Here is a 72,089-nt window from a genome sequence, read left to right on the forward strand (position 1 = left end):
ACCTTCCTCGTTTATCGCTTCTATTAGTGAAAATCTCGGTCAAAATCGGTTACATGGTCTGGTCCTACGAATAAACAAGGTCTGGTCAAAGTGAGCGGAAAAACAGATATAGACAGACTGTGTCTTTGTTTTATACTACTTGTACAATAATTTAGGTAAGTTCATAAAGTTAAGCTTCGAATTAATCACACTGCAACATATTATTATTGTAATTTTAATAATTGTATACTAGTTTTTGTTAAATATTTTATCGTAGATAACACATATGCGTTGAAATGAAAAAAACTATATATATATTTTTAAGTCGCTTATTGAAATACGCACGTGGTATCCAAAATAAAATTTAACTTACAGCAAACCTTAATTCGCCGACCGGCGGTTTCGCATAAGGAATTCCTTTGAAACTATAATATTGGACGTCCTTAACAGTTGTTGCCACATTTCCTTTCAATTTACCTTCATTAACGTTTACAATTGGTTCAGACATTATAAATATTTACAATATCGTTTACTAACACAACCACAACACTTTGTCTAATAAACAGACTGATTTATTTATTATTATTAAGTATTTTGCTATGAAGAAATGAATCTTGTGTTGTCACATTCACATAACCTATATAAAATGGTCGATTTACTTTTCCCTTGGGTTCAAACTTGTTTATTAAATAATTTGTTGAAATAGTTCACTACAGTACTCCTAGATGGCGCTTAAATATAAACTTTGTGACTGGAGGTTATTTTCTAAAATTATATTTATTATAATTTTATAATAGTTTGGAAAGCGACGTAACCTAATATGTATGGTTGTATGTATGTATGGCTCTAATAAAGAATATAAAAATATAAACAATAAAAATAAAATAATAGTTTGGAAATATAATGTTACTTTGCTGTGTCCACGGTTTGAAATTAAACATTCTGTTTTTGTTTTTTACAAATTATATTTTTTGATGAAAATTATCTTTACTAATATCTGCTTTATCTATAATAGGTAGGTAATAATTAGATTTCTTTGTTAACGCTGCCATCATATTTCAGCCATATCCAATAAATTTAAAATCACTGCAAATGACCGACCATAATTCAGTCAGTCCGACCGACCGACCAAAAAAATTTGTATTCTGCAGTCCTTCTCTATATTCTCTATAAGTGAGGGAAATTTCATACTTCTCCGTCCGCGCAATTTTCGTAAAAAGGTAGTACAAAGTTTTTACTTCATTTATTAATAGATAAACATTTCCAATGACCTACGCTACGAAACTACGAATCACTTCAATTATCACACGAGACATTTACAAACAATAGTAATCAAGAAAAACTAAGTAGCCTCAGTAGATTCCTAGTAAACTAAACTCGTTGCTTTATTTGTTCTATGTACAATGACTTAACATTATTACATAAAGCGACCGCACAGCCTCCGTCCGGTGAACACCTGTGTTGAACGAGTCAGAGCTTTATCGTCTCGTCCTATGTTTATTGTTAACTCAGGGACGGCGACTCAGACTCAACCAAACGACGTAGGTAGACTACGAGACTAACGACCTCTAAAATCGACAGTGCTGCCATAAACATCACAGTATTATATTTACTAGAGGTCCCGCAGTAGTCGAAATTCGACTATAATTAATTGGAATTGTATGTTTGTACACCATTATGATTGTATTTTGTACTTCTATAATCACAAATTTCGCCAAAACGTAAGAAAAATATTAAAAAAGACAAACAATATTTAATCTATTCTCAATTTGCCCACAGACGTCAAAAACCAAAGTTTGACAATAAATAGTATGCATGCGTGTGTGCGTCAAATACATTGTCATGGTATGTTTTCTTTATTGATTTAATGTATCTTTTATGCATTATTTAAAAAAAATATTAGCATTATGCACTTCTTCTCTATATTCTCTCTAAGTGTGGAAAATTTCATACTCCTCCGTCCGCGCAATTTTCGTAAAAACGGATACAAAGTTTTTGCTTCACGTATTAATATATAGATTTAGTAATCTGTGGTATTACGTTTTAAAAATTAAAAACTGTTCTAACCTTCCCGCTCAATTAAGTGTATTATCTATGTTCCCGCTTTAATTCCCGTCAAAACTTCCAATTTTGATACGAAATTATAGCAGTTTTTTCCCCTACCTATTCGCTGATTAGAATGATTCGCTATTACAGCTTCTCGCGGACGGAACGAAATTTTAAATAACATGTCTTTTTACCAATGAAGTAGCCGTTTTACAATACCAAACGGCAATTTCTTAGGTAAAGGCCTAATATAGATACGTGCCTATGATTTTTTTACTGCATTGTTCGATGTTCGAGCTCACAGTCTAAGATATCTGGTGTTGAGAGGTGACTAGTGTGCTTAGTGCGAGTTTTTTAACGTTCTCGATAGCGTAAAAGTTAAGTCAAATTCGTATGCGTTTGAAACAGCGCCCCTAGCGGCAAACGTAGGCATACGTTCCAACTCCATACCATATTTGAGATAACTTTAACGCTATCGAGAACGTTAAAAAACTCGCACTAAGCACACAGATCCAACCCGTAGACGATTAAAATATGAAGCCGCCATCGAACTTCGGACTTAATTGTATAAATGGTTTCTCACTCTCCTAAGCAGAAAGTACGGTAACCTCGCGGCAGACATGGACATCAGAATACGCACCAACAGCAACAATGTCAAACCTAGTTTAAGGATTGCGGAAGATGGTGTTGTCAAATAAAACACCTAGTCAGTTTTTTTTACACCGAAAAATAATAATAATTTCTTTACAATTGTCTTCTCTAGTTGACAAGCTGTTTTTTTTTTAAGTCTTGAAAAAAAAAGGAGTAAAAGTATGAATGTGACGTCATCATATTTTATACTTCGTATATCAAGACGTACATGCTACTTCTATAAATTGAAAATTTAAAAAATGAATGGAACACGCTCTTGTTTCGGCAACACAATCACAACAGTTCAACGGGCTCGAATCCTGAAGACCGCGAGATAGCGGATGTACACCTGTGTTAATCGTGACGTCGTGAGAACCAACCTCGATCCTTAAAACAAACTTGAAATCAGATCAAACCGAAACAAAATGAACCTTATCGCATTGACAAAGGATTGTTAGTAAAAATGAATGAGCTTTCATTAAAATGGTAAGTCACATGTAAGGCTTTATAGTTCAACGCTGTTTGTTGTGTTATTTTGTATGCTTTGAACATCCGCGTATGGCTATTACCGCAATTTTTAGTGTAGTATGACTAGACTTTAAGGGACAGGATAAAATGATTGTACAGACACTTATGAAATATATTCATGTGAATGTAACACGTCTGGGACCTTCTGAAGCAGCTGTTGTACCTATAAAAAATATGAACGAAAAATAAAGTTAGTATGTAGCATTACTTACTACAGGTAGCGTATGTTGTGAGTCCCCATGAGTAAGTACCATCATCCTACCTATTTAGGCCGCGAAACTAAGACTCAATATCGTGTCTCAATATTCATAGACTCCATTAATAAAAAATAATATTATATAATAGTTTAAAAAAACTAACAACATACGCTTTTATAGAATATCCAACTAAAAAATAAAAAATAAATTTTAATAAATTTTAATTAAAAATTGTGTAAGAAAAAATGATTTTATTGTAAAAAAGCGTGGGGTGCATGGTATCAGTAGTTATAAATATTTTATGAACAGATATGAGTAGAAGGGCTATTTTGATAATATCCTGAAAAGCACCCCACGCTTTTTTACACGCTTTGTGTCATCGGTCCTTAATAAGTATACCAAATTTCGGGTTAATCCCACGTTTTGAAGGGGGTCAAAATCATGTTCAAAGATTCCGTTACAAACATACATACGTCTGAAGCTAATAAAAGCGTATTAAGAATAAAACATTTAATGCTTTTCACACAGATTTATATTATTACAGGTAAATAAAAATAAAACAAAAGAAAGTGGCTCAGCTGATGCTGTTCAAAGTGGATACATCGAACAGCGCTGATTTTTAGTCACCCCCGTTCCCATTTGGCTTATTGCCGGATTTATAACCACTTAAAATGAGGTTGTTTATACTGGTGGTAGGACCTCTTGTGAGTCCGCACGGGTAGGTACCACCACCCTGCCTATTTCTGCCGTGAAGCAGTAATGCGTTTCGGTTTGAAGGGAGGGGCAGCGGTTGTAACTATACTGAGACCTTAGAACTCATTTCTCAAGGTGGGTGGCGGCATATGCGTTGTAGATGTCTATGGGCTCCGGCAACCACTTAATAACAGGTGGGCTGTGAGCTCGTCCCCCCACCTACGGAATAAAAAAAATTAAAGAAAAAGAGGACCGCACGCTTTGCACACAGGAATTAATAAAACACTGCGGATTCTATTCACTGCGTACTGACACTTGCGTATTCAGTGATTGTGTGGTTATACTTTAATTGAAACACGAATTTTACTTACGATTCGCGCAGAAAAGTCCAATTGTAAATCATGGTTAACGTACATACATTCATTCGCACACGTGAGTATTTTGCGTAATAAGGGTAGAGCTAAGAGCTAACCATGTGAACGGCGAAGCGATCACGATCTCTTACGATTTTCCAGACAGCGAACATAAAAAGTTTTCAAAGTTTTGATTCAATGAATTTGAGTTTTGTCTGTAGAGCATTCATTGTGTGTACATTAATGTTTGTGTAATAGATATATCTTTAATCTAGGAACGAAGAATGGAAAAAATTTTGATACTGTCTTAATTTTAGTTTTGAGCCTTTATACACTAGGTACAAACTCTAATTTCAATAATACCGTTTATTTAAAGACGAAATATTAACGTTTGCAAATCGGAACTTCTGTCCGATTTGCAATAATTTTCAGACCGTTGAAAAATAAAAGCGATAACTCGACGGATCCACTAAACCATAGAGAGCTTTAGAATTGAACGACTTGAATCAAATGAGTAATGATACTGATACAACAATGTTGTTGATTACCTACGTATTTGAAAACCTTTCATGTGGCCGCTGGGTTATGGATCGGGAGACCAGCCATAAATCGCAATAAACTCGCAGCTCCTTTCGTGTGACCTCAGTGACGTGACTGACAAGAGCTTACAGCGCGAGCGCGTTGTTGCTTCAAGAGTAGTTACTTTTTTTTATGATTGAAAGATTACTGGTGGCCCGGAGGCCTTTCCAGCTTCACCAGGACAGGTGGGCGAGCAAAGCCTCAGCCAGGAGGGGTGGGATTTGCTAACAACTGCCCGAGCGCCTCCGAAGGAGACCTAACAACTCAAGAGCAATTGGTTCGCGAATGAATCTACTACCGGACCTCTTGCACGTCGACCTCTTTGTCGAGTTCGACGGGGGTTCCTCAGCCTGCTCCTAGTGTTAGAGCTGAAGGTATCTAATGCAAGAGTTATTGGATCTGATGGATCCGTAAGGACGTGAGTAGTTACAACGAGTATAACAGAAATCCCGATAATGGCTATAGTTAGTAGCTTCAAATGAGACATGTAAATTATGCTCGCCTGTAGTTGAGAATTTCCAGTGGTTTTATGTGAAAAAGTAAAAAACGATCGCTTTTTCCTAAGTGCAGGCTTCCACGAAAAACTAAGAAAACATATTCGCCATATATTTGTAACGTTGCCTAATTTACGACAATGGCTATGAAACTTCAATAACTTGAAGAATTCGCATGAAGAGGCACTTTCCATTTTGATGTGTATGTATTGTTGCACTTTTGTATGTGATAAAAATTATGAATTAAAATATCTAACATTTCATTATGTTCTATTTATCGTTGTACTTGTCTGTGTGATTAAAATTTATGAATTACATATTGTGTCTAAAATTTCAGATATGGAATTTCGTCTCGCCTGTATGTATGCTTAAATGAGTTCTTTATTTTAGATGGGGCTATGATAGGGCTATGGCTGTGAGTGTGTAGGTGGCACGGCGTGACTGTGTGGAATTGTTCGTCGCGCAGGTGTGTCCGAGACTGGCCGGCGCCGGCGCGCATTCCATAGACGGTCGCAGCGCCCACTCAATGCGCACTTGAGCAATTACACTTACGTATCCTTCTTACCTCTATATTTGTAGTTCACAATTGAGAAATTTGCTAGTAAAAGCACATTCGAAACGAAGCTTGTGTTGTTATGAAATTTCTACGTTACCAATTAATTGGTTTTTTACACAAATTTAATGTAAATCTAACAATATTTTCTTCTTTTATTCACACAATCAATACGTGCCTTTTCAGGATCTACCTTACCTAGTACATTTCTAGCCTTATAGCTTGCCAGTATACACCAGTGCAATCTTCCACTTTTTTCCTACCTATTCTAGTGACTTCAAGGGGTCATACTAGATTCACCAAGCGAAGTTTCACTTTTCTGTCAACAGTGCATTTTTAAACTTTTTCGGACATTTTCATTTCGATACCCATTATAACGCACATCAAAGTTAATATTTTCATTTTCGCGATATTCCGTCTATTTCAAAAAAAAAAATTCAAAATATCAATATCTTTATATTTTATTTCATAGCCCAGAAGTAATTACGAACTTAATCTATACTAATATTATAAAGAGGAAAGATTTGTTTTTTTTTTGTTTGTATTGAATAGACTCCGAAACTACTGAACCGATTTGCAAAATTCTTTCACTGTTTGGAAGCTACACTATTCCCGAGTGAAATAAACTATAACCTTTTTAAAAAAAATTAGAGATCCTTACTAAAACTCCAATAATGTAACCTAAGGTGTAAAAAAATTACCTAAAATATTCTTTACATCGCGTGCCCTGCGAAAACTATTGATGATAGAATAAAATAATGTACTACGACTTTGTTGAATACATTATTATTTACAAAAAGTGTCGCGACATTAACTATAATACTTAGACATATGCATGTCTAACTATTATAGTTATGCCGCAATAAGTGTTATTTTATTTAAAAAATAAAACAACGTCAAATATTGTTGAAATTCTTGTTAAAGACCCGAGCGGAGCCGGAGCGGGCCGCTAGTATAAAATAAAATTCCTGTTTTGATATTAATTTTGTTATTGGTTTGAATTGAAGAAGATATTGTTATGTTACGATTATATTTCTGTCGTACAAGAGTATTGCGTAATATTAAGAATAAATATTGTGAGCAGAGCCAAATTCTTGAAGACTGTATGTCACAACAATGAATTTCAAATATATAAATACTTTCCACTCTAAGTGTGCCTGTAAGATATCGCTCAGCAATGAGATACTCCTCTTTATGAAATGAATCCACGGCTTTGTGGATTCCACCTCACTACATTATTGCAGTGATATAAATTCAACGGAGATAATAAGTTCAATCATTGAGTTCAATGAGTTAAGTGCAGTGAACCGGACTGCGTGTTGAGCACTCCGGATCCGAACCAAAATTTAAGCTATTAGTTGGACTAGCTAGATAGTGACGACAGTTTAATTTTATTTTCATATGTCTGTGCTGATCAAATGGCTAGAACACATTTTCAATGCTTCATCTCGTAATCTAAAATAAAAAATAATGCCTACTTATTTATGTATATTTCTAGGTAGGGCGACTTGTGAGCTCGCATATGTACGTACCACCGCCCTGTTTATTTCTATTGGCAAGCAGTAATGCGTTGTTTGAAATATGTTACAGCTATTACAATACAATTGAGATTTAAATCTCATGACTCAAGGTGACGGGCAGTATTCCCCTAATGGTGTCTATGAGCTCGGGTAACAGCTCAACAGAAGTAGGCCGTAAGCTAGTTCAAACAAATAAGCAATAAACAAAATAAAATCTTGCCCACATCATTCGTCACGAAGTGAGAAGTTTTGGCTCTGTCTTTTTAATTATTGCCGTCATTCAAAGGACAATAATCACGTTTCATAACACGTTACTATATAAAAACTTGCATGCGATAGTTAACTCTTTCAATATTTAACATATTAACAAGGAATACTTATTCGCAAAAAAAAGGCAGTTCAGTAGCCGGCAGTGACAGCGCGTAATTACCATATAGATACCATATAAATACCAGTACATATAAATGCTTTGTTGTGTGTAACTGAATTAAGTTCATCGAATCAGTTGTGTTGCCGCCTTTATCGGACAAGGCAATGTTATTCGTGATCATTGTATGTGTGCAAGTGCTCTCTGTTTTCGGAGAGTCACCCAGAGTGACTGTGAAACAAGGCACTCTAGTCGGGAGTAAGACCAAAACTTATTCGGGCTATGAATACTATGAGTTCTTACAAATACCATATGCAAAAGCCCCCATTGGCGAATTTAGGTTCAAGGTGAGTCCCAAAAATTTTGTTTTCAATATATACAATTTTTCCAAAGGTCACAGATATGAAGCTTTTATCAATAGAAAGTACGCTGATAACACAAACGTTCTCACTCGTTCTCATCCACAGCGTTCTCAATTTATAATTAAAGATGAGCTCATAATATCATCATTTTCGTCTTAATCAAGAAATGTATTACATACATAATACTTAATAGATGACATTGCAACAATTTCCAAAAGCGAAGTTCTAGCATGCATTGGAAATTTCAGCTTGCTGTAATGATAAGTATTTGGACACTTGACGCTAAATATTGGCGTTCAGTAAAATCACCATCAAAATAACGAAAATTTTAAAATATGTAACACTCAAAAACCGTAGTCTCATAGTAGAGATTATGAGTATAACAAACATTAAACAAGTAGTTACTTTTATATCTTAAAATAAGCCAGCTTAAATTGAAATAGTGCGCATATTTTTGTATTATATAGATGAACTCACGGCCTATCAGGTATTAAGTGATTACGGGAACCCATAGATAGAACAATGTCGCCGTTAGACAGAAATATAAATCCAAATCATATAGGATAAAACCTGCTCCGACACTTCTAAATTTTATTCCTACCTAACTGCTGATAGCCCTTGTTAAAACTAGCCCTAGCAAGAGCAGCGTTTCGAAATCACGACCCACAGAAGATCCGGCGAGAAACTCAGCGCATTCTGTCTATAGTATAAGCAAGTTATACGCAATGGATGATTGCTTCGCGACAGAAATAGACAGAGTAGTGGCACCTACCCCTGCAAGCTTGAATTCAATCTTCCACCATATGTATATGATGAAAGTTGTTAGGTATACTAAGCGATCTGAATGAGAATGCTATTCAAAGGCTCTCTTCTTCAACCCGTGTCCACCCAATGCTGAGTATAGGTCTCTTCGAATGCACCCCATTCTCTTCGATCTCTTGCCTTTCTCATCCAGTCCCAACCACTTTGACCAGGTCATCGGTATTCGAAGGCTAGTGACGTTTGAAGATGAGAGAGGCGGAGATATGGCAACATCCCTGTATAATTTTAGAATTAACTGACTCGGTGGTGCAGTAGTAAGCATCTCTGACTGTTGGCTAAGGGTTTTAGGTTTGATTCCCATATTGGGTAACCATTCGTGCGATGAATAAGCTTGTTTACTCTCTGTTTGACTGTTTAATGTATGTGTGTATATGTCTCTATTTAAAAGTATCTAGGTACGTATACAGAAACATAATAAATTCCCTTTCTCTTTTAAAATTTTAAGTACGAATGACATTGAACGAACAAAATGCAAATGGTTATTGAAACAGGTAAAGATTTGAAAAAAATCCCAACAGGTTTGGATTTCAAAAAAAAATATCAATTTAGCCATTAACATACTATGTAATTAGACAATTGCAGCATTGTAATATAAGATTAATTTAACAGCATTTTGGCAACGTGAATAGTCCTTGCTCGTTATGACTGTTTTATTCATTTTCTTTTCTTTATGTTTTTAAAATTTTTAAATTTATGCATTGTCCGGTTTCTTTTAATATATTTTGTTTCTTATTTAAAAGGTTCCATAAATAAATAAGACTTATTAGAATACAACAAAAAAATTCGATGCCATCACAACAATACATGCAACAAAAGCAAATGAGCGTAGCAATTGTAGATTGATAGCAGAGGTTCTCGTAAGCACGTAAATAGGTTCTAACGTACTGCCCATGTCTGCCATGACGCAGTCATGCTCTCCAGCCTGGAAGAGGGGATAGTCCATAAAAAATACAATTGAAATTTTTAAATGATGTTTCAAGCATTCATGTTGCTAATTGACGACAAGATCGCTTGGATAGAACGATATTTTGGACTAACGACATGAGACATATTATTTTATGATAAATATAATAATAAAACGGAATATATTCTAAAATATTACATACATCGAAATTAATTTTCGGTTATTACTGTGGATTCTTATGTTCCCAATCCTCGTCAAATTAAATTCGTTGGGGTACCAAAACAAAAACCTTAAAATTAACTAACTAAATAAAACCCTACAATTTTTTTATTAAATTAAGTTTACGCATTTGTATGTATGCATTTAATGAGCTCATATGAATGAAATTAATTCGAATACATTTCAGAGTCCACAACCACCAGAGTCTTGGGAACACGAGAGAGATGCTACTTCAGTAAATCAGAATAATGTTTGTTTTCAATTCGATATTTTCCTCAACGCTTCAAGAGGTAGTGAAGATTGTCTGTATCTCAATGTTTTTACACCAAAACTGCCATCTTGTGATAAACTTCTTCCAACCATGGTGTCCATACACGGAGGAGGTTTTGTCTTGGGAAATGGGATAATTAAGACAGAAAATGGACCAGACTTTCTTATTGAACATGATGTTGTTGTTGTATTTATAAACTATAGACTAGGGGCTTTCGGATTTTTATCTTTAGATATACCGGAAGCTGCTGGTAACATGGGACTGAAGGATCAAGTGATGGCTCTTAAGTGGGTCCAAGAAAACATTCAACAATTTTGTGGTAATAAAGACAGCGTAACAATATTTGGAATAAGCGCCGGATCTGCGTCAGTTGAATATTTACAATTGTCACCTTCGTCTAGAGGATTATTTCAACAGGCAATATTACAATCTGGATCCAGTCTCAATCACTGGGCCATTGAATATGACATCAAAGAACTTGGATTTAAAATGGCAAACGACCTTGGATATAATGGAACTAAAGGAGACCACAGGGCCATTTACAATTTTATATTTGGTAAATCATTCGAAGAACTGAGTGACGTGGTATTAAAATATTCAAAATCCTCGAATTTCAAGGGAACAAAATTTGGTTTTGTACCATCCATTGAAAAGGACTTCGGCAATGGAGAAGCTTTTCTAACTGAATATCCTTATCAGATATTAAAAGAAGGAAAATTTAACAAGGTACCGGTGATCAGAGGATTTTGTGAATTCGAAGGCTACTTAACTGCCGGCGAAAAACCATCGGATCTGGTAGAAATTCGGCAGAAGAAGAACTTCCTTGACTTCTGGGCCTATCCCCTGAACGAAACAGACGCAAAAAACCTAAACGAAAAATTGCGTGATCTATATTCAGGTGATGATAGCGCCATCGATTTTTTCAGCGATTATGACTTTACCAGTGGAATTTTGACAAGCTCTAAGTTAATGCTCCAAAATGGTGTACAATTGTATCTTTATAATTTCGCTTATTACGGAAATATGAATTTCTTAAAAATACTGTTTGATTTAAAGCTACAAGGAGCTGCACACGGTGACGATACGGCTTATATCATATATATGCCAAGTTTGATTAACGAAAAGGTCAATGACGAGGACTTCTTAATCAGTAAGAGATTAACAAAGATGTGGACCGATTTTGCCAAAACGCAGTAAGTACCATACTTAATAAAGTAAAATGTAGTTACTTTCTTATACATTTTATGTGAAATTGTAACAGTGTTTTGTGTTTGTGTTTTTTGTATTCCCCAACAATGGAAAGAAGACTTTAAGCTTCGTTCGAAAGATGGCATGTCGTAGAACTCCAGAAATGACGTAGAAGGCAGTTCATTTTAGAGTGTCCACGAATGTCGCACTCTAGTCGTACCTAAATAAAAATGAGAAAATCTAATTCGAAGGCGGGTAGTTTAATCCCAAATGTTCAATTAATTAAATAAATATTTCATAGTTTTAAATCGTTATTTAGATTTCTATGAGCCGCAATGTAAAAAGGTTGTTGTTTCCATTAATTAAATAATGGCTCATATTAAGCTAACATTATAAATCCTTCCAGAACGAGAAGCGTGTTAAGCCGATTACAATTTTTGTTACCTTTTCAGAAATCCAACACCTACCGAAACTGAACTGACACCTATTGTATGGCCACTCTTCGATTTAAAGGAACAAAAGTATTTAACTATTGATAGAGAATTAACATTGAAAAATCATTACTCACCGACGAGAATGGCTGTCTTTGAAGAGATATATGAGAAGTATCAAAAATAAGGTTATTACATAATATCAATCTCGAGTTTGATTTTCGTTGTATTCAGTACAATTCTTATGAAATAAATTTCAATCAGATAGTTTCGTTTTTTTTATTCTTATTAAAAAGAACTTCGTCTTTATTAAATTAATAAATCCTTTATTATAGTAGAATCAACCAAACCATGAAGAAATAATCAAATATCACATAAGTAAATAAATAATTTTATCCATTGCTGAAAAAGGTAGGTAGAGTATAGTCTTCCAGAATCACTTCCTAATAGTCAATTTAATTATTTATAATAGTGGGTATATCAATTTGTATAACATGCTTTTTTGGAATTAACATACGATATATTGCTGTCCATGTTCATATTCAGACCCATTCGGATAGAAGCCCTACTGAGGTCTTTAAGCATTGTACTGAGGTCCTCCAGGGTCTCGGCCATAATCAAAATATCGTCGGCGAACCGAAGGTGAGTTATATACTCGCCGTTGATGTAGATGCCTAGCCCTCTGGATTGCGACGTTGAAGTGGCAGTGGGCAGGACACATTGCTCGTAGAACGGATGGCCGTTGGGGCCAGAAAGTTCCTGAGTAACGACCGCGTACCGGAAGACAGGCCTCTCACAAGATGGACCGACGATCTATCGAGGGTCGCGGGGATCCGCTGGATACAGTCAGCGCAGGACCAGTCTTTGTGGCGAGGCTTGGGGGAGGCCTATGTCCAGCAGCGGACGTCGACCTATCCGATGCCAAGAACCTTAAAAATAAACTAAAATATTGAAAAAAAACGTTACAAACGATGTATTGTATGTAGGTATGTACTTATTATTTTGTTAATTTCGACATGATCGAATCATAGCAGCTTAAACGCTGTTGGGTAGGAAAAAAAATTATCTTAAAAATTTAAAACTTTACACTCCATGAATTAAGTAATAGTTTGATATCGCCATCTGTAGAGCAATAGATTATTGTTATGATTTTACTTTTCAACAACAGATGGCAGAGTTTTCGTTTTATTTGATACTAAATGAAAAACTATCAATGAATCTTATTTAAATTGATTTTCTATCAATATACTAAATAAAATAATATATTAAGCACAAAATAAATTTTAGTTTAAAGAAATCAGATCAGTTAACACATAACAATGACTGCTTAACACTTTTTAAATTATTTACGGCCGTTGGCTGTTCAACTTTTAAGTCTCTCTAAGTGTCCTAATTTATAAATATTTGAGGGCAAAAAATTTAGTTGTATTAAAATGGGAATTAAATACATTCCACTTAACCGTTTATTTTACTTACATATGGTTACGAAATTATATAATTCTTACCAAAAAAGGATTATATTATCAAAGCTCCCAGATTATGTAACTAAGATTATTCACGTTGATTTTTTCTAAAATAATATGAAATTGTGTATATAAATGAAATAATTGGGTTTTATTCACAAACATTTAAAATAATCGGTATAATAAGGGATTAAGAGTTAATACAAAAAATAAATGTTTTTTAAAACTAAAAAAACTGAAACTAACCTGGTTTCCGGTTGGTAGCCCTCTATGAAACATATAATATTAATTTCAATTGCCATAACGAATATCCTTTAAATTCGGAACACATGATTGCTTTGTGGCAGAACTAGACAGGGCAATACTTATCTGTACCACATAAAAATACTATCTACTGCCAGTAATTGCGCAAATCATTTTGCTAGTTTGATTTTTATGACACGATGTTTTATCCCTTCATCACGGAATTCATTTGCGGACACGTGTAAAGTTTATACTTGCCTGCACGATTTGACCACCAATATTTTTAAAGAGGAGTGAGAGTTACTGGTGATTCAAAAGGGTTTCCAGCTTCACCAGACTGGTGACCGAAGTCAACGACTAAGTTAGAACCCTCGTAGGGACTTACTAGCAACTGCCTCGAAATCGCGACTTGTTGAGAAGCATCGGCGAGAAACGCAGTGGATTGATGCTGTAGGCTAAGTGTCATGTTGAACTCTTCGACTTGGAAGTATAAATACGGTGCTTTGTGCTTTGGCTTCGGTTAGTGACTTATCAAGAAATATTCAACAGTACAGATAGTGGATTTAGTCCATTAAATACCTCGTAGGAAATTCATTCCTTTTGTATGGTACAACAACAGTATACGAATTCGCGCACATGTACTTATGGCTTGTGTACTTTAATATTAATCATATTTAATGTTGGGTGATCTTATATTTTATTTGCACTAACCTTTGACCTATCTAGAAAGTATGGAGGGTAAAGATAAGGAAAATCAACTGTATATGTAAATGAAAAGTGTCCGTTGAAATGTATTAAATTAGGGTGGTGCCACATTAGTATCAGGGTAAATTTTAAGGGAAGCGCCAAATATTACTAAAGTAAGTTTAATGAAATGTTAATAAGTCAATAACCATACCATTCACAGTTTACGAAATAAAATCACTCTAGGCACACGTTTTCTTGTAACAATTGTATTTGGTTTTATTTACTTTATTATTTTGCACGATGTAAGTTGTTGAAATTTTCAACAATTAACTACTTTAGTCGAATTTTTTTTTTTAACTCGGCATACTTCAGTTCATCTAAAAAAATGCTACATTCGTACCATCATACTCTTTTTACTCTGCTTTTACTGGTGGTAGGACCACTTGTGAGTCCGCGCGGGTAGGTACCACCACCCTGCCTATTTCTGCCGTGAAGCAGTAATGCGTTTCGGTTTGAAGGGTGGAGCAGCCGTTGTAACTATACTGAGACCTTAGAACTTGTATCTCAAGGTGGGTGGCGCGTCTACGTTGTAGATGTCTGTGGGCTCCAGTAACCACTTAACACCAGGTGGGCTGTGAGCTCGTCCACCAATCTAAGCAATAAAAAAATAAAAATAAAAAATAAAATCTTGTCTACACAAGCGTTATTGTGAGAGGCTTTTGAGCTGTTATTTAAAGTGAATAGCTGGACACTTTTTCAACTTTTCTCCTATATGAGATGATTCTTCTGACCTCTAACCTCCATACTAGAAAGACTAAGCAGTGAAGACAAATATTGCTATACTATTTAGACTGTTGAACTATAATCATGGTTCACACTTTACAGAATACACATAGATATAATACCTACACATAAATTAGGAGTATGTACAAGCGCTTTTTAGTGATCTCAATCAGTGTATTATCTATGGTCTAAGCGGTCTACGGTTTTACAAACACAGATAATACATAATATCTAAAAGTGGATATATTCTGTGATCGCAGTTTCTGGTTTGACAATCATTGAGATAACCCGGCAACCGATAGGACTGTTTGACTCGAATATTCTAGATTCCGCTAATTTTGAACAGCGTTCATCGTGCTCATATTCTTCGCTTTTGAATTCTGTTAATTAAAAATCGAAATGGCCAATGCAGTAAAACGATTGGTTCCTCTTCTGGACCGTGTCCTGATCAAAAGAGCTGAAGCTATAACCAAAACTGCCGGAGGCATTGTCATCCCAGAGAAGGCTCAATCCAAGGTTTTACACGGAGAAGTAGTAGCGGTCGGTCCTGGAGCCCGAAAAGAAAATGGAGACTTCATCCCCGTACAAGTTAGTGTGGGTGATAAAGTTCTTCTTCCAGAATACGGCGGTACTAAAGTAAGCCTTGAAAATGATGAGAAAGAATATCATCTCTTCAGAGAGTCTGACATACTGGCGAAAATTGAAAACTGAATGATGGTAGCTTTAACATGTGATTCTAATTCTGTTAGTTTAGTTGTAGCGTGCGCAAATGAAACGTTGATATGGTCGTGTATTTTTTGTGAGGTATTGATCCTATCTCAGTTGCAATACTTGCATTTCTTATTATAATAATAATTATTGTTATAAATCTGTCGTTTTATTCAAAATTTCTCCACTAATATAGTAAAATGTTACATCATCATGTAAACTAACCTAACCTCAAAAGGAGCATGCATTTTATAAACGAGTTGGTATGTTAAGGAAAAATTTTTTTTTATCCCACCATACTATAATTGTAATACGGCAAAACTATTGAAGTCAGCCTCAATATGATTATCATTAATTTGAGAGCAAAAATGCTATAGGATGATTTCAATTCCCATTCAAGTAGCTACCAAAAATTAAAATTAATTGAGATAACACTTATTATAGTATTTAGTAATAGCACACTGATATAATTTTTAATCTTTGCTATTGTGGAAGACCACATAAGCACAGACTGCCATTAAGTGCGCAGATATAGTTGCTCATGCTCTTGTTAGCAGTGACAATGCTGACAGCAATTTATTTATATTTATTATTTTATTTATTTAGCTCCTGGCAATACAGATGTCATCTTAAGTTCATCACAATGTTAATTCTGAGACTCAACTTGAGAGATGAGATTGGAAGGCTGGAATTAATTATCTTGTATACTAGCTGTCTAACCCTTCAAACCTCTGGTTACCTCTACAGAATGGCTATACAGCAGAAAACAGCTGGATGGTGGAATTATATTGATTTGAGGTCACAATATACCTTACTAACAGTAGTATGCAATGCTTTAAATGTGCTGGATACAAAGATGTATGCTGTTCTCACAAGATTGAGATATAAAATCTTCAAACAATCCAATTTACAGAAAATACAGTAGGTACCATAAAATAGGCTCAAGATTTTGTTACACCTCATAATAAAGCAAGATAAAAAATAAAATTTTGTCATTATTTAATCAATGATTTTAACATTGCAGTGGTATTTGTACATAAAGATAATAAAGTTATAACCCACATCACATTTTTATCACTTCTAAGATGCAGTTAATTATTTCATGAATGAGACTTAAGCTGGCTGGCACAATGATCCTTCTTACTAAGATTAATATATTTTTTAATAAGCTGTCAAATGTGAGCGCCTTGTACATGACATTTTCTTAAAACATCTCTGTGCTACCTCTTCTATGTCGGGCACTTTGATTATAACAAAAAATTTAATTGACTTCAGTACTGACTCAGTTATTCTAATAAAATAATATGTATGGATATTAAACTTGCAAATACATTTCATATTATTTGGAAAGAGTAAAATAAATTTGAAATATCTTAATTAAAATTAGTATTAAGTTAAGAACACAGAAAAAATACCAGACTGTGATCGTGAAAGCAAATTTTTAAAGCTAACCAAGTGTATTTTTATATTTTTTAGTGAAATACTTTTTATTGTGCTCCATGTATGTGAAAGATCTAGATGATTTGATAATAAAAATACTGATAGTACTGGCATTGGTGGGGTTATATTAGTTTTACATTATTTGTGATTCAAAATGGCAAGTTGAAAGCAAATTTATACATGAGAAACATGTGAACAATCTGTTATTTACTAACATAAAATACTATGGCATATGTAAGGAATGTCTTAAATAAACATGTTAATACTGAAATGTAATATCAATGTCAAATGCAGATCCTTACTTATATATTAATTATATGCAAATAAGCTATCTTATAATACAAAGGTACATAATAATGGCATATTAGTAAATTTGTCACTATTGTAATGATATGGCCGTACGTCGTACTGCTGCAGATAGAGCTGGATTTGGATCAGGTGGCTCAGTCAATAATTTAACAGATGTCCAACAGCCATCTTCATTTGATTGTCGCAAAGCCTCCATAGTTGCTTGGACTCTTTGTCCATCTTCAAAAGTTGCTGCCGCTTTAACAGGTTCTTTTATCCAGTCCATTTCTTCTTTGACGGGCAAAAATGCCTCTTTGAGAGCACTTATCATTTTACAAAGACCTTTAATGTAAGGCTTAGGAACCACACTTGAGGCACAGCTTAAATCTTCTATATCTACATATATAACATCTTCTTTGTCGTGCCTCTTAGTTTCCTCATCTGGAAAATGTTTATTAGAGTAGGTTTTATGCAGTTTTCCATGGAGATCTCCACCTCTCACCACTAAATATCCCTTTTTGCTACAAACATAAATCTCTTGATTAAAACATGGTCCTGGTAAATGATTATTCAGTGTCGCAGTCACTAACAAGCCTTTGTCCATTTGTAATTGGAATGTACAAAAATCTGGAGCTGTGATCTTCCTTATACCATTTATTTTTGAAGTCTCTTCAACAAAAGTCCTCAATACACCATGTACTTTTACTACTTTCTGTTTAGTAAGAAACGATACCAAATCTATAACATGGCTTCCCACTAAAGTTAAGGTACCGCCGCCCATTGTATCATCACATAACCAGTTATAAGAGTCTCCTATTAAAGGTCCCATTTGTACTCTTACATCTATAAGTGTTAATTCTTCAGGGTCTCCAAGATATCCCTCTTGAATACACTTTCTCATATGAGTGAATGCTGGTAAAAATCTCAGTGAATGATTAACAATAGAAATGAGCGTTGGATAATACTGTGCTGCACGAACCATCTTCAATGCTTCAGCTTGGCACAGTCCCGCTGGTTTATCACAAACAACATGTTTTCCTATACCAAGTGCTTTGACAGATATCTGAGCATGAAGATTTGGGGCACAAACTATGAAAACTAAACTAACATTCTTCTTGAGAAGGACGTCGTCAATTTTGTTTGTGAAGAAAGGAATTTTAAGTTCTTTTGCGGCTATCTCTGCTTCTTGCAAAGTTATACCCCATATTGCTTCAACAGAAAATCCTTTCTCTTTCAAGAAAGGCACCAGAACTTTAGCAATCGCTCCTGTTCCAAAAACCCCAATACCCGGTAACATTGTCCTTACTTTGTTTTCACTGACATTTAATAAGGTGAGGCTTCAAGCATGTTAGGTACAATCGAATTTGATTGAATGTAATAGTTCTAAATTCCTATTCTAAATGCGATTCATTTTCTATTTAGAAGTTAGAATGAAATAAGATTCTGCAAATTGTCTCGCTCGACAAATCAAGGCAACATTAAATATCAATTTTTATTTACTACTTGTACATAATAAAGTACATACATACATACCTATTTGTATTTATGAAATTACAAAATTGAAAATAACTTCAATGTGACAACTGACAGTTGACATTTAATAGTGTTGACAGTACTACTACATCTTATTTCAATGTAGTACTCTGTTAATGTAAAAGAGCATATTTTGTAAAAAAATTTGACCGTAATTTTAAAAATCTTCATAAAATTTATTATATATATTTAGAACATATTATGTTAAATACAGCAAGCTAAATCTAGACAGATTCTGAATTTCCGATTGGTTTTTTGTTTTAATAGAGTTTTTATACAAAAAACCTGTAAAATATTAGTTAAGGACGAAATAAAAGTTCTTATTTTGTTACTTGGAAATGAGTGAAAACCGTAAAGAAACACGCAGACTGTATTATAAATTTATGTTTTTCTATTAGATCATAGACTAAACAACATCTTGAAAAATTAAAAATGCGAAAAATATAATAAATGAAATTGCTTTAGCAGTACTGAGTATTTTTTGTTACCCTTTGAACACTTTCTAATCAAAATGGTTAGTTTTCTTATAAGATAGAAAAAGAAGGATGCTATATTTCCTATTTATAATAATAATATTTATCATGAAGTTGTTTTAAATGATTGATTATAGCGTTTCAATTTAAAGAAAAAGAAATATTTATCATAATTATCAGCATAATTTTGGGACAGTAACAAAACAAGAAGCTTTGGTAACAAAATTGGAAATGTAAAGCTTCGTATACACACTCTTTTTTTTTTGTTGTGATTGAAGATTTACTGGTGGCCCGGAGGCCTTTCCAGTTTCACCACGACAGGTGGGCGAGTAAAGGCTCAGCCAGAAGGGGTGGGATTTGCTAACACCTGCCCGCGCACCTCCGAAGGAGACCTAACAACTCAAGAGCAACTGCTTCGGGAATGAATCTACTGCCGGATCCGGATCCGGAGCGGATCGCTAAGAAGATCCGGCGAGAAACTCAGCGAGCTGATGCATGGGTTAGGTTGCACGTCGACCTCTTTGTCGAGTTCGAGGAGTACGACTACCGGGGTTCCTCAACCTGCTCCTAGTGTTAGAGCTGAAGGTATCTAATGCAAGAGTTATTGGATCTGATGGATCCGTAAGGACGTGTCTAGGGCGAAGACGGTGACTTGCTCCTGCGTGATCAGGATTCGGGGAGTAGTCAGCGGCGGCAACGATAAGACCATTATCATGACGCACAGCCTTATCGAAGTAACGTTCCGACGCTGACTTCATGTGTTTGCATATCGATTCGAGGCCCAGGTCGTCTTGTAGGTTAACGTTCCTCACGAACCACGGAGCCCTGACGGCTAACCTGCAAAAGCGGGATTGAAGGGATTGGAGGGTGTCTATGTGTGTGCGAGCCGTGTGAGCGAACACCACACTCGCGTAAGCCATGACGGGCCTTATGTAAGTTTTGTAAAGTTTTACCTTGTTCCGAAGGGACATTTTACTCCGTTTACATATGATGGGGTAAAGTCTGCCGAGAATAAACGCGGCACGATCGCGGACTGTTTTAATATGCGGGCGGAATGTCATGGATGAATCCAGGGTGACTCCCAGGTATTTGACCTTCCTGCCCAGGGTATAGGTTGACCAAAGTGGGTGATCGGGGGTGACATTGACACTATCATAAAATGAAAACAAAATAAGTAAAAATCAAAACAAAAATAAAAAAATTATTGCGAATATTATTCCAAAATCAAAACTTTCATTGAGGAAACAAATAAAAACTTATACCTTCTAATTAATCAGTTGAGTCTTCATTATATACTAGTATGACAAATAAGTGAGATGTGTGCTTAGCTTTTAAAACTCTTTTTTTGTTACTCCTTGTTCTGATTATACGTTACCACGTGAAAGTAACAAAAACAGAAGTAACAAAAGGACGGGTACAGAGTTTCAATAAAATTACATATTCTTTAAAACTCACTAGTTAAATAGTATTTTACATCAAATTGTAGTCCATATAATTAACTATTTATCAATTTTAACAAGAACATTATGTATCTTGAACTTACCTTCATACAGGGTAACAAAATCCGGATCGAATTCGCCGCAGTGCAGGGCACAGCGTTAAGCCGCGGCTGTTGTCGACACCGAAATGACATCACAACAAAATGGCGATGTGAAATGTCGTCAATAGTGTTGCCAAAAGAAAAAAACACTAACTAAATTACTAGTTTAAAAAATCTTTCGACACAAAAATTGGTAACAAAATCGGAATTCCATTTTGGATTTTTTTATGGGACAATATTAATTTCCGAAAACTGATTAACTTACGACGTATTTCACTATATACTTAATAAAACATGTATTCAAATACTCTAAGTAGTGTTTAAGACTATAACATATTATATTCAGTTTTTCAGAATGTAATGAAATAAATAAGTTCAAAACTTAATTTCCATAGCTTATTTTCCATAGTACGAAAATTTTGGTTTTTAGATTATTAATTATTTATTGTAGTTAGTGTGTTTTTTTTTATTGTTTTGATATTTTCTCTGATAATTAAGTAATATATTTAGACTATCGTAGTAAAAAAATAATCAAAGACCAAAGTATGGGACATCAACATTGCGGTTATAGTAAAAAAAATTGAGAAATGCTCAAAACTAGATTTAGCTCTCGACTAGACATGTATATATTTATATTCATTCGCAAGTTCATCGCCGTAATGCTTTGTTTCTTTTACGGGAGAGAACCAGCTTGGGGCGAGTCATTATTAAAACCTTTCCACTGCTGATGGGCATACCTATAATTAGACAGCATAAGCTCCGTCTCTTGCCGTTCATATCTTCTTAGAATGACCATAGGAAATAAAATGGCAGAAGCCGCTATAAATTTTCTGGCAAAATCATAACGTAATCACGTAGCGTAAGCGTACATTCACATTTTTTTAATTCCATCCTCTCCTCAGGATCCAGAATTACTTTCACCATTTGCTGGAGCTCTGTGATTTACGCTGGCTTCTCTTTAATAGACATTAAAATTTAGTGCTTACCCAATTTGCCATTATTTTATTAAAAGTATTATTGTAATTAAGGGTTAAATCGATGCAACGGCTATTGTCCACTCTTTGGACGGTGAGAAACGGAATTCTGTCGATTATTAATCATCACCTATGCGAACTGCTTTCTTCTATGTGAAGATACAGGCGGAAGCTACTGGTCTTGAACGTTCATAAGTCGAAAGAGTCAGATTATATCCTCATAATGGTTTTGAAGACAAGCGCCCCTGAGCTGACATCTGCGCTAAGGCGTTTGTAAATCCTCTCGAATAACACTCCGTTAGTGCTATACGTATTCCATATTCGTGAAAGACCGCTCATGTCCATCCTATAACCAAGAAGGGTGACCGGTCGGACCTCTTGAAGTATACCATGTCTACAGTGATAGCTTCCTTGTTTACAAGGTGATCGAGCGAATACGCAACTCTTGAAAAATCTTGAGGATCGCCAGCTGATCAGTGATCGACAGTATGGTTTATGTCACGGTTGCTTAACTTGCGATCTTTTGTAATACTTTACTTACAGGTGGGCTAAATCCGTGGGGAGCAAGGGCGACGCTCTCGCTGTGGGCCCTCATATCGCGGAGGCTTTTGAGACGGCCTGGCACTTCTGTAAAAATTAACATTTACCAAATCCCCGAGGCACTCTGCAAGTGATTCGCTTTTGGGTTGTGCAGAGCATCATAGTTATCACAGACGACTGCTGCTCCGATACCGCAATCGTACTTCCATTTCTCGGGAATCGTGCTACGTTTCGTTTAGCTACTAAACTAAACAAATGACCGTCTCCGACAAATAAATTTATGCTACAGAAATCTTATTGGATAATTTTTATTTTATTGAAATAATGTATGTATCGTATCTAATGATGGACGGTTGCATTTTTGTGATATCTTTTGGCTTCACCGAAAAGAACGTTATTGTAAGTCGTCTGCACGTTGATAGATAGAGTTTAGAGATTCATGTCGATTGAAAAACATTGTTTTGTTCGGATTTCGTTCACGTAAATGGAACAAAGAATAATATTTGTTAAGAAAACAGTAGGCGCGGTCGTAAGTCACACTGGATGGCGCTTAAAACGAATCACTTTTCGTCGGAGTGGTTAAACTCAATGCTTTGATATCATCCACCTGGACAAAGTAGGGTTGGCATTTCATGCGCACGTAATAATTTTATTAGATTAAATCGTTCTTAAAATTATATATTCGGAGTTAAATAAAAGTAATTTTAATTATAGGCTACGTGAAAAAAAATAAAAGTAAGTGAAATGATACAATGTGCTATTTAGAGGAGCGTAACGTTATTTATATAAGTTATTGAGGACAAAACATTCAGAAGAGAAATAGTTCCGTAAAAATAGTACATACTTACCTATTTAAAATATTTGATACTTTAAGACTTCATTTATATTTTTATAGACTCTACAATTTATTTTTGTTTTACGTTGTTGTTTTCCAACACCGTTTTCATTGGACCACATTCTCTTTATATAAACAATGGATATTGTGTAAAAGTATTAAAATACTGTCAGTCAATTATGTAAGTTATTATATTTTATACTATTAGTTGCTCTTTACGTTATTAACCGACTTCAAAAAAGGAGGAGGTCCTCAATTCGACTGTTTTTTTTTAAATATATTTGTACCTCATAACTTTTGATTGGATGAATCGATTTTGATGATTCTTTCTTTATTAGAAAGCTGGCGCTTCCCGTGTGACCCAATTTAGTCCAGTAATGGTATCCATGTGAAAACCATATATATTAAGTCATAAATTTGCATTAAGTACGTGCGCGACAAATAGATGAATAACTCAATATCGCGCCAACAGATTTCGATGATTATTGTTTTTAGTGTATATTATTTTGTTTTGGAATATCTTTTTTTTTCTATTTGAAGTTGATTTTTGTTAAAGCATGTCTATTTACAATTATTGTTGCCTCGAAAATAATGAGCCTAAATCAATTACTGTCAGTTGACATCCCTACGTATATCCTATTTGCAGCAATTCGTCTTCAATCTCGGTCGGAACCCACCGCGATACTCGATAACTTCCACAATTAGTTTCTGAGTGATGAGCTCAAACAAAATGAATTTAGAATCTATTTTTTTCTTCGCAAAATAGGTCCACTTAATCACAAAAAATTCAAAGGTCGACGAAAACAAAAACATTTACTACAATCGGATTTAAGAAAATTGGATTTTTTACATAATTTTCAATAAGATCTTTGTCACTTTTAGAAATTGCTACCATAAATACACATTCTATTTAAATAACTTAACTCAATATAGCAAGCTGAAGTGGCAGTGGGCTGGCCGTATATGCCGTAGGACTGACGATCGCTGGAGCAGACGGGTTCACGAGTGGAGACCGCGCAGCGGAAGACGTAACGTGGGACGCCCCCTGGCTAGATGGTGCGATGACCTCCGCACGGTGACCGGCAAGAAGTGGATGAGGAGAGCCGCAGACCGGGCTCAGTGGTGTAGATTGGGAAAGGCCTATGTCCAGCAGTGGACGAATGTGGGCTGATGATGATGATGATGAACTCAATATAAATATAGTAATTTCGCGAGTCGCGGACATGATTGAAAGTAATTTTACGGTTTAATCTAACGTTTTTTTTTTGTTACTACATTATTTCCGATGTTTTGAATACATTTTCGTTCATCGTTTTCATTATCACCGACGACTAGACGGCACTGGAGTCGTTCAATAAACCATAAAATCATTTATAAATATGTCGACGTTTCAATATTTACACGTTTTGAAAGCATCCGACCTATCGAAAATATTCGAACCCTTAGGATGTGCATAGCACGTGTAGAATGGCTAGAAACAAAGTATTGAGTGTCGCGGAAGCGTGATCCGATGCGACCTCGTCAAAGTTTTTTGTTTTTTTTTTTTTATCTCACTGAGCGCTAATAGCATGGTGATATTCCTAGTTTGTAAAAATTAAATTCAATTAACTTTAATTTGATTTTGGGCATAATCTTAAAATGAAAATAACAATTTTAAATACTGTTTTGACAAATAATATTTTCGGGTATCCGTAAATTGTAAAATAGAACCTAAGTTTTTATCAGTAATAGGTAGTTGTTACTTATCTTGGTGTGACACTATTGCGATATTGCACCTAAACCTATAATTTCAATGGCACCAAGGTTTTTTTTATTGCATTGATGGGGGGACGAGGTCATAGTCCACTTGGCGTTAATTGGATACCGGAGCCCACAGACATCCACAACATAAATGCCGCCACCCACCTTGAGATATGAGTTCTAAGGTCTCAGTATAGTACAACGGCTGCCCCACCCTTCAAACGAATGCACCGGACGTTTTATCCTATAACGCCTTATTAACTGTGTAGTAGCAGTTTTAAAGTCGTTAACCAGAACACGTGTTACATCCTATATCATTATACAATGTTTTATTTATTTAAATTAACGAAAAAATATATTTAAGTATACGGCCCACCTGATGGTAAGTGGTTACCGTCGCCCGTGGACTTCAGCAATGCCAGGGGCAGGGCCAAGCCGCTGCCTACCGTAATTATAAGTCGTTCAAAGTCTAAAACTCATTTTCTTAATTTTTTATGATAAGCTACTTAAATTCTTGAGGTGCGATAATATGTGCCATCAACGTTACTTTACAACCCGTTCACAATCCCATCTAACTTAACTTAATTTAAATCAACTAATTCAACTAAAGGAAATTTGAAAATAGGAACCCGAAGACCGAGCTCAGTGGTGAGGATTGGGAGAGTCCTATGTTTTTTATTTATTTATTTTTATTGCTTAGATGGGTGGACGAGCTCACAGCCCACCTGATGTTAAGTGGTTACTGGAGCCCATAGACATCTAAAACGTTAATGCGCCACCCACCTTGAGATATAGTTGTAAGGTCTCAGTATAGTTACCACGGCTGCCCCACCCTTCAAACCGAAACGCATTACTGCTTCACGGCAGAAATAGGCAGGGCGGTGGTACCTACCCGCGCGGACTCACAACAGGTCCTACCACCAGTAATTACGCAAATTATAATTTTGCGGGTTTCACTTTTATTACACGATGTTATTCATTCACCGTGGAAGTCAATCGTGAACATTTGTTGAGTACGTATTTCATTAGAAAAATTGGTACCCGCCTGCGGGATTCGAACACCGGTGCATCGCTTCAACACTATTGCACCGGACGTCTTATCTTTTAGGCCACGACGACTTCAAACTATGTCCAGCAGAGGACGACTGTGGGCTCATGATGAAAGGAAAATTTAAAAAATTTTAATCATATCGATACATAACATGGTGAAAGTAAGCCTTATAATTACATTTGTTTTAACTTAAACATTTTCGATTAAAAATTAAAAAAACTTAAAGAGAGCACAAAACTAGATTTGTATACTAAAATGCATGTACTACAAATATAAACAATTCTGATACTTGCATCTACGGGAGGGGCGAACGCAAGGACCGCCCAAACATTTCATGACCGCCCGCCTTGCGCTCACGCATCTCAAATGAAAACTGACTTGCCTTGCAACAGGGTCTCAAGCCTCGCATTTAATTCGTTTTAAGAAATTAATTAAATATAAGCAGTTATGTGTCTGAAGTGATTTACTTGTGCAATATTAAAAAAAAAAAACAAAAAAATGCCGCGAAAAAGAACGAATAAGTCACCGTCGGTTGATAAACGTTCCGAAGCGGATATTGATGATGACGATTTTTATTTTGAGGACACGCAATCCAACTCAGGTCAGTAATTGATAGTAAATATAATTAAATAGTTAACGACAATTATTTCAATAAAGAATTAAGATACATTAAATGTTGTATAGGTTGAATGTTAAATCGTGTGTAGAGCAAACAATATTAAAATATTACATAGTTTTTTTTCTAAATCAAACGACGATTTAAATCACATCCAATGTTCCAAATTCGAGTTGAATTAGGTACCATTGAATTCAATAAAGTTTTCGTTATCTTAATTATTCCGAATAAGTGTGAATGATCTTAGTATTGTCTACCTAGTATTGTGTACACACTCAGCATAATCTCTGAGATTCCTTTATCTATTGAAAAACAATAAAATTTCCGAAAGATGAAAATTAATGTCTGAGAAATATTATAAAATTAGGATTCAAAACAAAGCGATATCCTTGACTTGTACGATTAAAATTTCTATAGCGATATTTTGATTTATTTATCGGCTTTTGCTTATTATCTATATGAATATTAAATTAAGGGCATAAAAGCATAAACGATTTAGCGTTGAAAATTTACTAAACCAGCGGGGTCATAATTTTGTTAAGCTTATTTTATATCTAGGCCTACATAGATTGTTTGCTCTGTTTAGTTATTTCTTTATCACTGTTTACAGTTAAGCTTTTAAATTATTTAATTAAATACGGTTATTGTTTACACGTATATCTTGTACCGTGACATTATTAAAAATATATGTTATAATAAGTATCGAGTGTGTGTTTAAAATAAAATGAAAAAATGTTTTGAGTTAAACCTTATTACCAACATTATGATTGCAGTATAAGACATGAGAGCCTCTGGTTTTAATGTTATGTATGGATTAAAAGAAAGGATTTTTTTTGTCGTATATTTCGATTCAAGCTGAAAGTATTTATATGATTGGATTCTATCACGTCTATTAGTCAAGATGAAAAGACAAACGTATGTTACGTGGCTACTGGTCCTCAAAGAGACTAACCAGAACGAGGACGCCATTGTCCATCATGAGCCATTAAATCAAAGTGTCAATTACATTGGAATAACAGAAGGCGAATTCTGAAAAACAATAAAAACAACAAGAACAAAATCTTCCATCAAGCGAATGTTTTTGCTTGGTGACCGATGTTTTTTTATTTTTTATTGCGTAATTGGTGGACGAGCTCACAGCCCACTTAGTGCTAAGTGGTCACTGGAGCCCATAAGACATCTACGACCCACCCACCTTGAGATATAAGTTCTAAGGTCTCAAGTGTAACTACAATGGCTGTCCCACCCTTCAAACCGAAACGCATTACTGCTTCACGGTAGAAATAGGCAGGGTGGTGGTACTTACCCGCGCGGACTCACAAGAAGTCCTACCACTAGTAAGATGATCTTTCCTTTCTTTTCTTCTCCTAAACTAAACTTTCCACCATAGATTACATTTATGGTAGGCGACGGCTTGGCTCTGCCCCTGGCATTGCTGAAATCCATGGGCGACGGTAACCACTCACCATCTGGTGGGCCGCATGCTCGTCTACCTACAAGGGCAATAAAAAAATCTTCAAAAGATTCAGCGAAGCTCTTGCTACAGCCAGTATTAACAAATCCTCTCGCGTTGAGCCCCCTGAGCTCACCTACCAGTACGCGCGTAGTTGGAATAGCCCCTCAAGCTACTAAGATCAATATAATGAAAAAAATCGTCTACAAACAAGATCAAGTTGTTTATACCACAGGTCGCAATTCGCACGAGCCGCACAGAAACGCAGCCAATGCACGAGAACGGGCCAGAATGCGGGTTTTGTCAAAAGCATTCTGCAGGTAATTATCATAACTAGTGGTCCCACGGTAGTTGAAATTCGACTGTAATTAATTGAAATTATAAGTTTGTACGCTATTATGATTCTATTGTCAAATAATTATTATACATACTTCTATAATCACAGATTTCGCCAAGACTACATATTAGGTAAATATTAATAAAGACAAACAATATTTAATCTATTCTCAATTTGACCAGAGACGTCAAGAACAAAAGTTTGACAATAAATAAACAGTATGCATGCGCGTGAGCGTCAAATACATGGTAGTGTGTGTAATGTTTTTTTATTGATTTAATGTATTTTTTAGGCATAATTTTAAAAAAATGTTAACATTCTGCACTCCTTCTCTATATTCTCTATAATCGTGGGAAGTTTCATACTCCTCCTTCCGCGCAATTCTCGTAAAAAGGGATACAAAGTTTTTCCTTCACGTATTAATATATAGATGATGGACATAATATTATTTATTATTTTTATTTAAATCATTATACTGTTATAATATTAAATTTCTTATTGTTTATATTCATTTTTAATTAAATAACTAACAACAAACTTTCTATTGACAGCCTCAACTGCATGTTCTCAAGACATAATAAATAAATAAATAACTGGAAACAAATCACACACGGTCATTCGGCCTCAAATTAGGATTCCCTGTGCTGTGGGTACCAGAGACTGACATACATACTTATAGACGTTTATATATAGACATACATATATAGATAACAAACACCCAAAGAGCAAACAAACTCATCGTATTGCTTCTAGAATGGAGAAAGAATCTTAGCTACATAGTGTAGAGGCACCCGAATAGTGCACAGAGGACATGACAATAATATCAGTCATATCTGATTATTTCACTGGTGGTAGGACCTCTTGGGAGTCCGCACGAGTAGGTACCAACACCCCGCCTATTTCCGCCGTGAAGCAGTAATGCGTTTCGGTTTGAGGGGTGGGGTAACCGTTGTAACTATACTGAGACCTTAGAACTTATATCTCGAGTTGGGTGGCGCATTTACGTTGTAGATGTCTATGGGCTCCAGTAGCCACTTAACACCAGGTGGGCTGTGAGCTCGTCCGTTCATCTACGCAATAAAAAATAAAAAATAAAAATCCCCTAAATCTAATGATCTTTGTTCTCCACGAATTCTTCCCGTAGTAGAAAATTTGGAGATAATGAATCACTCATGCTTTTTAGAGTTTGACAATTTAAATCCATATAAAGTGTGATAAACTAATAATATCCATAAAAACAACATGGCTTTCCGTTAGACTGAAGACTACTCTACCCTGGGTGCCAGCTGACACTAAGCTGTCCAAGTTAGATACACTACGCTTGGCTGCATCCTACATTGCGCATCTACGAGCACTACTACACGAGCCACGATCAGCACATACCCCACCACATCCACTTAGTTTGGTAAGTTGCATCCTTTTGTATCTTAAATTAGAAAGTACTTGAAAAAATATCATCGAATTAATACTGACTCTACTGTATGTACAGTGATGTACAATATTTATACTCTATAGTTATATACGTATCCTGGCGACCCGCCCTCGCTCCGCTTTGGAAACTGTAATTTATTATTGATTTCTCCACTATTCAATGGATGTTATTATACATATAAACCTTCCTCTTCAATCACTCTATCTATTAAAAAAAACCGCATCAAAATCCGTTGCGTAGTTTTAAAGATTTAAGCATACATAGGGATATAGGGACAGAGAAAGCGACTTTTTTTTATACTATGTAGTGATATTTTGTCGTGTTTAAATATGTATGTATATATAATATGTATATGAGTCTTTGGTTTCCACAGTACAGAAAACTCTACTTTATGACCAGATTATCGTGTGTGATTTGGTCCTGATGATTTCGTTAATTACTGGTGGTAGGACGTCTTGTGAGTCCGCACGGGTAGGTACGAACCGCCTGCCTATTTCCGCCGCGAAGCAGTAATGCGTTTCGTGGAGGTGGAGCAGCTGTTGTACTTTGAAAACAGAGACATTTGAACTCATGTCTCAATGTGTGTGGCGGCATTCACGTTGTAGATGTCTATGGGCACCGGTAACCACTTAATACGAAGTGGGCCGTGAGCTCGTCAACCCACTTAAGCAATAAAAGATGGTATACAAAAAAACAAAGTTGACCATGTATTTGTCCTATTCAACATTATTGATCCAATTCCAATTGGTTTTTTTTATTGCTCTTGTGGGTAGACGAACATACGGCCCACCTGATGGTGATTGGTTACCGTCGCTCATGGAATTCAGCAATGCCAGGGGCAGAGCCAAGCCGCTGCCTACAAATTGTTCATCATCACAGAAATTTACTTAGGCTTTGACTCTAGAACAAAATTATGAATATTTAGTTAGACGGTGCGTTCAATAGCTAATCCAATAATCATTCATTCACGAGGCCTTCGTGGAACGTGTCTTTTAATCCTCTGACGACAGCCGCCCGTTACCCTGGCGTTTGCCAAATGCTCTTGATTTATAGCTTTTTCGGGTTCCCGACGAATTAGGGGATGACAACTGAGACACGGGATATATTGTCAACAATTATGCGGTCGCTTCTGACTTGAAATATTAGTTGGTATTATATTTTAATAGTTACCTACATAAAAATATAGCAATGGTGATTGATTGATCGAGGAAATGTTTTAACATGATTTTGTGAAATAAAAATTTACTCTTAACGAATTTTTTGTTAGAAATTAGAGAGTACACAAAGTATCATATAAATTTTGTTATATTATCATGTTATTACATTTACATTATATTTATTATATGAAATTCATGACTTTGGGCATTGATAACAACAATGAATATTTCAAAAATATAAATATCATATTTTTTTATCAATGCTTATTATGAAAAACAAAAAAGAAGAACAATACAAATAAAAAAATTAAACAACAAATAAATAGTTTCTAAAATTAAACAAAAAATCACCGATTCATCATGTGTGTTCTCTGACGATGAAAAACAAACAAAACTATTTTGTCATAAAAAATAAGAATCACTTTTCCGGCCCTTCCTACAGACCATAAACAAAGCCAAATATCTCGTCCAACCCGAAGGAACATAGGAACAAAAAGATTAAAACAACAAACATATGAGTTTTACGTTCTCCCGCGTGCGCTGACCAAAAGTTTGCAGCTGTTGTACGTATAAATAAAATTTATCTCATACGTTGAAGAGACGATCCACTTTTATTGTTTCTCCGGATCTTTTGTGCTGTCCACGTACATAGATATCGGATTCCTGATAGTTTTCGCAAAAAAAAATTAAGAGCTTTTTAAAAAACTGCAAAATGTCAGTTGCGAAGTGAAATCGTCATTTCCAAACACGTGTGATGTTCAAAGCAACACTGTTTACTTGGCCATAAAAAGTGCGGTCAAAACATAAGCTGAGTTACAAAACATTGTTAGCTGGGAGGTCTTCTTTCAAAATCAATAATTTAAATAGTAATTCAGAATTCCAAATATCAAATTCTAGGTTTGTGTTAAAAGACAAACAAAACTAAGTAATTATTTCACTGATTGTTTTTACAGTTACAATAACAGAATGACATCAGACGAGCTGACGTCTCATTTAATAAGTAGTGGTTATTGCTGCGATAAATATCGCCAATATTTGGCTTCGCGTTTGAACAAAGATTTGTGTTAGCTAATCGAAATCGTGACGTATTGGCGGTTACTTTCACTGGTGGTTGGGCGTCTTGTGAGCCCGCACGGGTAGGCATCACCGCCCCGCCTATTTCTGCCGTGAAGCAGTAATGAGTTTCGACAGCCATTATACTGCAAAAACTGACACTTAGAACTTATGTCTCAATCAGGTCGGCCGTGAGCATGAAAATAATATATATTTATTTGAGAATTCAAAAGTTAATATATTAAGAAAAACACTAAAAATAAAATGCTCTGCACCATTTTTTTGCGGCTAGTTGAATCGTTCATTTACATTACTTTTATCAATTTTAGGCTTGGCCCTTCGCGTTCCAACATGGCGGCAGTCTAAACTGTGCAGTATCACAAAGATGGAACGTTAGCGCTCAAGAACCGAGTTGTAGATCCAACATAACACCAAGAGAAGCTATGCAAAGCCAAGACAACTACAACGAATACGACAACGATTACGAAGAGAGATGCTACGAAGACGTGTCCTCGAACGACGCATGCGCACAAATGCAATACTGTGATTACGGTTATAAAGAAGATTATTATGAAATTAGAAACAGCTATCCGACAGATAATGCAATAAATAATATCTAAAATTATTAAAACAAGTTTTTGTGGTCAAATTTCTTATGGCGTCTTTTTCTTCTTTTCGATAAATTATTTTTGATTGATCACTTTTAGCCGGCTATCTGCTAATTCCGTCCACGATTGCGTAACTTATCACATGCATTGCTCCTTTACTTTTCGCTTAAAAATTTGACTTTATGTTAAAGCAACTAAAGCATGAGTTAGTTTAGTAGAATTGTTATTGGTTGCTTGAAATACCTTCTTTATATTCTACCCATTCTCTTTATTTTACAGCATACCTAATAAAATAAAGTTTGTCGAAGTATTTATTAATATCACAAAGTAGAATAAATCGGACATGTACGAGAACCTACTTATGTAATTTTGGCAAATAATTATGTGTTTAAAATTAAAGTATGCCGTACATATAAACAATTAAATTAAATGTTTCGTGGTTAATAATGGATTGAATACTATAAATATTGATAGAAATACTCGTAAGTCAAATACAGTAGTTTTTCTTTGAAATAAGCCCTTAAATCTCGTTTTACTGCTATTCGCTTTTCACAAAACTACAACCGCATTTTGTTTATTTTTGTTTATGTATGTTATTTTGGTTGGATTAAACTCGAAAACGGCTGTAAGAATTATAAAAGATTTCATTGAGACATAAAGAACTTTATCCTAAAATGTTCTTAGAAAATATTAATTTTCTGCAACCAAATATTTTATTAATAAAGAAAATTTGTTTTTTCTGATTTTTTTCATCTAAATTTGATACGGACCAAGACACCAGGCACTTCTGATTTTTAAATGAAATAAAACAGCTCGGATATTCTTAACGAGAATGAAATGTAACGTGTTTCTTAATTTTGCTGTAATTCGATATAGAACAAAGTGGATGTCAAAGAGACTCCGCTAAACCTGACAAAACAAACAAGAATAGATGACAGAACTGAAGTGCTGCGGAAACGAATATTTTAGAAAAGATCATTCGAATTGGTGGGCCGTGTTTTATGCCGGCCACTGACATGCGCGCAAATATTCGTACATTGTACGAATGTTTGCGCGCATGTGAAGGGTCGTCAAACATTCATTCGCAAACCTAGCGGCTGTGCAAATGGGTTCGCATACTCAATTTGCGAACCCGTTTGCGCTTCCTCCTACACTTGTTTACGAATGTCTCACGAATTTCTCCTCCTTTTTATTTCGTCAATAGAACATTGAAGAGAAAAAGAGTTTTTAATTCTTTCCCAGACATCATTAACAGCCATGCTGTTTTTATGGGATTTCTTTTGATGAAGATACGCTACACAGTAGACGTCACGAACTATGAAAATGGCGTATAGTATACGTCCGTCACCTTCGCAATCGTCGGCGCAACTGGGCAAGCGAATGTGTGGGAGACTACGCGAAGGTTCGAGGCTCGCGCGCTTTGATGTCTGTTAAAAAACCGACACAGCTTGGAAAACCACGAATGCAGCGAAAACTTTGCATAATCATTCGCAAATGTCGTCCTACACTTGTGGGTTTGCGTATTCGTGCGCATGTGAGTGACCGGTGTTAAGCTCACACGAGCAGGCTCTACCGTCCTGCCTATTTTGGCCGCGAATCTCTCATCCGCCACGATTTGAATGTTGGTACCTACCTACAGCTATTAAGCAACATAATTGAATCATATCTCAATTTCAGTGGTAGAATTCATGTTGTGCTGTGCTTGTTTACACATTTAAGTAATAAAAAGTAGTGAAAAATAATAATTTGCACATTGGAATTAGAATATTTTGTCGTTAAACAAATAATACGTTAACTTCGGGCCTCAAGACAAGCAGTAGCATTCCTGTTGGAGCCTCGGTGTTCATATCTGTAAGCGGACGATTTGTTGTTTACATTTTGGGTTCTGAGGAAGATTTTACAAAAAAAAAAAATAAGGATGCACATCTCATAGCTGACAGTTTATTGACTTTTTTTTTGGATTTTAAAATAGATTATAAAAATTATAAAAAAATAGACAATTGTTGCTTTGCGATTAAAACTTTTTACGGGCGTTCCGAACAATATCCATTATATGGGTTTATAAAGTAGAAATCACAAATTAAAACGTTAATTAAAAATTTAATAAAAATACAGTAGATGTATGTACGTAAATAATTTACAACTACCATAATCATATATAAAATAAATAGCATAGTCAAATATAGAATATAATCACAGTAAATGTTTGTTAGCCGTTTTTATGCCTCTTCTTTATGATCTCATTGCCTATAGATATATCCTACCTCTATTCTGCTACGACAATAGCATTAAAATTATTATCAAGAAATATTTACCTAGCTTTTTTTTCCTACCTAGCTGGGAGCCTTGAGAGGCTACTTCTGCGTAACCTTAACTAGTAGGTGAGCTCACTGGGCTCAAACCTGACGACGTTGCTAACCCGAGCCCTAGCAAGAGCCGTGCTTCGCAGAATCTACCACCGGATCGGAAACGCGAACCACTGAGAAGATCCGGCGAGAAACTCAGTGGGCTGTTTCTGAGGGTTTATTTACTCGTTCAGCCCTTCGTCGCAAGCGACCTGCTGCGCCCGCGGCCTCACCCGCAAAATGCAATTTTATATTATATAAAAACATAAAAGGCATAAGACGATTCAGAAAACTAAGTACGTAAAATGTGTTTTGGTGAACATATAAATTACATAATTTGCTACTTGCCAGACCTACCGGCAACCGAGTTTTTTTAGATATTTAGAAAATAGTTGTGTTAAATGGAGGAATAAGCTAACAGCCAGGGCCAGATTTAGGGGAGGGCAACCGGGGCGAAAGTCCCGGGACCTCCTCAAACGGAGGGCCCCCGGAATAGACTTTGGAAAAAAAATATGTTTCAAATTCCGACAAGTAAACATCTTTTCCTTCTCCTTCGATATTCTTTTTTCGCTGTTTTACTCAACGTTAATAACTATTGTCTCCGATTATATTTATGTATATTTGTTAAATACTAAGGGCCGAGTCACACCGGAATGGCAGCGGCCGGCAGCGATGCCAGCGGCCCCCGGCGGCGTCGCCGCTGGCAGCCTCGCGCGGCCTCCAACTGCACGCGCCTAGTCTCCTCTTGTCTAGTTTAGTTTCGTCATTCGGCAATGATCGTGTAATAAAAATAAAACTTGCAAAATTATAATTTGTGTAATTACTGGTGGTAGGACCTCTTGTGAGTCGACGCGGGTAGGTACCACCGCCCTGCCTATTTATGCCGTGAAGCAGTAATGCGTTTCGGTTTGAAGGGTGGGGCAGCCGTTGTAACTATACTTGAGACCTTAGAACCTATATCTCTATAACTATATATAAGTGGGTGGCGCATTTACGTTGTGGATGTCTATGGGCTCCAGTAATCACTTAACACCAGGTGGGCTGTGAGCTCGTCCACCCACCTAAGTAATAATAAAAAAATTATAAAAAAAACTTGAAAAGTTATAAGGTAGAGCCACACACTGTTTAGCATTTTCTTTTTTTATTGCCCTAGTAGGCAGACGAGCGTATGACCCACCTGACGGTGAATGGTTACTGGACTTCTACAATGGACTTCAGCAATTCTAGGGGCATAGCCAAGCCGGTGCCTACCAAATCATCAAGTGTAAATTTCGAGAAGTCGAAACCAGTGCGACTTCACGATGTGAGCTACAGGAAATTTCTACCAAACAAAACGAGCAGTCCAGTTGGTGAAAAGTTTATTCATATGTTAAATTCAATTGTTTATTATGCAAGAACACACTATAAAATAAAGCGTAACACTAATTATATAAGTATACAACAAATCAATAGTAAACTTAAGCGAGGCATGTTTTGGTAAAATTTGTTATTGATAATTATTATACTAAATACCCTTAAATCTAATCTGAAATAACTTAAGATTTTTTAAATCTTTATCGATTACTTCGATATTCACACAGCATACGAAATCGGTTAATCATCAAACTATCATATTACTTAGGTTACTAAATTTACAAAATATTAAAAAAAATTAATTGTACACTATCTAGGAAACATCAAAATTGCTTGTGGCTTATTACTTTCGATTAATTCTTATATTTAATTAACGCTAATTTGATAATGTTCACTCATTTTTTCCTTAAATAATAATTATGATATAATAATATGATACAAGACAATTTCCGTTTTGTCGATTTTTCTAATGATGGCTGTTCAAAACGAAACATTATTTTGTCATTATCATCATTATTCGATCATTACTGTAAGATAAAAGATCACATTAAAACTCAACGTAAAATTTAGTTGTAGAGCAGTAGTATTCTATAGTTATTTAAAAAAATAGCTTAAGTTTAATTGCACTTAAAATAAATCAAACCAACCAATGTCATTTTGTATACAGCAGCAACAATTTGAAAAACAATTTAATGAATCATATCATACATTCATTACGTTTTGTTAGAATGCGTTGTTCTGAACAGCCAAATCCAATACTATGCCAATTTTTACAACGAATAATATAACACACACACACTACACTCCTCGATGAATCATATTCATAAATTTAAACATGAAGCATATTGCTTTAAACCTGTAGTTATAAAATCCGATACATATTAGTATACATTTGAGTTTCATATTTTTCCATCGAAGCTACAAAATGTAAACCCATCATTCGTAGCTTTATTCCAAAATTATTTGTTTTCAAAGTGTTGGCTAATTTTCTATCTCTGTCTATTAATTCAAATAACGTTGTGATGTATATAACAATCTTAACGTCATTTCTTAATAGTTTTGGCGCAAGTTACATATTTTTAAGTAATCTTAAGCAGTAATTTTAAATTCATTGAGAGACAAATTTCTTATTAGTAATAATAGGCCTTATTAATTCAGTGTGCTTAGTGCGAATTTTTGAACGTCCTCGATAGCGTAAAAGTTAAGTCAAATTTGTATGGAGTTGGAACTTTTGCCTACGTTTGCCTAGCTAGGGACGCTGTTCCAACTGCATACAAATTCGAGTTAACTTTTACGATATCGAGAACATTAAAAAACTCGCACTAAGCACACAGAACAAATACCAACATTGGCCAAACAAATATCAACGCAATAGTCGGCCAATTGATATGAGTTCACATGTTGGTCTTGTTCGAATGAAAAAAATCCCAATGTGATATATTATCATTATATCCTAATTCCTATATGCGATCCCAATTCGTAATGTATATCCGAGTATATGTTGGAATAATATGTCGCCAAAAACTGACATTGTTCCGTAGGGCGAAGCCTAGTTCCAAGCCATAACTATTGGCGGAGACAGCATTCTTTAATTTTATTTTAATTTTGTTTTGGCCGACATTGGCGTTAGTTGTGATTTAGCCAGCTAAGCAAGCAAGCATTGTCCAACCCTAAAGAGACTCCGCAGTAAATTATTCCACACTTTTGTAATCCTCGTCGTAACACGTACTGCGGTCATAATAACCAGGTCTTAGGATTGGTTTTAGTAAAAAAATCCTGTAAGTAGCTGAGACAAGACTAGTTTGGATTTCATTAGCAATAAGTTTAAAGTGGGGTAACTTTTTTCCTACCTAAGCCGATAGCCTTAAGAGACTATGTCAGCGTAACCTAACAAGTAGTTGAGCTCACGGGGCTCAAACCTGACGACATTGCTAACACTAACCCTAGCAAGAGCAGTGTTTCGCAGAATCTACCACCGGATCGGAAACGCGACCCACTGAGAAGATCCGGCGAGAAACTCAGTGGGCTGTGCCTGTGGGTTAATTTACTCGCTGAGCCCTACGTCACAAACGACGGTGTGGTGAGTACAGCGACAACTCAAACAGCACATCTCCCAACACTAGGGCATCTCTTCTTATCTATAGCAACGAAAGCGCTACCATTTGGCCAGAAAAAGGTAGCTTACATCACTAGTTCTTCATTCATTGTATATGTATCTGCTTTTTTGATTGTTTTTTGAATGTAAATTGTGTTTTGGTGTGCAATAGTGTATTCTCTCTCTCTCTCTCTCTCATTACTGCTAGTAAGCATCATGTAGGTACCAAGGTAAGTATCACCGCCCAACCCATTTCTATCTTGCGTTCCACTTTTGAAATTAAGAATAGCCATATAGACTTCGAACTCATTTCTTCGGTAGTCGTTTAATATCAGGTGGGTCGTGAGCTTTTTCTCGCATACGTAATAAAAATTAAATTAAACTAGAATAGTTTTTTATCTGTTCTGTGTTACGTGTCAAGTTTTTTTGTGGACAGTCATAATAATACTGTTCAAAATATCCGGGATGGTGATAAAATTGTAAAAGTAAATAGGAATTTGAAAGGGTTTACATTTCGCAACTTTTTTTGAAACAAATAAAAATTTTCTAATTCTACCAAAATATAATTTTTTTGGTAGGTTCCTAGCTTTGAATTTGCTCTATCACTATCCTAAAATCATATTATTTTTATTCCACTAAAGTTCATTGTAAATGTTTCTAGTACATTGCTTAGATACCTAACTGATACTTGGCTATGATAAAAAAAGTAAAATGCATAAATGTGTGTGAATTATTCATACCAACCTTTAAATAAAAAAAACTTTACAACCTTTTTGGTTCCGCATATCCTTGCTTTCATATACTTAATTGTCTTGCCTATAAAATATTGTGTTTTTAAATAAAACAGGTCACATAAATGAATAATTAAAAAAAAAACATCAAAGCCTTACCATTAATAATAAATACCCAACACAAAGGCTCTCCAATTTTTGTAAATCTCAATTATTGTGCAGTTTCCCTATTTCTTATACAATCTAACGTTTTGTTAATTAATAATTAATAATAAATGTGATTTTTAATACATCACAAACTGTTTTCAAACTCGACTCATTGCATATCATTAATATTCGTAATAAAACTTCAATAAAGTGCTATTATAGAAAGCAACGAAAAAAATATTTAAATATAAATTTTTAAATTAACAATTGCCTATTTTATTATTATTAGTCAAATTTAAAAAGCATAAGGCTCATGCTGATAGATGTAGAAACTTTAATTTAAATTAATAAAAAAAATGCTCTATACCTACAAGGTTATATCGTGTTTTCGTATAATGTTTCAAATTCATGCTTTATAAGCAAACCAATCGCCAAATTAAAATTGGCATCAAAATAAAAATAAAATAAAAATGTGATGATTACTCGGTAACTAATTATCGTTTCATAAAATTTTATTTTTATCATCGTGATCTGATCAATGTAAAGAGAAGTAAAAAACGACATTGCACATAATTAAATGTGATCTTTTCAGTCATTTTACATAGAACCAATCATAGTATAAATATACTAATAAACAATTTTCCCTGTACATTGTCTTTTCCTATGACTAAGAGAGCATTATTGTGAATAAAAATTGCATTTACAACTATTAAAATGGATATTACGTATACAGATATTCAATGATGTAAAAAAAAACATACGTTAGGACTTCAGAATGTTGTAACTAATAACACGGAACACGGTTGAATATTAATTCCTAACTCTTATTGATTTAGAGTTCAGTTTTCAATATTCAAAGAGAATAATCTGGTAATGTATATCGAAATAGGTAATTACTGTATAATTGTGCGTAACAACACTTAATAACCACCAACGAAAATCGAACTTTAAACAAGTGAAGTAAAATTAATTGAATACGCCTATAATATAATAAATGATCAGTCCCTTCATTATGTCAAAAAATAAATTAAAATTAAATACGCTTAAACGATTCAAATAAAACACGATTGACATTAAAATTGCTTGCAATGCTGGCGGCATTTATTTGTACAATTCATTAATTAAAACTAATAATAGCCCTACACGAACGCAGCGATGCGATGCAATAAATCATATTATTATTTTAAAATTTAAAATGTTGTAAGATTACCATTGATGTGATATTCGTAGAATGTGATGATGATTTAGTATAGTATTTATAAAATGTTTAAATCTAAAATCATTTAATAAATAGACAAAGACAAAATTAAGTACAACTTTCTCCATTGTCGACGAGCTCGCTTTTCTACTGTTTTTTATTGTTTGGCAATTATTCACGAGCTTGAGTGATAAGTTTTTTAAACCATTTAAGATTTTCTTTTCTCCTGTTTGTTGTTCGTTTTTTGTTTTTTTAAGCAGCTGTTGACGAGCGTAAATGTTATCATGTTGAGGTGCTAGTAATGATTATGGCCGAATTTTTATCATTGACCACCAAAAGCTTTTAAAGCTGAGCTTTTAAAATCTTCAAAAAACGCAAAATGTTGAATGGCTCGAAGAGATTACATCAAAACGTCTATACTGCAGCATAAAACAAAACGGATAAGAGGGAAAGCTTATTTTCAAACTAGTCTGTCTTCTTCCTGGTCACAATTTTTTTATAATATCTTAGTGTAACTGGCTTATCTAGCAATGTGATATTTACAAAATATGGTGACTGCTTAGCATTAATTTAGATTTGAGCTTGTCTGGAAAATATAATGAAGAGGTAAAATTGACAATTTTCTCTGTTTCTTTCAAAATCTATTTTCACGTTAAGCCTCGAAGACTTTTTTGGTTTTTTATTTTTTTTTATCTACATTTAAAAATTGATTCGTATTTTTCTTTTTGTTTTAATAAAAATTTAAGAAAATTTTATGAAATTTTCGAGTGTATTACAATGCTCTTTAAATATTGATTTAGGGGTGATATTTATCTTACACGTATGAACCTTGTGTATTACAACTCCAGGTTTAATTCTCGTTCGAATATCGGGTTGTACTTGTACTTAGTGAAGTGTACTCGTCTTAAGCGTGATGTTTCTAAACCAATCCCACAAGAAGGAAAGACTAATTTTGGGGCATTCAATGCCTCAAATGTTCCATTTCGTACACAAATAAAACAAATAAAAAAAGCAATACTATAACAAAAGTTAAAAAAAAAATTATAGCATCACATCGCACCACATGTAGGACACAATTATTTATTATTATATTAAAACCGTTATCTTAAAGCGGTAGTCAATATAATAATTACCTAGCGCAGCCGATGATGATTTGTATGAAGAAGTCTCAGTGTTGTATTTTTCGTTATTAGTAATTACGCCGAATGCGACCGACTACCTTCCCGAGAAAATGTTGATCGGGTTCGATGTGTTGCGTTTCCTCACAAGGACAGCTTCAACTGAAAGAAAAAGAATGTAAATTTGCAAGAGCGTACTGATGTAACCAGCCTCTACGTTGTTTGAAGCTTTGTGCAGAGAATAATTTTATTACACCTTACAAAATCTGTATACAAAACCCATATGCTAAGTTTCTGTTAGAATTTATGTTTTTTATTTCACACGTTTATAAGGAGTTAATACGTGAAAGTTGTTAAGTTACTAGAACCCACACATCGGAATGTGAACCACTATCCGACTTGAGACATGAGGTCTGAATCTCGATTGTATGGTATAATAGTTGATTTTTCAAACCGGAACGCGAACGCGGCAGAAATAGGGCGGTGGTCATTAAGTTCGTAGCTCGCTCTCTCTCTCCCTCTCTCCTCCCCTCTCTCTTTTCCCAGCTACTTATCCCGCATGGTATAGTAGTGAGGTCAGTTTTCCTTAGTTTACTCCTCTACTTCGCTCTGTCTTCGACATCCTCATCAGCAACATTGCATCCCCTTTTGTCCTTCAGCACTACATCCTTTCACCTTGTCTTGGGTCTACCTCTAGGTCTCCGACCGGGGAGGTCGAGCAGTAGTGCCAAATTTCCGACGTAGTCAGGTGACGTCGTGACGACGTTTGAAGTCGTCGTGGCCTAACGGATAAGACGTCCGGTGCATTCGTATGAAGCGATGCACCGGTGTTCGAATCTCAGGCGGGTACCAATTTTTCTAATGAAATACGTACTCAACAAATGTTCACGATTGACTTCCACGGTGAAGGAATAACATCGTGTAATAAAAATGAAACCCGCAAAATTATAATTTGCGTAATTACTGGTGGTAGGACCTCTTGTGAGTCCGCGCGGATAGGTACCACCGCCCTGCCTATTTCTGCCGTGAAGCAGTAATGCGTTTCGGTTTGAAGGGTGGGGCAGCCGTTGTAACTATACTGAGACCTTAGAACTTATATCTCAAGGTGGGTGGCGCATTTACGTTGTGGATGTCTATGGGCTCCAGTAACCACTTAACACCAGGTGAGCTGTGAGCTCGTCCACCCAACTAAGCAATAAAAAAAAAAAAAAAAAACTTCCTTTTTACGAGACCATACCATCTCGCTTTCGTGACCTAAAGGATAAGACGTCCGGTGCATTCATATCGAGCGATGCACCGATGTTCGAATCCCGCAGGCGGGTATCAAATTGTTCGAATGAAATACGTACTTAACAAATGTTCACGATTGACTTCGACGGTGAATGAATAACATAGTGTAATAAAAATCAAACCCGCAAAATTAAAATTTGCGTTATTACTGTTGGTAGGACTTATCGAGTCCGCGCGGGTAGGTACCACCACCCTGCCTATTTCTGCCGTGAAGCAGTAATGCGTTTCGGTTTGAAGGGTGGGGCAGCCGTTGTAACTATACTTGAGACCTTAGAACTTATATCTCAAGGTGGGTGGCACATTTACATTGTAAATGTCTATGGGCTCTAGTAACCACTTAACACCAGGTGACCTGTGAGTTCGTCCACCCATTATTTAAAAAAAAAAAACTCATTCTATTCTGCTTCTTATGGGCGATGTTCCGTACACAGAGGCTTCCACGCACGTACTCGATGCGGTTAGTTAGTTCATAACTGTACTTATTTAAATTTGTCTGTAATTTCCTTACGCATATTAGTTAAGTAACGAGCGAATTAACCCATAGACACAACCCGCTGAGTTTCTCGCCGGATCTTCTCAGTGGGTCGCGTTTCCGATCCGGTGGTGGATTCTGCGAAGCACTGCTCTCGCTAGGGTCAGTGTTAGCAACACTACCGGGTCGAGTCCCGTGAGCTCACCTACACACTTTAGGGTGAAGCTGAAGTAGCCTCTCAAGGCTATCAGCATAAGTAGGAAGAAGAAAAAATTTAAGTATCACTCACTGGTAGAATCCTGAGGCGTGAGACTTCTTTTAATCGTTTGCTGCAGAACTGCCAGCCAACAGTCGCGGTCCTCGTGTGTTGTTGCAGCAAGGCAGTACGTTCTTTCTGGAGTCACCAGCTGGAAAGGGAACCTCGCCTCCTTGCAGCCATTGCCCGTATTTGAAACTCTAATACAGTAGCCGTTCGATTCGTTACCTAAAATAAGTATTAAAACATTATAAAAACAAAATCTGATTTAGACAAGCACATTAAAATTATTAAAAATATTTATCTGGTATACGAGAATGAAGGAAGGTACTATAATATATATTAGTTAAGTTTAATATAGTTGATCATAGTTTCTGTTTCCCTATAATATCTATTAATTAATGCTACTAATAATTAGCAGGCGGCTAGGCAGGTTTGGCTATGCTCGTAGGTGATGTCTATGAGCGACGGTAACCACTTACCATCAGGTAGGCCGTATGTTCGAAAGTATACATAAAAAAATATTTAGTTTATGTATATCTCATATTTCTCTCTCTCTCTCTCTTTCTTTCTCTTTATCTCTCTCTCTCTCTCTCTCTCTCTTTAAAAAAATACTAACCGACAAAAATCTCGCCCTTGGGATAAGCATCAAGCGGCTCGTCGTGGTACATGAGTTTCCTGTTATCGAGGGTGAACCAGCGTCTTCGGTGAGCGTCAGTAGGTCTGGGTCCAGTCTTCCATAGCCAGCCTTCACGTGCGAAATCTCTTGGTAGACGATGAATGAGATCCGACTCCGGAGTCGACGGAAACGCAACTTGAAGTAGATGGAGTTGAGCACAACGTATCGCTGTATACCTGTGAACGTACCATTTAATTTATTGGGTTTGGGATAAGCAATTTAAAAACGAGATACTGCTATTTTAATAGGCTTTTATTATTATTATTTTTATTGCTTAGATGGGTGGACGAGCTCACAGCCCACCTGGTGTTAACTGGTTACTGGAGCCCATAGACATCTACTACGTAAATGCGCCACCCACCTTGAGATATTATCAGTTCTAAGGTCTCAGTATAGTTACAAATATTAGCTTCAGACGTATGTATGTTTCGTAACGGAATCTTTGAACATGATTTTGACTCATTTCAAAACGTCGGATTCACTCGAAATTTGGTATATTTATTAAGGACCGACGACAATTCAATATTAAAAAGAAAATAGTGAAGAAAAAAAATTAAAAAAAATTAAAAAAAATTAAAAAAAATTAAATTCAAATAAAAGTAAAACGTGGGAATGAACGGGGTGCATGGTATCAGTAGTTATAAATATTTTATGAACAAATATGAGTAGAAGGGTTATTTTGATAATATCCTGAAAAGCACTTCACGCTGTTTTACAATGAAATCATTTTTTCTTACACTATTTTTAATTCAAACTTATTAAAATTTATTTTCTTATTTTTAGTCGGATTTTCTATTAAATCGTATTTTGTTCGTTTTTTTAAACTATTACTTATTTAAATAGAATGTATGTGTAAATGTGTGCTTTATTATAATTACCAGTTGCTTATCACTTCAGGCTCCTCGTGATAAACATATATGTGCCTAGTGGTGCCATCTTTCATGAATGTCAACTGCATTGAGTTCATGTGGCCGATTTTTGGTGGCGCGAAAGCAACATTCAACTCTGACAATTTGAGAACGCCCTTCGGTTCCTTGTCCTCTCTAACGTGATACCTGGAAAGCGGAAAAATAAACTAATCTAAAAATAAATCACGATACATATACACAGCTGTTATAATGTTATAAAAATAATTTGCGGTGCCACGCTGAAACGGCAGTATTGTTCCGATTTTTACATCGTTTTCCTTAAGTCGATCGACGCGCGTTCAATGTTTAATTGTGTAAGTTTGTGTTTCAAAATTGATATAAAAGACGAATGCAGTAGAACATGAGTGTATCTCGTTAAGTTATTAAAATTAAATATTTGTATTAATTCTTTAGGGGACTTAGAATTTATATCAAAACACACCGGTCTAAGGAAATAAATTTTAAACTACATAGTATATTTAATTGACAAGTGATTTCTTATGGAAACCAAAATTTCGATTCGATTGAATTGAACGAAAATCTTTCAGAGCGTAGGCGTTGAACAAGCATGGCATAAAAGCGTTAAACAGTTTTTTAAACAGAAGCTCTGTGATGATCGAGTGAAATGACATGAAAAATGTGGCTTGTAACTTAATAGAAGAGATTTTTTTTTAAATCTCTCAAAAATCGATTTTCGAATCGTCCTTACCTCAATCGACCAAAGTTTTTGACTCGGAGACGATCGATTATGCGATCGATACAACTGGGCATACGGCCGCGGCCGTCAGAACCGGGGTGATACCTAAGGACCATTCCGGGAATTTTTATCGGATTTCTTTTAAAGAAACGTGGGATTTTTACATGCGTCTACCATAAGATTTTCAATTTCTAACCTTTACAGTAAAATATACGCGGGAAATGCCTGAACGCTTTCTATAGGTCTATTCAAACGCACGAGATCCTTATTAATATCTACTTTTAAATATATTCTTAAGAAATACCTACGAGATTCCATTTTCAGAAAACCGTGTCAATGTATTAGATGTTTGTGATAAATATAAATATAATCCGTCAAAATAATAAAATGGTCTCATATACTCTAATATCAGTTTCGTTTGCCTTAATTTTCCGGTTAGCTCTAACACTGTGTTGTAGGCAATACGTATAAATTTGTATATTATCATCTTAAACATATGTACATTGTATAAGAGTTATTTTTGTCTTGTAAAAAACTTGTTCTTAAAATTCGATAGTGTATTCGAATTTTAACTGATTGTTGCATTTTTAACTGATTGTTTACGACATTAAATTAGGTTTTTTTTTTTTTTTAAATAAAAAGAATACAACGCGATAAAGTAATACAAAAAATTTTAACAATATAAGGCACATTTCATTTTTTTTTTTTATTAAGTCTATAATAACTGAACTATTGCAAGGCACAATAGGTAATTAATTTGTCCTGGCAGAAGATTAAAGAACTGTCTCAGGTCAAAGCTGTTGCTAAAATGAATACGTGTTAGAGCATAGCTTAATATTTGACCTTGAGCATTTGTGATCATTGTACATAAAACTTAATCGTGCTAGTGGAACTTATTTCCAGGAACTTGATTAACTTCATTGATTAAAGTCAGTGATACAATTTTCCTTATAAAACTTTGTGTAATATTTACCTAAAGCAAAGCAATAAATAAGGTCCAAACATCTTAACTACTTCCACTGGTTTTGTTATTGGTCATTTTTCTATTAAAAATATTTATTTTTCCTAAAGCAATAAATAAGGCCCAAGCACCTTAACTACTTCCACTGCTTTTATCGTTCCTTTTTCTATTAAAAATATTTATTTTTCCTAAAGCAAAAATTACCTAAAGCAATAAATAAGGTCCAAACATCTTAACTACTTCCACTGCTTTTGTTATTGTTCATTATTCTATTAAAAATATTTATTTTTCTCACGGTAAAATTAAAAATTAATTGTAATATCTTTTATGATTCACACTTGCAGCAATTTAATACGTGTTTGACATTTGAATTCGTAATAATTGGTCGCTTTTGATTCAGCTAAGCTACGGTCCAACTGATATTCGTCAGATCACAGGCGTCCACAGACATCACAAATGACCACTCATCTTGATGCTTGAGGTCGATGTCTAAAGGTTACCCCCTATTAATCCGTGAAAATCGAATGGTATTGCTTTTCGGAATACATGCAGACCGACCATACAGTTGTGTATTTTTTTGTCCGTTTCAATGGACAGGAAGATTTCATAACATTTCATTTCAATATTCAATTTCATTTGTTCATTGATTTCACTGTCGGCGATAATGACTCCTAACCTAAAGAATCAAGTTTAAGGACATCGACGTTGTGACGTATAGTCTCCGCGTGCCTTAGTAACTGTTACTGGGATACCATTAGAGCCGTCGTCGCGGTGCCATATATAAATTTCACAACAGTCCGTCATTAGGTTTACACAAAAGATTACGTTCGTTATGCGAAAACATTGCAGAGCAATAACCGAGAGACAAGTTCACGGTTACGTAGTCGGTCAATATTTGCGGGAGTATCTCTTGACGTTGCGTTTATACGCAATAAGAGGCGTGGAACTTTTCGTCCAGGCTACGTCACAAACTAACCCGTTGTTTACGTAAGAAAATTAATTTCTTAACTCGCTATCAATAATCTCTAGTGGATGCCGAGCATACTGTTGAGATATTACATTGGAATCTTAAGCCGCGTGCATAGCCTTCCATAAACGAAACACGACTGTAGAAAGTGCGAGAATTCCATAGAAAAATCTATTTATCGCGTTATACATGTGCAAAACCCACAATTCACACGTAAGCGTGATGTCATTCCGAATAATGACACTATTATTCTGTGACTACGAAGGACAAATAACAATTTTGTCGCTTCTAATGTTAATTAACGCTAAATAAACTCGAATTATAAATACGTAAACAAAAATACTTATTTATTTTCGTTGATGTACAAACAAAACATTTAGTAGAAAGGCATACGAGTAACGCTTTAATAATAACAATGTATTTTAAATAACACGCCTAGATCCTTAATTAAGTAACCTAGTTTGTATTTCGGTTTATTACCTAGCCACCGACGTTATGAATCTAAACGTGAGTGAAAGGAGAATTTTGTTATTTTAAGCACATTTTACTGCAAAGCGATGAATTATTATACTTTTCCCGTTTACATTAAAGCAAACGAACATGCGTAGTATTAACGTATATTTGGACATTCCGAATAATGACAGACAATGGAATGAACACGATGTGACAAAGCTTGAATCGACTGGCTTATTACGTATTACCCACTTGAGCGTGTCTTCGGTTTCACTGAGTATGAATTTTCTGAGTTGGTATCTGCTGTCCTCCTTGCCTCGTTTCATAAGGAAGCCCTGCATGCTTCCCGACAAATATGACTGACGTTCTGGATGACAGAATTCTTCGCGCTCATATTTGGCTCGGATCCATTGTTCAATGAGGACTCTGTGATAGGAAATACCTTTAAATATCTAAACTATTAAAACATAAGCAAATGAAAATGAGCGATTTTTTAAAATATATATTACACAATATACTTAATCTATATATTAATAGGTGAAACAAAGGCTTGTCAATAGCCAAAGACTGAATTATCTCAAAGGATTACTTAGAGCACCCCTTATGAAACCTATGGTAAGCAACACAACTGAAGTTTTTCCATAAACCCAAATTTTCCAAATGGTGCGTGATTATATCATGATCTAAGATTATCGATTGTACGAAGAGTTTTTAAATCAAATGGAAATAGCTCCTCAAAGTTTCAGTTTTTGTGCCTTAAAAAAATAATTTTTAAATTCCTGTATTACTTTCACTTGTTGGGTACAACCATTTTTTTTTTCTTTCTGCCTAAGCTGATAGACTTGAGAGGTTATTTCAGCGTAACCTTAGCTAATAGTTGAGCTCACGGAGCTCAAACCGGAGTGATGCTAACACTGACTAGGGTCAGAAGCACTGCTCTTGCTAGGGCAGAAGCAGTGCTTCGCAGAATCTACCATCGGATCGAAAACGCGACCCACTGAGAAGATCCGGCGCGAAACTCAGTGGGCTGGTCAAACTGTAGTGAACGCGGAAACTATTGTATATAAATTAAATTTTTGAAATTAATAACTTAAAATTTTTCATAATATGCTTTAATTAATACTCCAGTGCTCGAATATTTTACGTCGTAACAAATTATTTTTTATCGCCTAACTTCTTGTTCTATGGGACACATAGATAACACAAGTAGGCCAAGTTTTGATAATATGGCGTTGATATGGCTGTCATGTAAACATGCTTTTTGATTTTTATTTACTCTTAAATGTTGCTCTATATTTTGTGACTTTACTAATAAAGAACAAACCGATAGCCGGTTAAGGAAACAACAGATTCCAAAACCCGAACCAGTGTTACAAAAGTACTTGTGGTACATAGGAGCTATTACCACAGCAAATATTGGAAATACCAAGATGATGTTTACACTCATTAATGGTTTGCGGTTACTACATTCCGTTATACAAATCTATGATGATATTTATAACAATACAAATATACGATAATTAGTTTAGTTTCTCGTTTGTTTGTAATGCGGTGTTTGTTTATGAAGTGGGTTTTTGTTTATTTCCATACTATTTATTTCCTTCTAGTTAATCTCGGGCTCGATTTGCTGTTATTTTTATTATTTACCTATATAAAGTTCACCTATTTGATGAAACGACTCATTTACCGCGTATTTTAAATACTACATTAGAAAACCTTGATAGAAATACAGGCTATTAGTTTGTACAAAAAATAAACAAGGATGCATGAGGCCCGAAAGTATATGGCACTAAGTTTTTATCGGTGGTAGTACCTCGTGTGATTCCGCGTGGGTAGGTACCACCACCCTGCCTATTTATGCCTTGAAGCAGTAATGCGGTTCGGTTTGAAGGGCAGGGTAGCCGTTGTAACTATACTGAGACTTTAGAACTGATATCTCAAGGTGGGTGGCGCATTTATGTCGTAGATGTCTATGGGCTCCAGTAGCCAGGTGGGCTGCGAACTCATCCACATATCTAAGCAATAAAAAAAAATCACTAGGTCGTGAACTAGTACACTTAGCAATTATTTAAAACGTGCAGTGCTAGTAACCAAATCGCCAATCGGATCGGCCATAATGAACCAAACCATTAGCTTGGAGCTCTCTATACTTACTGAGGGTCATTTCTATTAGGTCTTCTGTAGCAAGGCGGTACTCGTTCCTCGTATTTATTCCTAGCAGTTATGTTCCCGACTTCCTTCATCCTCTGTACCTGTGAGTCTTCCCATCTGTCCAGCTTCAAATGTTTCACTTTGCTGATATGAGCGCCCATGCCACGGTGGATGCTCGCACATCGCATGCATATGAATATCCCAAGGTTGTAAGAAGCCCAGTCTGGGTCTGAAAACATTCAAAGATTATGATCAATTAATGTACTTTTGTGAATTTATTCATATTGAATAGTATAGTTCGTAAATTAGTTTATAACCCTCAACATTACAAATTTCGAGTTCGATTTCCAAACAATTTATTTACTTCAAAATACAGCTTATTTTTTCAGGTAAGCAAATTACATTATCATTATTTACCTATAAGGTACAGAAACAAATATAATATAACAATAGAATATTGACCATTATTCACCTGACAAAAGAAGAAAGTAATAGTAGGTAGGGTAAGTTCGAAAATTTCAACCCTTAACGGCTTTGCCGCACAAGTAGGCAAGTCGGTGATGCCTACCCGTACAAGCTCTTAGCAAACAGTTGTTCTACTTATCGTAAAAAAATTAATGGTCCTCTTTACACTTTTACTTTTTTCATTAGTGCTTAAAAAAAAACTAATGTGCTGGAAAATAATGAATAAATAGTTTGATGCAACTTTGTTAACAAACCTTGATATTAAAACAATAGATGGTCGATTGTTAGCAGGTACGTTCGAAACTTTACCAACTTTACCGGTCCTTCCACGAATTACTCTCAATTGATTTCGGCTTCTTATTTTAAATTTCAAAGAAAAGATTTCTTGTAAAGATATTTGTGCCTAACTAATTTTAAAACTGTCTTTGGATCCAAGAATAATATTTTTACACTTGTAAACAATTTTTTCGTTATTGTTTTTTAGATTATTTGAAGTATTTTGGACATGTTGTTTGTTTTATGTAGAATTTGTTGAAATCGTTAAGATTCTTAATGTATAACAAATCGACCATAATATGATCGAAGACATAATGTGATATGATAATGTTCAGTTCACCACTTCATATAAATAATATGCCTACGACAATTAATTAATTTTATATCAATGAAATATAACGATAATTTAAAGACGCTTATTAAAATAAATATGTTAATTTTAATAAAACATATTTGCTTGTAATGAATCATTCTTAAGTGTTTTGATTTGGACAAAGATGAATGTATTATAATGTATAATGTGTGATTCATGAAGTAAGCGATAATATTTTTTTAAATTACTTTCATGATTAATATTTTAGAAAAATAATAACGTCTTTCAATTACAACTTCATTATTATATTGTTATTACGTCATATATTTACTATTGCATACAAATTTTAATAGTCTATGCATTTGTTTGGATTAATACCTGAAACTATTTAAAAAAAATTAAAAGACTGCTTTAAACAACTAGAAATCTCCGAGAATAATCTAGAGTAAGTTTCCGTTACTGTGTAAAAATTTTGAACACAGAACATGTATGAAACCGGGGTACATCATATCTCCAAGAATTTTAAAAGTATCATACAAAATGTTTTTCTTTTTTAATATATAATACTGTTGTATTGCAAATAATTATGCATTGACAACATTCACGAGCAAAAATAAAAACACAAACGACCTCTAAGTTGTATCATCGTTGCTTAAGATTTTTTACGGAGTGGCCCAATGATTACGGTATAATCGCCGTTTGCATTATTTGAAAGTAAAGTTTTTGTAAACACACCGCAAAGTTCAGTGTGGCAATGCTATTAATTATAATATTTAAAACCTAATTGACCTCTATATTGAATCATCTTCATCTATGTTTTTTTTTATGTTGTACATTGAGTAACGTACCATTCATGTAGTAGCAATTTTATGTTGCGTTCTTAAATCAACATTTTATGAGATGATGCAAAATGTTTAGAAAGTTTATTTATTTTTTCACTCTTATTATTTTATTGCCTTTATAGGCAGACTAGCTGTGAGCTGTACCCGTCCGCTTCGCTGGGCATTTAAAATTAACGTTATTATTTCTCATCCCCACAAAGATTCTGATCATTAACGCCCCCGCAACTGGTGTAGGGAGTCCAACACTCATATAAATTTTAGCCTATCTATTAAGTATATGTATTTTCTACATGGATACCAAGTTTTAAGTCAATCAGATGCATGGTTCAGTAGTTATAACGAAACATCCGTAAAAACCATTGTTTTTTTTCCCTACCTAATCTGATAGCCTTGAGAGGCTATTTCAGCGTAACCTTAACTAGTAGGTGAGCTCACTGGGCTCAAACCTGACAACGTTGCTAACACGAACCCTAGCAAGAGCCGTGCTTCGCAGAATCTACCACCGGATCGGAAACGCGACCCACTCAGAAGATCCGGCGAGAAACTCAGTGGGCTGTGTCTGAGGGTTAATTTACTCATCGAGCCCTTCGTCGCAAGCGACGGGTTCGACGAGAACGGTGACCGGTGCTTGAGGTACCTAAAAGCACCGTTAGTGGATCGGGAGGATTCGAAATGACGTGCTCTGGGCGACCTCGACTATTTACCATTTGGTCCGCAGGATCGGGAATTAATGCTACCATTAATTTCTTACAAATGTTTTGGTTGAACTGTTAGTTTGTAAAAAAAAGCTGTACTAAACAAGAAAATAGAGAGCGCTCAGAAAACTTCGTGCAGTGAAATTCTAAAAAGATCTGTAGACAGGCACTGCGGTAGAACGCAGTATAGATAGTATGGATGAACTCTACTCCGGTGGCGGGCGGTGCGATCATAAAAACGATATGATGGGATCATCTCAAGCAATTTCTCAGAACACTTACGATATAGTTATATAATAATACGTAAAATATTTACAACTGCATACAATTTTCATGAGTCGACAAAACTTTGATTAATTGTAGACGTCGATAATGAGAATAAAGACACTTTTAAGGTAAAAACAAATCGCGAAATATGTATATGAAATTGGAACGGAACAAAATGGATAGAGCAATACAAGGTGTTTTTCAGAAACATGTACATACCTACTTCTTGATTTACAATTTTAATGGGATTGATTGTTTTGTTGTGTTGTGCTGAACTTGTTGTTACAATATATGTAATTGGAACCTCGATCTCCGCCCGAGATATCATTAAGTAAAACACAAAAAATTAACGCAATAAAAGTAATCAAATGATTTCGAATTTCGTTCGAAAGACGAAACGAATTGAATGATACAAAAACATTTCATTCAATAATACACTAGGTATTCAACGGCGAAGAGCGAGTTCGAATTTCAAATACGCGTCATAACAAAGATTCACTAAAATCGCGTAACGATACGCCCGATGGGACTATTGCAGAGGCCCGTAAAGGTTATACGGTCATTTCACATCCGAACGACACCATGTTTTCCTTACAACAGGCGCGTTCGGGGAAAAGGAGTAAAACTTCGAAGCATCATATGAATACCTTGTAAAATCATAAAATAAAATGTCAATGCTATTTGTTATTCTGTCACATCAATAATCTACGTTGAGATCAAAATAATCGATAATTTAAACTAGACTCTAATTGATTACTGAACTTAATTAATAATGCACCATAAATCTTGCATTCGATCTTTGAAACATTATTCGAACGTCGAGTCAATTACGATGACGATTTATGGTGATTTATATCATAGACTTATTTGATTAAAGTCAAATTATAATAGATGAATTCGGTTTCTTGCGCATTGAGCGTCAAGTCAAACAACGTTCATAGGTACACATTTTACAAACATACTGCCTCGGTCAATTCGTTAAATATGTTCATTTATAGGGCTTGTTTAGTACCAAAAGTTAATTTCATTTTCTTATCGCAACGCAAAAAAAACGGACGTAACCAGATAAAAAACACATTATGATTTTTAATACGTAATATCAATGACGTAAAATCTCTGCTTCATACGAAATAGCATAAAGAATAACGTCAATGGAATTAAATACTATAATGCAAAGCAAATACTGTATAATTATGCTGAACAATCCAGTTATTGTAATACCTAAGGCGTACGACGCAGTGTATTCACCTGTGTGTGAATGAATCGATTACGTTTAGTCGAGGTCCCCACCACTAAAATCGTACTTCGCGATGGTCGACGTAAAAATAGAAGGAGATCCCCGCGATGTTCGCGGCATACATAGTTTTAAACAAGTGAAATTCTTGTTTTATTGCTTTAAGGAAAATTAACATTGTAATTGTAAATAATTATGTATAAGTAGCAATGCATTTTTGATGTTTTTACGTAGCCAGCTGTGTCGCGACCAACATCCGTGTTTACTAGTGACACACCGACACGACGTCACGCAGTCGCACGCACACAAACACACCGATAACATACCAAACACCGCACGTAAATAACAAAAGCTGGGCTCTATCACACATCCAACTGTTTTTTTTTTTATGTTTGAGATATTACTGGTGGCTCGGAGGCCTTTCCAGTTTTACCAGGGCAGGTGGGCGAGCAAGGCTCAGACAGGAGGGGTGGGATGTGCTAACAGCTACCCGGGCGCCTCCAAAGGAGACCTAACAACTCAAAAGTAGCAGCTTCGCGAATGAATTTACTACCGGATCGGAATCGCGACCCGCTGTCAAGATCCGGCGAGAAACTCAGCGGGCTGATGTTTAGGTTAGGCTGCACATCAAACTCTTCGCCGAGTACGACGAGTACCTACGGTTACCGGGGTCCCTACTCCTAGTGTTACAGCTACCTAATGCGTACCTAATGCAAGGGTTATTGAATCTGATGGAGATCCAACTGATGCACGGATCTATTACACCTATCCAAGATACTCTAGGGATGAGCGTAGCCTAATAATCGACATTAAATCCTAGTCTATACAATTCAACAAGAATACTAAAACCAAAAATGAAACACGAGATTGTATTTCAGCTGACATATGACGCGTCATAAACGTTAAATAATTAGTCATCGCATGAATCACTTAGGGTGGGATTGTGTGACCTGGAAATTTTGAAACCTAGCGATCGAAGGACCGCTATGAAATGGTTGGAAAATGCGGGCAGTTTGTTCAGTTTCATCGAACTTATGACGTAAAACCCATTCGAAGGTTATGTTTATCTTGATTTTTATACGTAGGTATATTTATTTAGTTTGGTCTCGTTTCAACGGAGATATTAGAAATAAACAATAAATACAAAATAAATAGAGGTTTTTCATCATACTTAACTTCCGTACAAATTGATTCGAAATGTGTTATCTACATACTAACGCAAAATTGTAGCATCTAATTTATTTAATACAAGCGGCCCGCTACGGCTCCGCTCGAATCTTTAATAAAAATTTCAACGATATTTGACGTTGTTTTATTTTTTTAAATAATAGAACACTTATTGCGGCATAACTATAATAGTTAGACACATGCTGTCGCGACACTTTTTGTAAATAATAATGTGTTCTACAAAGTCGCAGTACATTATTTTATTCTATCATCAATAGTTTTCGTAGGGCGCGCGATGTAAAGAATATTTTAGGTATTTTTTTACACCTTGGGTTACATTATTGAAGTTCCGTAATTTTTGAAGAATCCGTAATTTTTTTCAAAAAAGATTATTGCCTATGTCACTCGGGAATAGTGTAGCTTCCAAACAGTGAAAGAATTTTTTTAATCGGTTCAGTAGTTTCGAGCCTATTCAATACAAACAAACAAACAAATCTTTCCTCTTTATAATATTAGTATAGATTTTGAAACAACTGCGTCTGTTTAAAGTTAGAAAAAACGTAAAGTTCTCACTGTAAAACGATACGGAGCACTTTCCACGCAAAACCAGAAAAAAACATAATTTTATCTAGCTGCTTTACGAAATTGTCTTTTGCTCAATGTACTCAATGTTGAATGTTAAAATACTATTTTAATGTTGTCCTCGAAGATAACCTCGAAGAAGGCTAATTATATGAACAAAACTAGTACATTTATATCCGTTTCCATATTGTAACAAATACTTTAATATATAAAAAAATATTCTATTACATTGTAATTATTATCTATTAAAAGAGCAAAACATTCCTAATGTTTCATGTTACATCAAACAAAATATACGACCGATAACATTTTAGTAAACATTACAAGTTAAATAAGGTTAAGGTACAATAATAATCATGTCATTACGATCACGTATTGAATCGAAAACAATAATAGTAATAAAAATAGCGTCTTAGGTTTTATCCGAAATTGTTTTACAAACCTGCTTTGTCAGACCGTGACTGCAGATGAGTTTTTCATACACTCACCGATCGGAAGTTGATGGTGCCCCTAGTAATAATATTGACTGTTTTTTTAAATCTATTATAAATATATTTAACCCAATTTAAATGAGTAAAAATATTGTGTTTTTGCGTTTATTAATAAGTACTGAATATTTTATTTTATAAAAAATTTGCTTCTCTATCTATTCTACTCCATAATATTTAAATAAATTACTATCTAACTATATTTGCATTGAATAAGATCTAGGCAATCTAAAACGCTACGTTTTGTTTAAATTCTTATGAGATAACTTTTGAGTTTCAGTATAACCCAATTTAAATGAGTAAAAATATTGTGTTTTTCGTTTATTAATAAGTACCTATTGAATATTTTATTTTATAAAAAATTTGCTTCTCTATCTATTCTACTCCATAATATTTAAATAAATTACTATCTAACTATATCTGCATTGAATAAGATCTAGGCAATCGAAAACGCTACGTTTTGTTTAAATTCTTATGAGATAACTTTTGAGTTTCACTACTGAAACATTTACTGTCGATTGACGAGCTCCGTATATCGACGTAATAGTAATTGAAACATAATAAAACAAACCGACAGTCATTTAAAAGCATTGAGTCACAACACAACATGGTATTTTATGATTGGTTTCACAATCTTGAGACTCCGTCTTTTATTTTACGAGCTTTATGGAATGTCAAATGTAACAATGTTGTGGTGCTTTTTGGAACAAAAGCCAAAATCTCAGCTACGTATTATTGTTGTTTTATTCCTTTTTTTACTTAATGCACGTTTTCTTTTTATTACTAATGATGAGGTCGTTAAGCGTTTTTCTTGTTTTGGTAATTGTAAAAAATTCCAAGAAACTATATACATGATATAGTGATAACAAAATGATATTTGTCTAATGTTTATATTTGAACGATTAACAAAATGATGTTTCACAATAACGCTATTTCGTAAATTACATTTACCAGTAGCGTATTGTGCGCCCGTACGGATGGAAGTCACTGTTCTACCAGCTTGTTGCGAAAAGCAGTCCTTCGTTCTGCTTTGAATCGTAACAACACGACTTTTTTTTCTACCTATGCTGATAGCCTTGAGAGGCTATATCAGCTTCTCCTTGACGTGTAGGTGAGCTCACGGGGCTCAAACCGGGTGTTTTACTAACACTGGCCCTAGCAAGAGCAGTGCTTCGCAGAATCTACCACCGGATCGGAAACACAACCCACTGAAAAGATCCGGCGCGAAACTCAGTGGGCTGTGTCTATGGGTTAATTCGCTCGTCGAGCCCTTCGTCGCAAGCGACGGGTTCGACGAGGACAGTGACCGGCACGACCGGTATTACAATATAAAATAAACTTTGGTTTCATGTTTTCAAAGTAGGTAACGCCTTTCACGTTATGGTGTCTATTGTATCCGGTTTTTTTTTAATTGCTTAGATAGGTGAACGAGCTCACGGCCCACCTGGTGTTAAGTGGTCACCGGAGCCCATAGACATCTACAACGTAAATGCCGCCACCCACCTTTCTTGCCTTAGTTACTAATAAAGAAGTGGTATTTACATGCCGTTCAACAATTCGGATCACCTACATCAATTAGCGCGTTTAAAAATAAAATGAGAATTTGTGAAAAACCATGATTCGTTACATGTGAATACATTTTGGTAATGTGACGTCACGCTACAGGCGTCTGTCTGTGTTTCGAGAGATGTCTAGACTTTCCACAGGGCCAGACGGAAAATAATTTTAGCGCTACATATTTGTATATTATACGTACACTTGTATATATTGTATACTTGTTTGAACAGCAAATTAAGTGACGTATTCAACGAATATTTGTTTGTTCGACTTATTTTGAAATTATTTTACGTTTTTCACTAAGACGATTTTCATTCTTCCCTACTACGGTTTAAATTTGTACTTAATCAATTTAATAAAAATTTACTCCACATTCATAAAGTTAATGGGGGTCTTTTTTTTGGAATCGTATTTATATTACAATTATAAACTAATTAATAAATTAAACTTTTAGCTTTAACCACATAATTAAAACATTTAAATTTTAACAGAAGAAAATAATAGAGCTGATCCCACAAAGTGACGTTACGGTTTTATTTAAACATACAATTCAATGTAAATCATTTATACGAAATCTAAAAGATAAATATTTAGACATACATACATACATTTACTTTAAATATATTAAAAACAGTACAGCTTTGCACCTTACTGGTAAGATAATACGAGTCGCAATCCTCTACAAGAAGGTTGATTTAAAATACAATTTTCTATTCAGTGATATCTGCAGACAATAATATAGGAAGAGAGCCTATTTTTGGGTTCTAGTTTAGTTTATCCTAGGTTCAATTAGGTCACAAGTGTCGCACTGACCCACATTACGCGCACATGGCAATGTTTTCCACCGCATTTCAAAGGTTTCAATCTTTTAGAATTTACTCATGTATATTATTAGCAAACAGGTATGCGACATTTACATCTTATCTAAAGCGAATATTGCGTCACGTTTAAATAATGAAATTATTTGATAGATTAAGCATAGTTTTCATTTTTATTTTTAGATCGAATCTTAAATTAAACATATAAAAATTACGTTTGTTGTTATCTGAAGCCTACAGGGTATATTTTTAAACAACAATTTCAATAAGAGCATCTACATCCGTAACTGTTTTCCCCACCTCGGTTTTCGGCGATATGTACGAGCAGACAAACAACGTATATATGTATCAATTCAAATGTGTATCGAGCAAGGTCTTATATTACATTATGTTTATTTCAATCGTCATTGTGGATACGACCATTTGTTTTCATTGAATGCATTTTACGTCGAGGTCACTGAACTTCAAAGCATGGACGCATTACGCCCCCCGCCTATTCACTACCCCATGAAAATACCACGCACAAGGAAAACACTATCACTAAAATACTCAAAATTCACATAAAATAACATACCAGGATTTAAACAGTCGGCGCACACGTTATTTCCACTCCGTTTTTGCAACTCCTGTAATAATTTCTGGTTATGGTCTACCATCGTGGAAGTTTTGCATCAATAATGAAGACATGCACGCTTGCCGCTAGCGTACGTCGCGTCGCCACTCGAAAGTCGAACAGCTCGAACGAACGCGGTCTGTGGCACACTGCGCGACGAGGGAGCGAGCGAGACTTCGACCGACGCGCGACCAATCGGTTCAACAAACGCCATTTCGTGGGTGACGAGCGCCATTGCATTCGCACGCGTTTAGAACCGGCTGGCATGAATAAGATAGAAAGAGAGATCTGGAAGTCTTTACATGAATGAAACCAGTGTGTAGTGGATGGTAGTGGATACTCGTAACGTAAGCTTGTGTGCGTGAGTATACACCGTAGTACGAATAGAAGCCGTACGCCGCCGCGCCGCGGCGCCGTACGTGTTGGTATCTACGTGATGCGATCATGCGATGCGAATACAACGCCTGTCTCGCGTAAATACTTGTAAATACTGGGTGGGAAACTAATACGGCTGTCGCTCTATAAATAGTAAATACATCATTATAAAGCTAATTCTACGAATACCGCATTCCTTGCTAACGTTTCCACATACATAATTACATAATTAATAGGAAATTACTTACTTGTGAATGTGATTTGTTAATAAGTTTTGAGAAAAACTTGAAATAAAATATTTTAACAAATTTCAATTCGATCGTCAACCTTAGAATAATTATACATACTGTGTAATTATTCTAAGTCGTCAACTATTACTGACTATCTATTAAGGACTTGCTACATGTTTTTTTAATTTAAAGACATTAAAATTTAACTATTTAAGGCTTGTATAATAATTGTTTAGATTATAATAATATTTACTAGGAAAAATATGAATCCAGACTCTATCACTATTCCATACTTTATAAATGAAGACAAGTAAGTACATGTGGCCCTAAACAGATAACATCTGAGTGATAGATAGATCTATATCTTCGCAGATAAAAATTGTCGAGTCACAACATTCGTGTAGAAAACAGTATAAACTTTTGTTTTCCTCCTAAGTGAAATGTACGTACAAAAGCACTGGTGTTTGCTTGCCCGCATAAAGCACCAACATTCTACCTATTTCTGTTGTGAGTCATACGTAAATTGAAACTGTGTAACTTAAATTTAGTTGTAAATTGATTGTGGTTAAATAATACCCAATAATGTAGAGTGATAGAGTCGCAGAGATTTATAGAGTTGTATTTGAATTTCTTCGTTACATAACTCAAGACATGAGGCTCGAGACAGAACATAGAATTTCCATTTAGAAACATTAATTAAAGTACTTCAAAAAAAGAAAATTGAAATTTGAAAATTTAGAAAATAAAATTGTCTCTAGAATATGGCATAGATACATACTGCAGATTCCTTGGAATTGTGGTTACATGTCAAATAACTTCTTCGCAGTGAAAATGTAAACCTGTGTCTTCAAAGGATTGAATTTAATTAAATTCAATGGGATAGTGAATTCAATGAAATTCAATACACTTTCGGAAACCTAACCCAGAAAGTTCTCCATTTCAGATACAAGTTTGATCATCTCTACTGAACAAAACTCTTATGGCCAGTATAACGTGTATCCCCCGTGCTATCATTTGCATAGCAATGCATGCACCGATGGTCATTGATAAACAAGATGAAAATGGTAGAGGTGTGTTTCCCGAGCGCTATGACATGTCCTTCTTCAAACGAGGCTTGTGGAGAGTATTAAGCGGTAAGCAGTGGCTTGGCTCTGCCCCTGGCATTGCTGAAGTCCATGGGCGACGGTAACCACTCACCATCAGGTGGGCCGTATGCTCGTATGCCTACAAGGGCAATAAAAAAAAAAGATAACCCTGTGGCGTTCATGGTCATGGCATACGGGTAGCAACCATCAACAATCTATTTGATGCCCTGTCCATCCAAAACGCTAACGATCAAAGGCCTTTGCGATTACGTGGCTCGTAGCAAGAGCCTTGCACTTGCACTCGTAGGCCTCAGACCAACGATGAGTGAGGTACACGTGAAGGTCACCAGCTAAAGGTCGCTGATAAGCTGGCGATCCTGAAATACCCTAGAAGCTGAATGTCAGTAACTCGCTCCAGCATCTTGGAAAGCAAGGACTTAATCGTGATAGGTCTGTAATTTCTATGGGTCCGACCAAACACCCTTCTTGGAGACGATGTGGACATGGGCGACCTTCCACGCAAAGAGGAGCCTTATTGGTACTATAGGAGCGGCGATGCAAACGCGTTAAAATTATAAAATCAGATAGAGCTAACTTCAACCTTTAATCAGATAGGTCCTGCATATCCATAATATTGGGCTGACTTGAAATTCATACACGGTCAGGTACAGTAAAGGGTTTGCTTTTCAACGGCCCTAAGCCAGGATTTACATATGTAAGTGTGTAAAAATTATGTACAAGACAAGAATGAAAAATCATGATCCTACACGCAGACCCAGTATAACATTTTTCAATAAATATTGAGTTAGATCGGGAAAGGAAACCGAAGCCAATGTCATTTAGACTCGCTAATTATTAAATCAACGGGGCGATCAAATTTCAAAATTTAGGACTTGTTGGACATCTCATCGCAGTCTTTAAGTTAAGAATCGCTTAGCGTTATGGAACGCTAGTGAGGCAATTTATTAATCATGTATATCTCAGAACAGATCTATGTGTTCTCGAATGAAAATAACTTACAAAAGTAGTATAAATAATATTTTTCGGACAGATGTTCCGAGACGAATGAAATTGATTGGATTCGAAAAGTGCCGTATGGAGTATGACACTGTGAGAAAAGCCTATTTATTACCGCAGAGAGGTCCGAGCTCATGAACATGATAAAATTAATGAAATTAAGACTTCGTAACTTGAATTTGGAAGCGGTTTCAAGTCTTGGTATCTCTATTCTATGCTAGCTCATTATTAACATGCTTTCATTAGCTTTTTTTTAATATGTATCTGTGCGGTATTTATGTATGCAACGGAATCCTTGAATCTTCTTAATTTTTACGATTAAATTAAAATATGTGATGATTTTTTCCGCTTCGTTCTGATATTCTGCCCAGTTTCAATGGGATAAAAAATATGAAATTTATTGTTAGTTCGGTTTATTATTTAATAATGCTTTTTTTAAAATCTAGATTTATTAGTTACTCTTTTTTTATTGCCCTTGTAGGCAGACGAGCATACGGCCCACATAATGGTGAGTGATTACCGTCGCCCATGGACTTTAGCAATGCCAGGGGCAGAGCCATGCCGCTGCCTACCGTTAAGTACTCTCCACAAGCCTAGTTTGAGGAAGAACATGTCATAATGCTCAGGAAACACCGTGGGGAGCTCATTCCAAAGCCGGCTGGTACGTGGCAAAATAAATCTCTGGAAACGCACTGCGGATGAACGCAGTGGCTCCAGATAGTATGGAGGAACTCTACTCCGGTGGCGGGCAGTCCGGTGATAAAAACGAGATAATGGAATCATCTCAGACAATTCCTCAAAGCACTCCCCTCACTATTATTTATTATTAGTGTATAAATAAGAGGTCGGGCCTTCAGGCCACCTAGCACCTAGTGTTAAATAATTAAAGGAGCCCATGGATATCACATCATCATCATCATCATCAAGTATTGTTTCGCCCGTTTAACACTGTTTAACTTATATATTTGAAAAAAGCATTTTATAAAATTTTCTTATCATCATTAAGATTTTTTGAGTTGAATATTAAATACTAATCTCTTAGTATACTCACAATGATTATTTTATCTACCAAAATAACGACCACCATCGTTACTTTCACAACTTTGAACCGAAGTCTATCTATTTTAGCAATAAAACAATAAAACCAAACTTACTTTCACTATTAACTATTTCTTACAAAATTCACGTTTAGTCAACAAAGTATGCTTAAATAGCCAAAAGGCAGTTTAATTTTGTACTATACGAACCGAGTGATATTCGCACTAACTATCGGCACCTTAGTGGTGGTTCGAATGCTTGGAAAGCCCACACTGGCCGGTATCACATTGTCCTCGTGTATGTGCCGCAAATAACCATGCGTAACGATTTGAAGAAATTTCAAGGGCACTGCGACTTCAACATCATGTTCCAAGTTTCCTTTGATTCTATGGGTTCTGATAGGTAGATCTGGTTGGTAGTGACTTCATCTGTCAGCCAATAAAAAGCATATCATCATATTGCGCCTTTTTTAATCAGAAGCACCATCTTTGAAGGTTGTAAGAGTGCGATAGCCCGATAGATAGATAGATAGATCGATAGATTTAAAAATATAAATTTGTTATAATAATCGGTTGAGGAAAAAGTTTCTTCGCACTTTTTAAGAAAATTCACAACATTTTTTAATATAGTTTATTTACATTTATCTAAGGTATGTAGACACAATTTGTTCGATAACCTTTTGCCATCTTGTAGGTAGGGACATGATCCCATTGCTATAGAAATTTTGGAGCTTCTGATCAAAATACCGCGACAATTGGTTTTGGCAGTCCTCTCGTGATGTTAAGCTGACACTGCCTAAAGAATTCTAAAGAGACCGAAACAGGTGGAAATCTGAAGGTGCACGGTCAGGACTATACGGCGGATGCATTAACACCTCCCAGGCAAGCTCTCCTAATTTTTTCCTGAGATGTGCTGCTAAAGATGTGTGAGAGATGTGCTAGACGCGTTATCATGATGAAAAACCACACCCCTTCTGTTGATTAATTCCGGCCGCTTTTTCTCAGCTTCTTGCTTTGATCTCATCAGTTGTTCGCAGTAGAGTTCAGAATCGATGGCTCTGCCTGGTGGTAATAGCTCATAATGAATAATGCTCTTCCAATCCCACCACACACACAGCATCACCTTGTTGCGAGTTAACCCGGGTTTCGCCACAGTCGTGAAGCCTGACCGGTCTTTAACCACGAACTTTTTCGCACGTTCTTGTTGTACGTGATCCATTTTTTATCACATTATCAGCTTCTTCAAAAATGGTTCGGTTTCATTACGTCGTAATAAAGAATCACAAATGAGTATACGTTTCATTAGGTTTCTTCCAGTAAGCTCGTGAGGTACTCAAATATCGAGCTTTTTTGTGTACCCAGTTTTTTTCAAATGCGCTAAAACTGTTTTGTGGTCAATTCCCAGTTCTTCAGCTACGTCGTAACTACTGATATGCCGATCTTGCTCCACTTTTTCAAAAATGGCATCCGTTTTATCCGTAATAGGGCGACCAGAGCGACGTGCTTTTTTGACATCAAAATTTCCGGATTGAAAACGCTTAAACCAAATTTGTGCTACCCTCACAGACACTGCACTGTTGGAGTTAATGGATATAGAAACTCCTTATTAAAAAGAAAACAAATACATATACATAAAAAGCAGTGACAAGAAGTGTCATAAGAATAAGTGAAGAAATGTCTGTCACTTCGTGAAGTAAAATAAAACAAGAAAACTGTGATTTCGATAATAAATTCTGAAACATCGACGTAACTAATACTAATATATAAAAGTGTGTTAGTGTATTATTTCGTAACTGCCTGCACTCTGCGATTTAAAGATTGGACTCTGTGCTACCAAGAACTTTAAATCATATCAGGTTATGGGCCCAGCACGCTTCCACTACGCCATCAACTTCTCTTGAATATAAGCAGCAATCAGCTTCGGACTGTTTGAAGTTCATATCCAATAGGATCTCTTGAAAGCAAGAGTTCCAGCACCTTGGTGCTTGTTTAAGTCCGTACAAGCTACGGTTAAGCTTGAAAACGGTAGACGTTCCTTCCGTGAGGAAAGGATGGCTCCATCTTCATCAACCAAGAGGCATACGCGAAAAAGGTATTAGACCGCTTTCAAATGAGTGACTGTAACCCCGTTTCCACACCGATTGAGAGAGAGACTATTCAAGAAGGGAAAGAAGAAACGGAAGCTTCCTGTTTCCCATATAGAGAAGCTGTCGGTGCTCTGGCATACTTAATGGTTGGTACTCGCCCTGACATTGCTTATGCCATCGGAGTTGTCTCAAGAAAGTTGGAGAAACCTGTAAAGACAGATTGGCTCAAGGTAAAACGTATCTTGCGCTACATCAAAGGTACCTTTTCGCATGGGATCTCATATAAAGCTTGTCTCAAGCCTGGAATCCTAGAAGGATTTAGCGACGCCGACCGCGGAGGTGATCCAGAAACCGGACGTTCCACGACGGGAGTGATCTGTCGTTATTCTGGAGGCACAATTTCACGGATCAGCCAGCGACAAACATCGGTCGCTATCTCCACTACAGAAGCCGAAATTGTGGCAGTTAGTGAAGCTGGCAGAGAACTAATGTGGCTTGCTAGACTATACCAGACATTTACTACAATTGCGGACGTACCGGTTCTGCATGTGGACAATGAAGCTGCTGTTCGTCTTGCTCACAACCCCGAGTTTCACAAGAGAACGAAGCATATCCGGCTCAGACATTTCTACGTCAGAGAATTGGTAACTGAGGGTATCTGCAACGTTGTACGGATCGGAACAAAGGATCAAGTCGCAGACATCCTTACCAAACCGCTACCTCGTACGTCATATGCAGTTCTACGCCAGGCGCTAGGACTGTGTACTATGTAAATGTTTAGGGAAAGTGTTGGAGTTAATGGATATAGAAACTCCTTATCAAAAAGAAAACAAATACATATACATAAAAATCAGTGACAAGAAGCGTCATAAGAATAAGTGAAGAAATGTCTGTCACTTCGTGAAGTAAAATAAAACAAGAAAACTGTGATTTCGATAATAAATTCTAAAACATCGACGTAACTGATACTAATATATAAAAGTGTGTTAGTGTATTATTTCGTAACTGCCTGCACTCTGCGATTTAAAGATTGGACTCTGTACTACAAAGAACTTTAAATCGTATCATGCACTAGGTCCATAAACATCGCAATATTTTTTTGCGGCTGGCGTTGCATTTTTACCTTTTTTGTAATAAAATTTTAAAATGTATCGAATTTCTTCATTAGATTCACTCATCTTGACAATACGAAAAATAAATAAAAATCACACATTTTCCTAATTTGAATTTGGGATTATCTTCTTGAAAATTTAATTTTTTAATGATACCAAAACCAGCCAGTTACAAATAGTATAGCCAAAGAGATTTTATTACAAGTTCATACATACTATAATGCGAAAAGACTTTTTCCCCAACCTATTACTTCTGTATGGATGTTTGTCAATAAAAAACTCGAGCGACTTTTTTTGCATGTATTTGGGTGGGATGACTTTATGGGTTGAAACAATTGAACCTAATAGGTAGTACTATAATCAGTAGGCTTAGTGCGAGTTTCAAAAATGGAATCGATTGACTCGCATCGAGTGTACGCTCTTCACGGTGAAACGTGCGGAGCTCTGAGTGCGAGTTACTGGATTTGCAGGACGTTTATTCATCTTGAGAAGCGATATTTTTTTTCTTTTATGTTGGTAGCACGCAAGGGTTTTTTTAAGGCGTTTAATTGAAATGCCAAGCTTTCTAACGATATTTATAATTATTCGAGTAATGGGTAATGTACCTGTGCTTAGTGCGAGTTTTTTTATTTACTCAGTCGATGTTAATGATATGTTTAATTTGTGTGAGGTTGTATCAGTGCCACCTAGTGGTAAGCTTATGAATCTCATTTTGTGGGAGAGAGAAGGTTTGTTTATGTTGCTGTCTCATGTATCGAATAGCTTTACCGAAGTGAGCCTCTCGATTATTGTATGTGCGAGTGCGAGTTGCAAATTAATGGATTTTGAGAGTATTTCTTCACTTTCAAGCAAGTTAAGTAGTCACTAAAAATTTTGCCGTGAAACCAATACAATATCAAGATTTTTTCTTTCGTTTTTAATAATAACGTTGTTTTTTAAGGTTTTATCTATTCTAATGGTTTATACACATATATTTTTTCGGTTAGAAAATTTTATAAACTTCTAGCTAGTTGTAAATACATATTAATTCTTTGCTTTTTCATTTAATTCTTATTAAATCATTGCTTTTTTTTAAAGAGTTGTTTGATGAGAGAGAGAGAGTGAGATAGAGTTGTTTTTTTTTATTGCTTAGATGGATGGACGAGCTCACAGCCCACCTGATGTTAAGTGGTTACTGGAGCCCATAGACATCTACAACGTAAATGCGCCACCTCGAGATATAAGTTCTAAGGTCTCAGTATAGTTACAACGGCTACCCCACCCTTCGAACCGAAACGCATTACTGCTTCACGGCGGAAATAGGCGGGGTGGTGGCGTGTGGACTCCCAAGAGGTCCTACCACCAGTGAAAGAGTATTCTTTATTGTACACAAAATGAATAAATATTGTGAAACATTCTTTCTCGGTCTTATCGCTAAGAGTGATCTCTTCCAGACAATCATTAGATGGGCAAGAATAATTTCGAAATGAATTGCACACTGTGTACCTATCTATTATAGAAATATATACACACGCGCACACTAACACACACACACGCGCGCGCAATATACATATTTACAGGTACATACGTACAGATTTATATTTATAAATTATATAGAAATTTGAACAATGTAATAATAATTTTGCTTCTTTACACATTTATAAATAAGGATGGATGCTCGTAATAATTTTAGTATATTTGGGCCACCTACTGAAGATCATCAACACTATTACCGTAAATACAATCATTTTATAAACGTTCAACGGGTAAATGATTAAACCTATGTAAAACATAATTTCTTTAATTAAAAAAAGCTGAAATAATTACCTATTCCAAGATTAATTATGTTAAGTATGTCTAAATATGTAATTACAATTAAATAAATTCTATAATAAACTTCTAATTCTAATACTTCTATTAAAGTTACTAAAAAAATATGTTTATGCTGGGCAGTTTTCGTGTATTTTAAAGGTTACGCCATTACGGCAAAGTTTGTTTACGAAATTGCACCCTTAGAATGGAAGTGGTATAACTAAAAAATTTAAGATTAGTTTTATATTTCAAAACACTTATGTATTATTATTAAGAACCTACATTTTAAGTAGGTAATACGTGAAGCAAAAATGTTGTTCTCCTTTTTACGAAAATTGCGCGGACGGAGAAGTATGAAATTTCCCACACTTATAGAGAATATAGAGAAGTAGTGCAGATTGCTAATATTTTTTTTTAAATTGTGCATAAACAATAAAAAAATAAACTAAATGAATAAAAAAACCTTACACACATTACCATGTATTTGACACACACACTCACATGCATTTATACTTTTTTTGTTTATTGATTTATCAATCTGTGGTCAAATTGAGAATAGATTAATATTTTTTGTCTTTAATATTATTTTTCTATAATGTAGCCTTGGCGACATGGAGCAATTATTATTATAGAAATGATGATAATAGAAAGGTGACAATAGAACTATAATAATGTTCAAACTTAAAATTTAAATAAATTATGGTAAAATTTCGACCACTGGACTACCATTAGTAGATAATAATAAAATCATTTATTGCCTTTCACACAGATTTAGATTATTACAGGCAGCCTACACGGAAACAACAAAAAAACAAAGCACTATTATATCATTTCTGGCAAGCAGTTCAACATTTGCACTTGTATATTATTAATAGGAATTTTATTAAGAATATTGACAATTTATGAGGAATTTGACAAGTACGGATTAGTTATAGATATATGTAGTTACATATTGTAAATTAAATTAGTTTTATAAGTGCAATAAAAAATAATTTAAATGATAAAATGATAAAGCCATACCTTTTTCCAATGTGACGATTAGAGGGTATCCTATTATTCTTTTCTATATTATTCTATCAGCTTATAAAATTAAACAGTCTCTTTTAGTCTAGAAAAGGACAAAGTACTCTTTCTGTCTTTTTCAAATAAAATGGCATGCCTTAAAGTGTTTAAACCGAAAAACTAAAAAAATACAATTATTGTATTACAATATTGAAGTTTACCAGAAACTAAGAATTTTGGGTTGAGCCACTTTAATTCTAAAGGTACAAAATAGTATTGAACACGTGACATTACCCGAATAATTTTGAAAGTAGTTGGTTCCCATTAAAATGCTGTTAAAATGCGTTGTATTTCATTTAGACGGTCTAATGCCAAAACATCACGTGCTACCAATATACGAGAAATAATATTATTGCTGCTCTCGGTGAATAAACGCCCTGCGAAGCGAGTAGCATATCTCAACTCACACTCACAATTCTTCATTTTTCACCGTATAGAACGTAAACTCGATTTGATTTTGATTTATTCATTTACAATTGAACAACTAGGAAAAAAAGATGAAAAGACATTTTGGAGGGACCGCGAGGAGCTAAATTGTGTGAATTGTTTTATTTTGTCTATTTAATGTTTCTTAGTTAATGCGTATTTAATATTTCTTCGTGTATAAGTGTAATTTTGAGACCGTCCTGGCCTAAAGGTTAAGGCGTCCGGTGTATTCGTATCTTGCAATGCACCGGTGTTCTAATTTCAATCAATTTTTCTAATGAAATACGTACTTATTAAATGTTTACGATTGACTTTCACTGTAAAGGAATAGCATCATGTAATAAAAATCAAACCCGCAAAATTAATTTGCGTAATTACTGGTGGTAGGACGTTTTGTGAGTCCGCACGGGTAGATATCACCACCCTGCCTATTTTTGCCGTGAAGCAGTAATGCGTTTCGGTTTGAAGGGTGGGACAACCGTTGTAACTATACTGAGACCTTAGAACTAATATCTCAAGGTGGGAGGCGGCATTTGCGTTGTAGATGTCTATGGGCTCCGGTAACCACTTAAGATTAGGTGGGCCGGGAGCTCGTCCACCCATCTATGCAATAACAAAGTAACGTGGGTTTATTAACTGTTTAGTACCTGTGAAAGTGCGAAAATTTAAAAAAATTAAACAAAACCGCTGGACGTAGCTTCTCGAAGTCTTCGAAAAGGTCCACTGAAAAAATCTCAGTATATAATCAGCATTTTGCAGAGATTATATTTTATCCCATATATCTGATCTCATTTCATTTCATTCCATGCCAATTAATTAATGCTTCAAATTAATCAAATCCATTTCACTCCATATTATCATTTTTCATAAAAAAAGATTAGGCTTTATGGCATGATACTTTTGCCTCTCTAGTTGGAAAAATAGAACTACTAAAGAAATACTCGATCGAAACGTTAAAACCCACTAATTTGTAACACGCACTCGCACAAATGTCATTCGTGGTACTCCTTTCGGTAAAATTACTCGGTTACGAGATCACAACGTTAATATGAACTCGCACTCACAAAATAACACCGGGTACGTTTGCCGCTAGGGGCGCTGTTCCAATTGCATACAAATTTGAGCAAACTGGCTCGCTAGTGAGAGCGTTACAAAACTCGCACTAAGCACACAGATTGCAGGATATTTTTCGTTTCAGGGAAGATAGCTTCCACCGAGCCCGCTGGTCTATAGTATGATTGAGACTACGATCTCCTGTAAATTACGTTATGTTACATTAAAGATTTGTTAAGATCTAATTCCTATTTTGATTTATCATTGAAAGTGTTTATAAATCTAAGGCAAATTAGTGTTAGACAGGTTGGGTGCTCGCGAAAATATAACGTGTCCTTCTTTTAATGGCCAAAAACCTTCACCAAGCAAATAAAATCACATGAGATAAGGTAGTTCGTATCCAATTCATATTAAATGGTTTCTATTACCAATGGACGCTAACAATCAAGGATACATACATATTGTTTCCTATTCTGTAGAGTTAAATTCAGGTTTATTTGAAAGCAAAATTTCTATACAACGAAACTTTTCTTCTGCAGGACAGAAAATGCAAAAGTGAAATTAAATGTATTTCTGGTGAATGTGA

The 72,089-nt window shown here is 35.4% G+C and overlaps 7 protein-coding genes across 8 annotated transcripts in view; 4 read left to right on the plus strand and 3 right to left on the minus strand.

Annotated features, from left to right (window-relative positions):
* The window catches only part of LOC114247517 (juvenile hormone esterase), a 5,173-nt gene extending 4,541 nt beyond the window's left edge, over positions 1-632 (minus strand). The window contains exon 1 of the mRNA XM_089731042.1: positions 353-632. Coding sequence (XP_089587168.1) covers positions 353-487 — 135 coding nt within the window. The 5' untranslated portion in view covers positions 488-632. The remainder of the gene's footprint in view (positions 1-352) is intronic.
* Positions 633-7,950: 7,318 nt separating this feature from the next.
* ae13 (alpha-esterase 13) lies at positions 7,951-12,403 on the plus strand. The gene is made up of 3 exons (XM_028180534.2): positions 7,951-8,286; positions 10,434-11,710; positions 12,158-12,403. Exons 1-3 carry the CDS (start codon positions 8,107-8,109, stop codon positions 12,321-12,323), a joined length of 1,623 nt encoding a protein of 540 aa, XP_028036335.2. The 5' UTR covers positions 7,951-8,106; the 3' UTR covers positions 12,324-12,403.
* Positions 12,404-15,711: 3,308 nt separating this feature from the next.
* Positions 15,712-16,180, plus strand: LOC114247507 (10 kDa heat shock protein, mitochondrial). The gene has a single exon (XM_028180491.2). The coding sequence runs from the start codon at positions 15,712-15,714 to the stop codon at positions 16,021-16,023; it is 312 nt and encodes a 103-aa protein (XP_028036292.1). The 3' UTR covers positions 16,024-16,180.
* Positions 16,181-17,002: 822 nt separating this feature from the next.
* Positions 17,003-19,742, minus strand: LOC114247506 (glucose-fructose oxidoreductase domain-containing protein 1). Its single transcript, XM_028180490.2, has one exon. The coding sequence runs from the start codon at positions 19,043-19,045 to the stop codon at positions 17,840-17,842; it is 1,206 nt and encodes a 401-aa protein (XP_028036291.1). The 5' UTR covers positions 19,046-19,742; the 3' UTR covers positions 17,003-17,839.
* A 7,030-nt stretch (positions 19,743-26,772) lies between these two features.
* On the plus strand, positions 26,773-33,116 carry Hlh54f (basic helix-loop-helix type transcription factor HLH54F). Its single transcript, XM_028180556.2, has 4 exons — positions 26,773-27,035; positions 28,739-28,823; positions 30,098-30,245; positions 32,812-33,116. Exons 1-4 carry the CDS (start codon positions 26,933-26,935, stop codon positions 33,100-33,102), a joined length of 627 nt encoding a protein of 208 aa, XP_028036357.2. The 5' UTR covers positions 26,773-26,932; the 3' UTR covers positions 33,103-33,116.
* Positions 33,117-41,675: 8,559 nt separating this feature from the next.
* Positions 41,676-60,744, minus strand: LOC149502058 (arf-GAP with dual PH domain-containing protein 1). 2 transcript variants are annotated; one of them, XM_089731045.1, is made up of 8 exons: positions 60,190-60,744; positions 50,915-51,140; positions 49,013-49,186; positions 46,392-46,484; positions 45,653-45,829; positions 44,715-44,950; positions 44,129-44,323; positions 41,676-42,239 (listed from the first exon to the last, which is right to left on the minus strand). In XM_089731045.1, exons 1-8 carry the CDS (start codon positions 60,269-60,271, stop codon positions 42,175-42,177), a joined length of 1,248 nt encoding a protein of 415 aa, XP_089587171.1. In that variant the 5' UTR covers positions 60,272-60,744; the 3' UTR covers positions 41,676-42,174. The 2 variants fall into 2 exon arrangements, with proteins under 2 accessions (XP_089587171.1, XP_089587172.1); XM_089731046.1 differs by lacking the exon at positions 46,392-46,484 and having other exon boundaries at positions 60,190-60,724.
* Positions 60,745-66,082: 5,338 nt separating this feature from the next.
* LOC149502059 (uncharacterized) lies at positions 66,083-66,832 on the plus strand. The gene has a single exon (XM_089731567.1). The coding sequence runs from the start codon at positions 66,083-66,085 to the stop codon at positions 66,830-66,832; it is 750 nt and encodes a 249-aa protein (XP_089587693.1).
* The last annotated feature ends 5,257 nt before the right edge of the window (positions 66,833-72,089 follow it).

The sequence above is a fragment of the Bombyx mandarina genome, chromosome 11 (genome assembly GCF_030267445.1).
Source record: "Bombyx mandarina strain Sakado chromosome 11, ASM3026744v2".
Classification (NCBI taxonomy): Eukaryota; Metazoa; Arthropoda; class Insecta; order Lepidoptera; family Bombycidae; genus Bombyx; species Bombyx mandarina.

Bases quoted from the DNA above. Each gene is read 5' to 3' on its own strand.
- ae13 (XM_028180534.2), top strand. From the start codon at position 8,107: ATGTTATTCGTGATCATTGTATGTGTGCAAGTGCTCTCTGTTTTCGGA. The intron at 8,287-10,433 runs GTGAGTCCCAAA...AATACATTTCAG, and splicing joins TTGGCGAATTTAGGTTCAAG to AGTCCACAACCACCAGAGTC. The intron at 11,711-12,157 runs GTAAGTACCATA...TTACCTTTTCAG, and splicing joins ACCGATTTTGCCAAAACGCA to AAATCCAACACCTACCGAAA.
- LOC114247507 (XM_028180491.2), top strand. From the start codon at position 15,712: ATGGCCAATGCAGTAAAACGATTGGTTCCTCTTCTGGACCGTGTCCTG.
- LOC114247506 (XM_028180490.2), bottom strand. From the start codon at position 19,045: ATGTTACCGGGTATTGGGGTTTTTGGAACAGGAGCGATTGCTAAAGTT.
- Hlh54f (XM_028180556.2), top strand. From the start codon at position 26,933: ATGCCGCGAAAAAGAACGAATAAGTCACCGTCGGTTGATAAACGTTCC. The intron at 28,824-30,097 runs GTAATTATCATA...GCTTTCCGTTAG, and splicing joins TTGTCAAAAGCATTCTGCAG to ACTGAAGACTACTCTACCCT. The intron at 30,246-32,811 runs GTAAGTTGCATC...TATCAATTTTAG, and splicing joins CACCACATCCACTTAGTTTG to GCTTGGCCCTTCGCGTTCCA.
- LOC149502058 (XM_089731045.1), bottom strand. From the start codon at position 60,271: ATGGTAGACCATAACCAGAAATTATTACAGGAGTTGCAAAAACGGAGT. The intron at 51,141-60,189 runs GTATGTTATTTT...GAATGTTTTCAG, and splicing joins CGCCGACTGTTTAAATCCTG to ACCCAGACTGGGCTTCTTAC. The intron at 45,830-46,391 runs GTAAGGACGATT...TCCGCTTTCCAG, and splicing joins AAAAACTTTGGTCGATTGAG to GTATCACGTTAGAGAGGACA.
- LOC149502059 (XM_089731567.1), top strand. From the start codon at position 66,083: ATGAGTGACTGTAACCCCGTTTCCACACCGATTGAGAGAGAGACTATT.